The 57,500-nt window shown below is 50.3% G+C and overlaps 1 protein-coding gene across 1 annotated transcript; it reads right to left on the reverse strand.

Annotated features, from left to right (window-relative positions):
* Window positions 1-5,945: 5,945 nt before the first annotated feature.
* Window positions 5,946-36,215, reverse strand: TMPRSS9 (transmembrane serine protease 9). Its single transcript, XM_070373978.1, has 18 exons — window positions 36,074-36,215; window positions 32,020-32,147; window positions 29,427-29,494; window positions 29,143-29,318; window positions 28,258-28,299; window positions 24,174-24,287; window positions 22,272-22,443; window positions 17,720-17,994; window positions 15,990-16,126; window positions 14,957-15,275; window positions 13,833-14,004; window positions 13,095-13,366; window positions 12,407-12,543; window positions 9,901-10,297; window positions 7,736-7,907; window positions 6,816-7,081; window positions 6,558-6,694; window positions 5,946-6,107 (listed from the first exon to the last, which is right to left on the reverse strand). Exons 1-18 carry the CDS (start codon window positions 36,213-36,215, stop codon window positions 5,946-5,948), a joined length of 3,288 nt encoding a protein of 1,095 aa, XP_070230079.1.
* Between the last annotated feature and the right edge of the window lie 21,285 nt (window positions 36,216-57,500).

The following is a 57,500-nucleotide window of genomic DNA, read 5'->3' on the forward strand; positions in this document are numbered from 1 at the left end:
TGGCTTTAGAGTCAGTGTAGCTGCAGACAGCTTGCCCTTTCCCCAACTTTAGTGCCCTGGCTTGTACGCAGAGCAGCCAGAGGGCAGAGCTTTAGCGTCCTCTGCTAGAGTGATAGACCCAGGGCATGCCCTCCCTTGCATTTCCATCTTTTGTGAAGCTCCTTCCATGGGTGAAACACTCGGATTCTGCAGGTCCAGCCTCCGGGGGTGACCCTGTCCCATGACTTCCTCCCGATCACAGGTTAACCTTGGACCTGGCTGAGGGTGCAGGCAGGCGTGGTGAGGACATTGCAGGGCCCCCGTCACCAGCAGGTCATCTAGAAGTGCAACTTGGGTTCTACCCTGTCTGCCCCCTGCTTCTTTCCTTATGAACGGCTGGACATGGTCAGTGGGGTGGGGAGCTTCAGATGGTCAGGAGCTATCCAGAAGTTAATCCTCACCTCTCTCAGGAGCCGAGAATTAACAGCTACAGCCTGTGAGCACAAGGCAGTCCTTCAGAACTTTGGTTCAGTTGTTCAGAATAGGCTGCAGCCTGAGTCAGAGGCCTGGGGAGTTCTTCTGTGTGTGTGTACGTGGCTCTCCTGGTGAGTTCTGTGTGTGTGTGTGTGTCTCTTGGTGAGTTCTTCCGTATGTGTGTGTACATGCATGTGAATGGAGCTGTGAATGGGTCCCATGAAGCTAATGTGGGGAACGTTCCAGGAGCACTTGGTCACAGTCAGGGGTCCACTCTAAAGGGTCAGGCTCCTTCACTTTTAAAAAATTTTTGTTTATTTCTGGCCATGCTGGGTCTTGTTGCTGCGTGGGCCTTTCTCTAGTTGGGGAGAGCGGGGACTTCTCTCCAGCTGCAGTGCACAGGTTTCTCCTTGCACTTGCGCGTTTGTCACAGGGCGTGGACTCCAGAGGGCATGTGCTTCAGTAGCTGCGGCCCCTGGGCTCAGTGGTTGGGCTCAGTGGTTGCTCTGTGGCATGTGGGACCTTCCCCAGACCAGGGATGGAGCACATGTTTCCTGCGTTGACAGGCGGATTCTTTACCAGTGAGCCCCCAAGGAAGCCTGGTCCTTCCCTTTTTTTTTTAAAGGTTTATTCTTGAGACATTAAAATTTCTTTTTCATATTAAAGTCTTTGCAATCTGCTGTGCGTTTTGTGCTCAGTTGTGTCCGACTCTGTGACCCCATGGACTGTAGCCCGCCAGGCTCCTCTGTCCATGGAATTCTCATGCCAAGAATACTAGAGTGGGTTGCCATTTCATTCTCCACGGTCCCTCACTTTTAATTGTTCATACCAGGGCTTAGTAATCTAAGCTAAAGTTAGGGATCCCTATACAACAGAACCCACCCGGCCATCCCCAGGAAACCCCAGAGCTGCTTTCTTGTACTGGGGGTGCCCTCTGACAAGGCCCCTCTCTCCTCTCCCTCAACTGTGCCCTGGGCCCCTCTGCTCTGAGGAGCCCTCAAAGCTCTGCCTGCTGGGGGAGGGTTGAGTTTTCTCCTTTGAAACTTGAGGTCCTCTCTCAGCCAGGGGATTTACAATGTTAACTGTGCTGTGGCAGACAGCTCTTTCATGGACTGGCAGAATGTCATCCACTCATTGGGTGGCACTAGTGGTAAAGAACACATCTGAAAAAAAAAAAAAAATCTGCCAGTGCAGGAGACATGAGACTCAGGGTGGGGTCATGCCTGGGTGGGGCAGATCCCTGGAGGAGGGAGTGGCAACCCATTCCAGTCTTCTTGCCTGGAGAATCCCATGGACAGGAGCCTGGCGAGCTATAGCCATAGGGTCCCAGAGTTGGCCGCTACTGAGGCGATTTAGCACACACACAGCACTCATTGGAGAATAGCTCCTATTCTGACTCAAGGTGCCTGCAATCCTCAGCTTGTTGCTGTGTAGTCACTAAGTCCTATGCAACTCTTTTCGACCCCATGGACTGCAGCACCCCAGACTTCCCTGTCCTTCACTGTCTCTCAGAGTTTGCTTAAACTCCTGTCCATCCACCCATTTCATCCTCTGTCGTCCCCTTCTCCTCCTGCCCTCAGTCTTTCCCAGCATCAGGGTCTTTTCCAAATGAGTCAGTTTTTCGAATCAGGTGGCCAAAATGTTGGAGCTTCAGCATTGGTCCTTCCAATGATTATTCAGGATTAATTTCCTTTAGGATGGACTGCTTTGATCTCGGGACCATACAGAGGAAGTAACCCCCTCAAGATTAATCAGGCCATTGTTCTTGAAACGGCTTTCCCCAGTGGTCCAGTGATTAGTACTCTTCACTTCCAATGCACAGGGTAGGGGTTTGATCCCTGGTGGGGGAACTAAGATCCCACATGCTGCTCAGTGGGCTCCCCACCAAAAAAAATTCTTGGCAAGGGCAATAGCACTAGGGTGACAGAACAGAAGCGACTCCACAGTCAAAGGGGTTTCAGTGTTGAGGTGTTTGTCTTGGAGATAAACCACAGCCTCCAGTTTCTATAGTATGTCTTTCCATGTTAGAGAAAGCAGGTGTTCCAGGACACACAAGAAAGAGTGATATGACCCTCTCCCGAGTCACACTTGGGAGCTCTGTTCCTATAGCTTCCCCTCTACTCCCATCATTCCGCATTTATCTTCACTCATTCTATCCTGTCAAGTGTTCAAGACAGAGTGGCGCCCCATGTCCACTAGAAAGTCCACCGCTTTACCCCCGTGGTCAGACAGCCAAGGCTTCCCAAGGAGCTCCTGGGCACCTTCAGTCCTCTTAAACGTGTGCAGCCGGCAAGGATGACCCAGGTTGCCGTGGGTCACCCCCCCGGCGGCCCTGCTGCAGCCCTTGTGCATGATGACTGGCTTTGAGCTCTGCTCCCCACTGTGGTCTTTGGAAGCCAGGGCGACTCACTGATACCACATAGTCCCTTTGGGGGGCCAAATAGCTGAAGCCAGGTTACTGGCTGTTGGTTCCGCTTGTCTGTCTTCCTTGGCATCTGCCTCCAGGTCCCAGTTGAACACCCTAAATGCTGATTCCACCCCCGGGAAGTGGGCATGGGGGCCCGTCTCCAGCTTCTATAATGTTCTAATGTCTGGACACTCTGGAAAGTGAAATGGGACTTTGCACATTATTGACCAAGGGATTTTTGCAGGAACTAATGTCTGTGGCGATTTGTTATGTAAGTGAATATTGAAATGTCTCCAGTCAATAATGTTCGGGTAACAAAAGACGCATTCATCCACCTGTGGTCAGTAAGTTGTTAAGAATGGCCTGCCCACCCACTGACCCCAGGTTCACGTTCATGTACACGCGAAGGCATTCCATGAGGCATTCCAGGAACCCTACAAATCACATCCCTGAGAGTGAGGTGCTGCTGGCCATCTTCCTCTTGATGGTCCCACGTGGGGTCTGTGTTGGAAACAGCCTGAATTCCAGGCTGGTATGGGCTTCCTTGGTTGCTCAGACAGTAAAGAATCCGCCTGCAGTGCAGGAGACCTGTGTTCAATCCCTGGGTCGGGAAGATTTCCCTGGAGAAGGAAATGGCAACCCACTCCAGTATACTTGCCTGGGAAATCCCATGGACAGAGGAGCCTGGCAGGCTATAGTCCATGGGGTTGCAAAGAGTCAGACACGATTAAGCGACTAACACACCACAGAGCGTGTCTGGCATGACTTTGATGGGTCTTACCAGCTTCCTCCTTTGTATGGGTTATAATCAGTGCCTTTTCTTCCCCAGGAGAATAAAATGTTCACTAAGTGGGGAAACAGGTTTGGAACATTCCCTGGACTAAATTAAGGGGACCCTCTTAGGGGCCCCCCAAACCCTTGGATCTGCCCTTTCAGTCCTGTAGATCTGGGAGAAGAGGGCTACATATACAGCGGTCACACTGCTCCCTCCACTGGGGACCTCCCAAGGGAGGAATTGCCTACTGAGCCCAGAGGGTGGGTGTGCCATGGACTGATCCCCCTAGGAGGTGTGGAGAGATGGGGGTTGGAGAGAGTAGAAGGCATGGGAACCAGGAGAGGTGGGATAGGTGACTCAGGAGTCCTGGGTGAGCCGGTGGAAGAGGAACACGGCCCTGGGTGGGAGAGGAGGCCATGAGGACCCTCAGGCTGGGGCCCCAATACCAGGAGGGAGGTTAGAAGTAACCCCACATTTCATGCATAGCACAGTGAGAAACTGGAATGAGGTCTTGGCCCATGTTCTTCAGATGCTGGTGGTAGAGATGCAGTTGGGAAATGGTGTTAGGATTTAGAGAGCATGGTTGGGCAGCTCTCCCCCTCCGCCGGTTTATACTGGGGCCAGGTGACAGTTCAAAAGATCATGAGTTCTCTCTTAGTGGCAGTGATGTCCAGCTATGGAGGGTGCACCCCAGTGGCACTTCTGCGTGGCTAGCAGCTTGGTCACACACACATACACACACAACCCCCCTCCCCAGCCTCCCGGGAGCCCTTGCTTCTAGTCTGTCTCCAGCTCCCTGGGGCCTTGCTGGCTAGCTGGTGATGCGGCGCCCACCACATCTGGCACCCACCACATCCGGCACCCACCATGTGGTCTAGGTCTCTGGCTAAAATCTGACCCAGTCCTTGTGTGGCTGGGAGCAGAGATGCTGTGGAAGAGGGCTGAGGTGATAAGGTCCCCTCTGATGTCAGTGACTGGAAGTTTCCAGTCCTACTGGACCCGGCCCCAGTCTGCAGCGAGCAGCCGCCTTGCTGTAGATGTGCTGGGGCTGGAGACATTCTTCACCCGGGGAGCGCTCTGCTCGATCCTCGGCTGCTCTTAGATCTCAGGATGAATTCAGTAGCCCTCACTGGCCCAAGGGGTTCAGAGCTGCCCGGTGGTTCAGCTGGTCTTGTCCCCCCTGTGTCAGTGAGTAAGCCCTGAGTTACAGGAGGGAGTAGACCCCACGTTGAGTGCCAGTTTGTAATCAAACTAAGTGGTGTGGACCCTGGTCTCCCAGCCACAGCTCTCTGCTTCAGGGGAGGTTCTTTCTCTTCAGGTTCCAGTAGGTGAATAAGGAGACCAAAGCTGAGATGGACACAGTAGCTTTATTCAGTGACCAGAGAACGGGGGATCAGGAGCTTAGTTAACCGTAAACTTCTTGCCCACCTGGCCAAAGGGATTTAATTTTAAAAGGAGGAGGAGAGGCTGACACTGGGGAGGCATGTGCACTAGTCTCCCCAGACAGGGCTTTTTTGAGGGGGGCCACCCTGGTTGCCCTGTTTTGATCCCTAATATCTGGTCCTGGCTGCTGGTGGGTGTGTCATCTAATATGCTAATATAAAGTGGGCATCCAGGGAGACTCAGTCTGGTGGAGGTGCCATTTATTACCATTTGTGTGTGTGTAGCTCTGTTTCTTATCTCGGGACCCTTTAACTTAGAGATTGTGTTCACTCCTGCTGAAGGTGGGGGAGTCAGGGTTGGGAGCCTTCCTCAGGGTGGGGGCTGGAGGGGTGAGAGCAAAGACCCAGGGCAGCTCTGGCACTGCGCCCAGGTCAGGCAGCCTCATGCCTGAGCATAGAATTGGGGTTTGGACCTGTGGTTGTGGCCAGGCTCCTTCTATACTCTGACCTCCTGGAGACAGATCGCTGAGGGAGGGAGGGTATGTTGGGGGGACCCTGTGTGTCTTCCTTGCTGGGGTCTCTGGGGACTGGCGTCAGCACCCCTCCCTTTCTTTCCCCAGTGACCCTGGACTCCCAGGTGACAGGGAGTGTTATTCATGTAAAGGGGAGCCTGCAGACAAGGCTGCCCAGAGGCTGAGGGTGGGCCTCTCCCTGGAAGTCCCCCCATCCCTCCCGCTGTAGGCCCTGTGTGAGGGGTGGGCAGTTGGTCATTGCTGTGACACGGAGGTGCCGAGCCAGCAGGCTACAGACGAGGGGCTGTGTTTATTGGAACAAAATATGCAATTCAACTGCACCCCCATTACCCACGCCCCCCCCCCACCCCACCACCTCCTCGACTCTGGTCCAGGTCTGGGCAGCCATGTGGTGGTCACTCCTGGATGTTCTGCCCGATCCAGCCTCTGACAGAAGCCACCCGGGTGTACACGCCCGGGAACTGGGGCCGCCCACAGCCATAACCCCAGCTGGTGACCCCAGTTAGCACCCAGCGGCCGGAGGGCTCCCTGCAGGCCAGGGGTCCCCCAGCGTCACCCTGAGGAGGGGAGAGAGGAAAGGTACTCAGAGCGGGCAGTACTTCCCCCGCAGCAGCCAAGGGTGGGCTGGCCTGACCTCCGTGACCCCACGTAAGTTGTAGTCATTGCCCCTGGGAGAGCCTCACTACCATCTGAGAAATGGGTTCAGTGCTCAGGTGAGCTTTCATCCAGCTGGCAGACATTGGTGGACACCTGCCTGGTGGGCCTGGAGAAGACACGGCCTCTGCCCCACTGCTCTTGACCCCTCTACCTGACTGGGGGAGGATGCCGTGGGGTGGAACCCGGCTCTCTAGAGGTGTCCGCCAAGGCGGGGTTCAGGGGAAACTCCAGGAGAGCAGAAAGCTGCTCTGTTTGAGGAAGTGCACTGGAGGTGGGGCGGGCAGCTGAGGGGCTTTGTGTCGTGAGGGTGGGGCCCCGGGGACCCCCGGTTCAGTTGCACAGTCGCTCACCGAGCAGCTGTCCACGCCTCCCTGCGGGAAGCCGGCACACAGCATGCGGCTGCTGATCTGTACCGGGTAGAAGCGGCGGCAGGTCTGCTCGCTGAGGAGGCGCACGGCCGCCTTCTGCAGCTGCCTGGCCATGGAGCCTGCAGGCAAGCGGCAAGACGGGACTTAGTACGGCTGTGTGCCCACTCGGTACCACAGGGATCCCCAGTGGGGGTCTGGGCGGGATCCTTCCTGATGCCCCAGAGGGGCGGCTGCACCTACCTCCCTCGCGCACAGAGCCCCAGCCTGTGATGACGCAGCGCGCACCGTCGGGGGGCCGTGGGGCGGGCTCAGGCAAGCAGATGGGCCGCACCAGGTGGCTGCGGCGTACTGGCCCCACCAGCTCGAGCAGTGCCACGTCGTAGTCGAGCGTGTAGAGGTTGTAGAAGGGGTGCTTGTGGATGCGCGCCACACGCTCCAGCTGCCCATCAGCGCCACTCAGGAACGGCGTGCCCAGGAAGGCTGCCCACTGCTTGGGGTCCCCGTAGCTGTGGGATGTGAAGGATAGGCGTCCGCCCGGGTCCTCACGCCCCTGCCCTATCGGGGGCTCCCCTGCACACGTGGCCGGCACCTGACCTCAGTTGAGTGTTCCTTTTCCCTAGAATTGGGGGGGGCGGGGAGGATGAGGGGCCACCAGGCACTGAGGTGACACTACACGCTGTGTTCATTTCCGCCTAATGTTGGGGCTCTGGTGGCTGGAGGACCCCCTGTCCCACCTCCCAACCGCTCCGACCTCGGCACTGTGAGGCGCATCCTGAGATGGGTGTTTCCATGGAAGGCAGGAACCCTGGCCGGCCCTCCTCCTGGGCACCCTGCCAGGAAGGGGAACTTCCTCTCACCTTGGAGGGCCTTTAGGGTGGTGCCAGTCCAAGACAGTTGGGCTGGGGATGAAAGTGTCTCACTGCCCCCCAGAGATCTGGCCGGAGGCCCCCTGCAACCCCGCATTTGGTGGGGGCTGGACTCACCCCTTGCAGCCAGGTTTGGGGTGGTGGGTAGACAGGGAAGGTTTGCGCGAAGGAGGGACCCGGGGCTGTGAGTGTGGGGAAAGGGCGTTCCGGGCGAAGGTGGAGGCGCCACGCTCTGAATTTTCAGGGGCTGGGATTGGTGAACCACCGACGTGGGCCAGGACCTTCAGGACTCACACGTCGAAGCAGTGTGCCGCCGATAGCAGCCACCTCTCCGCCACCAGCACAGCCCCGCAGCGGTGCTCCCGCCGCCGCAGCCACAGGCTCACCTGCCACGGCCACTCCCCGCGGCCCGCAGCGCTGCCACCCACGATCCGGGTCAGCGCCGCAGCCGGCGCCAGGCCGCAGTCTGCGAAAGAGGCAGGTGCTTGCTGGTCAGAGGGCCCGTGCCTCCTCCATGCCAACTGTCCCGCCCCACCATGGAGCCCTGCCTGGCTGTGCTAGGGCAGAGGAGTGGGGTAGGAGACCCACCTCAGGAAAACGCCCCACCCACGGGACACTGGGCCTGGTCCTACCAGCGCCTCTTCTGGTCCCAGATGTTTGAAATGCATTTGTTTCCTGTACCCTTAGCCTTGGCGCCGCACCTCCCCAGCTGGGGCTCCGTGCCAGGATCCCCTCCCATCCCGACTCCTCTCAGGCAGCCTTCAGTCCCCAGGAGTCCAGTTCCCTGCTGCTCCCAAGCCCTCGCACACCCAGCGGCTTCCCAGGAGGCCCTGCCTGTCTTCCTGGATGCCGGCAATGGGCTCTTTACCCGAGTCCCAGTGACCTGGGGTCCTTCCCAGGGTGTCCCCCATCCTGTGGACCCCCCCACCCCCAGCACAAGGTGCACCCTCAGAACAAGAGAGTAGGAAGAAATGGGTGGTTTCAAGGGGGTGCTGCAGGGCCCCCATCACCAGCTGAAGGGACGCTCAGGTTATACATCTGATTCTGTCCCCACCACCCAGCTGTTTCCCCTGCCCCCCTCAGCAGATACAGAGGCTGCAGGGAGCAGAAGGGCTCAGTGCCCACACCTGGAGGTGGTGACAGAGGGGGGCCACTACCTTGGCCCACCTGACCCTATCTGGAGCTTGCCTGGGACCAGGAGGCCTGGAGAATTCGGCCAAAGCTGCACCCCTCTCCTGGAAACACTACCCCACGTAGAACAACATGGGCCATTTCAGGGTTCCCTCCACCTCCCGGCCCCATGGTAAGAACTGTAGCTATTGGAAAATTTCATAGGCGTCACTGGGCTGGAGACCAGACCCAGCCGCAGGGTTAACAGGACACAGTGTTTTTCTGAGGGCACACTGCGGCTCTGCAGTGTCAACACCCTCCTCTGAGCAGCCTGCGGGAGTCGCAGCTAGCAGAGGTCCCCTTGGATCCAGAGGAATCACACAGACTCTGACCTGATTCGCAGGGGCTCTGGGCTCAACGTCCCACCTGTCTTAAACTTGTGGTCCCTGAGTGGAAGCCAGGAGGCACGGGGTGCAGATAACCCCCACCACATACACACACACACGTGGTCTGCTTGGCTCTGAGCTCACTCCAGCATGCCCAGCACCTGCTCTGTCCCCACACCCCACAGCGCTGGCCTCTCCTCTGGTGAGTTTCCCCATGGTTCTTTGGGGGTGTGGCCTGCCTTGTAGTGAGTCCATAAACCTGACTTTGTGGGTGCAGGTCTATGTCTGGGGACTTAGGCCGCCTGGGCTCTGTGAATGTTGGGGGTGGTGGAAGTGGGGACAGGCCCCATTCTCCCCCAAAGCCTAGGATACTGCCTCTGGCATCTGGTTCAGCCACAGAAAATTGCCTACAGTTGATGGGGCTTTTATTTTTGACCCACAAACACAGCAGTTTCATATGTTTCTGATTAATATTTAATAATGTCCCAAACAAGCCCAGGGCCACGTTCTCTGTCATGACATCTTCGGCTACTTACTGCCGAGTTGTCCCCACTTAGACCCTAACGGGATCCTGTGGGACTGGCCATTAACATGTGCATCTGCAGAGTCGGGGCCACAATGGGTTGACTTCTCTCCCCTCCGAAATTCCTAAGTGGAAGCCCTGACCCCCAGGATGAGACTGTTTGGAGATGATTACAGTAAAATGAGGTTATTAGTAATAGGGTGGGCCCTAATCTGGTACAACTGGGGTCCTATAGGTTAGGACACAGACACCGACAGAGGGGAGACCACCTGAGGACAGGGGAGAAGGCAGCCACCTGCCCACACTGCCATCTCCGACTCCAGCTTCCAGCACCGGGAGACGACAAACATTTTAGGCCCCCAGCTGGGTCGCGGTGACACACCCCCACGACAGACACAATAACCTGCCACCCACAGGCTCCACTCCATCCCCCCAGGTACCTGGTAGCTGGGCGCCCACCGTGGTCTTCGGAGCTGGGGGCAGTGGTGTCTGGCCCCTAGGGGTGGAGGTCACAGTTGTGATGGTCCTGTCGGCAGGTTGACTGGTCACCCTGCTGGTGGCCCAGGGAGTGGGTGTGCTGGCCATGACTCCCGGGACTGTGAGGCCTGCTGTCGTCCTGGTGGCATGACTGCTGGTGGGCATCCTCGTGGTGGGCAGCGGGGCCGTGGGGAGCAAGTGGGAGGACATGGTGGCCAGGATCCAGCCCTTGAGCCGGGTGATGCGGGTGTACACACCCGGCTTCTTGACCTGCGCACAGCCGATGCCCCAGCTCACGATCCCAGCCAGATAAAACACACCGGGTGTCTCCTCACAGGCCAGGGGTCCCCCAGAGTCACCCTGGAAAGGAAGGCAAAGGGCTGGCTGAGCACCCAGCATCCTCACTGTGGAAGTGCTGCCAGGCCCTCCCACATGCCCACGAGTGCAGCAGCTCCTCAGTGGAGCCAGCCTCACACCCAGGCAGGACTGCGGGACCTTGTGTGACCTGGAGCAGGTCACCCCTCTGAGCTGAGATGGCTCTTACTTTTGCCTTGGCAACAAAACATCAGAAAACCCTGAAGAAAAAAACAGCCCTCCTAAGGAATAATATAAAGTGGGAAAAAGAGGCAAGTGGTGCTGGGAAAGCTGGACAACCACATGTAAATCAATGAAGTTAGAATTTCACTCCTCACTCCCTACACGAAAATAAATTGAAAATGGCTTAAAGACTTAAGTGTAAGACATGACACGATAAAACTCCTAGAAGAGTTAACATAGGCAAAATGTAAACCTTACCAATGTTTTCTCAGGTCAATCTCCCAAGGCAAGAGAAATAAAAGCAAAATTAAACAAATGGGATCTAATCACACTTAACAAGCTTTTGCACAGCGAAGCATAAAATGAAAAACAACCTATAGAATGGGAGAGAATATTTGCAAGCGATGCAACTGACAAGGGCTTAATCTCCAAAATACACAAGCTCAGTACTACAAAATAACCCCATCAAAAAATGGGCAGAACACCTAAATAGACATTTGCCCAAAGAAGACAAATGGCCAATAAGAACATGAAAAGATGTTCATCATCACTAATTACTAGAGAAATGGAGATCAAAACTACAATGGAAAAGTGAAAAAAAAATGAAGTATCACCTCGCACTAGTCAGGATGGCCATCATATTTTTAAAAAATCTACAGATAATAACATGCTGGAAAGGATGTGGAGAAAAAGAAACCCTCTTACAGTGTTGCTGAGAGTGTAAATTAACGAAGCCACTCTGAACAGTAGGGAGGGTCCTTAAAAGATGAGAGTCGCCATATGATGTAGCAGTCCCATTCCTGGACAATATATACAGGAAAGGCGAAAAATCTAACTGGAAAAGGATACATGCACCCCAAAGTTCATAGTTCACAATAGCCAGGACATGTAAGCAACCTAAATGTCCACTGGCAGGACCGGGTAAAGAAGATGCGGTATGTACATACAATCGACTGTTACTCAGCCACAAAAAAGAATGAAATCGTGCCATTTGCAGCAACATGCATGGACGTAGAGATGATCATACTAAGTGAGATGAGTCAGACGAATATCATGTATCACTTATATGTGGAATCTAAAATATGACACAAGTTACAAAAACAGACTCTCAGAGAATATACTTGTGGTTGCCAGAGGGGAAGGGTCAGGGAGGGATTAACAGATATACACTACTAAACAGAAAACAGATTACGGATTTACTGTATAGCATGGGGAACTATATTCAGCATTTTAAAATTATGATGGAAAAGAATATGAAAAGTATATGCATATATAACTGAGTCGCTTTGCTGTATATCAGAAACCAACACATTGTAAATCAACTATACTCCAGTAAAATGATTTTAAAGCATCATGTTTGCTGTAGGTTTCTGTTGTGTTTCAAATGCTTTTCTTCTGATTTTGAAGATGATCCTATTTCTCTTCTTCAAAGTACAAATGCGTTGAATAACATTGACAGAGTCTCCTGTGTGGAGCCGAGATTTTTGAGATCGACTCACCTTGGCTGTGATGTTTTTCCTCCTAATACCCTAGTGAATTGAATTTGCTTTTTGTTAGGCTTTTTTGTGTCTATGCTTCTAGGTAACACTGGTCTGTGCATTTTTTTTCTCTTTCTTTATATTTTTTTATATTTATTTTGCCACATCGCGTGGTTTCTGGAATCTCAGTTCCCTAACCAGGGACTGAGCCCCAGGCCAGGGCGTTCCCTGGACTTCTTTTCCCTGTAAGTGTCTCTGGCCCTGATTGCGTGGTCTAGCTAGCTTTTTATGTTCTGGATCCAATTGGTTTCCCCTTAAAAATGGGTCACCCACATGTCAGGTGTGACAGGGTGGTCATTTACATACTCATGTATTCTCAGTTAACATGTGCTAGGCAGCCTTTTAAATCAGGACTTGTCACGGTCCCTCTCAGCCGGGTCCCTCCTGAACTCACCTGGCAGGAATCCACCTTGCCCTCCAGGAAGCCGGCGCAGATCATCCTGTCCGTGAGTGAGAAGTTGTAGAGGGCGCTACATGCCTTGTGGTCTATGATGCCCACAGACGCCTGCTGCAGGAGGTCAGGCTTGGTGGCTGCCAAGACAAGGAGCACCCACCCAGGGCCATTTACAGAGGGCTCACTGTTAAGCGAGGGCTTCGCTCTGACCACAACCGCACCCACCCACAGGGAGGCGCGGAGGCTCGTGTCCTCGCAGGGATGTATGTTAAGTCACATAGCAAGACAGAGGTAGACCCCAGAGCCCAAGAGCCTCACCATGGCCCACAAGCGGGTTCCCTAGCACCGTGGGTGCCCTGCAGGGGGCTACTCAGACTTCAAAGAAGGCACTAACTCTTGGTGGGGGGCTATGCGTGGTATAACAAGGTCCCCCAACTTTTTTCCACAAAGAGCCACATAGTAGATACAGTCCACTTTATGGGCCAGTCTCCATGGAGACCACTCAGCTCTGCTTTTGCTGCCCCAGGGGGCCATCTATGAGTGAGTGGGTGTGGCTATGTGCCAATAAAACTATAAAATAAAAAGCAGCTGCCTTAGGCCGGAGTTTGAAACCCTGAGGTAGTGGAAAGGTGAGTGGTCTGCAAGCAGGGGGATCAGAGCCCCAGGCCAGGGGGCACGGGGAGCTCACCGTTGCCCTCCTGCGTGTTGCCCCACCCGGAGATCACACACTTGCGGCCCACAGGGAACTTCTGGATGGCCAGCGGCAGGCAGACGGGCTGCACATACTTGTTGAAGACCAAAGGCCTGGCCAGCTCCAGCACGGCCACGTCGAAGTCCAGGATGCTGGGGTTGTACTGGGGGTGCAGCACCACCCGCCTGAGCCCCACCTTCACGGGGCTCCCGCCAACGCCCGACAGGGACGCGGTGCCCAGCTGAGCCCGCACCAGCTCCACCTTCGTGCTGCCAGGAAGGGGCCGCTTAGACTCCCCGCCCCCACCTCTGCAGCCCCCAGGGCACCAGGCAGAGCTGGGGGACCCAGGCCCCGGGGAGGGTGAGGCAGGGAGCCCCCTGACCCCGGGCCTCATTTCCTTCTGGGACAAGAAAGTATGAGAGGCCCCACGGCTTTGTGACCATCAGAGGTCAATGCTGCCGCCTTTGAGCAAAGGGGAGAGGACTGTCCCCTCAAATACTTGGCCCCTGTGTCCCCTACAGACAAGGCTCCTCCCGGAAGCTGCTCCCCCAGAGTCCCCTACTTCTTCACGCTGCCCCCCAACCACCTCACCCCATCTGCATCTAGACGTGAGCCTGGTGGGGAGGGGAGGCCGCTCCCCCCGCCAGCCCTCGGTCCTGAGTGGTCTCTGAGCACGTGGGGATTTGATGGTGGGGGACCTGCCCGGTGATATCGGGGGAGTCAAGGGGGCCTTACTGGTTGAAGCAGTGGGCGGCAGACAGCAGCCAGCGGTCCCCCACCACGGTGGCTCCGCAGAAGTGCCGCGAGCCCTCCTTCAGGCTGACCTGCCAAGGCACCTCCCCCAAGGAGGCCCCAAGCCCCCCCACGATCCGAGTGGGCTTCTCCAGCGCTGGTCTGGCCCCACACTCTGCAGGGACAAGACAGGAGGGTCCAGGCACCTCAGCCTGCTGGCGTCAGGACCACCCTGGTTCCAGGGGGACCCCGGGTCTCTGGCTGGGAAGTGGCACATCACACAGATGAGGAAACCGAGACTTAAGGAGCCCTAAGTGCTCGTCCAGCGGGGGATGTGGGTGAGAAGAGAAGGCAAGTTCGTAAAGGCCCCGGTCCTACCAGCCTCAGCGCAGCAGACACACATCTGCAGCCCCTACAGCACAACCCAGGCGGCTCAATGGACAGAGCTGGTTATATGGAGCTGGGGGCAGGGCAGGTGCAGGCGGTATTTAAATGAGGCAGAGTTTGGATTGGTTCTCAGCCTCGCAGGTCTGTGGGACCATAAAGAGGGGTCAGCATCAGATGGGGCAATGGGATCCTGGACGTGGGTCCTCGGAAACCACATGGTCCAGACAGGTGGAGAGTGCATATGCTGCCTGTGGGTGCCATGTCTGTGATAGCCTCAACTCAGCTTCTCTCTGACCCTGCCCACCCCCACATTGGTCACTGGCCCCCTGCTGAACCTTCAGGATATTCTGAGTACACCCTCCTGGATGGCCTGAGTTTTGCTGATGCTCAGTGACATCTGACTCTGCAACCCCATGGACTGTACCCACCAGGCTCCTCTGTCCATGGGATTCTCCAGGCAAGAATACTGGAGTGGGTTGCCATTTCCTTCTCCAGGGGATTTTCCCAACCCAGGGATTGAACCCAGGTCTCTTGCATTGCAGGTGGATTCTTTACTGCTGAGCTACCAGTGAATCGGGCAGTAAATGTGAAGGCTGACCACATGCCTTTGCCCATGCACTTGACAGACATCACTAATCAATCACCCATCTCTTCCCCAGAGTGCTTCAGAAAGCCAGTACCAAATCCATCCGACCCTGTGCAGAGCAGACACACACTGCTGCTGTCTCCCCAGAAAATACCTTGTGGCTTAGAAGCGGTGGCCAAGTCTAGAGGCATAGTGCTAGGGGCCAGTGTGGGTTTGGTGAGGGTGTCAGTCACCAGGCTCTTGGGGCTGGTGGGCCAGGCAGTGCTGAGAGTGGTGGAGGCGAGAGCCACTGTGGGGGCTGGAGGCTTGCTTGCAGAAGCGATGGTCTCTAGGATCCAGTCCCGCAGACTGGTCACTCGGGCGTAGACCCCTGGATGCTGGGCTTCCGCACAGCCGATTCCCCAGCTCACGATGCCAGCCAGGAAGAACCTGCCGGAGGACTCCTCGCAGACCAGGGGGCCCCCCGAGTCACCCTGGGAGACAGAGGCACACCCTCAGGAGGGGTTGGGGCTCCCCAGCCACATCTGGCCCCAGATCCAGAGCTACAGGTCACAGGGGGAGCCCTGGTTGTGGGATGTGTTTCCTCACAAGCTGAAAACTCACATCTCAGAACCTCAGTCTCCGCCTCAAAAAATACAATAGGACACTTAGACTCTGGATCTCTAAGGCCTCTTTCAGTTCCACCACTGGCAGTTAAAAACCCAGCCCATATAAACAATATCCCCTCCTCTCCTTAGCCCCATAGATCTTGGATAGTATCACCAGTGGCTTAGGAACCTCCAGTCATCTCACAGGCAGCCACAGCATCCTCCTGTCTTGCTTTCCTTTGCCTCCTCCTCACACCCAGCTCACCGTGCACTCTTACGTCCTTAAACACAAGCACTCTCCTGCTATTTCCCGATGTTTTCTCCAGTCTCCGCTCTCACGTGGCAACCAGAGCTCATTAGCAGCCTCTCCCCACCCACCAGGCCTTCGAAAGGACAGCAAAGATACAAACTAAAAAGGAAACCCACAGCCATGTGACCAACCCAGCAGAGGGTCTTGGTGGTGGACCAGAGACAGAAGACCCCCCCACTTCTGGGAGAGGGGAGCCTCGGGTGGGAGGATGAGGGGCTGTTCCCAGGACCTCAGGGGCTGGTGGGGCGTCCCCTGGGGCCCCTGGCCCCTTTCCCAGGTGCTGGGCTCACCTGGCAGGAATCCACCTTCCCGTCCAGGTAGCCAGCACACACCATCCTGTCGGTGAGTGAGTGGCCGTATAGGCTGGTGCACAGGGCCTGGTCCAGCAGCTCCACAGTGGCCTTCTGCAGCATTTCCGGCTTGACCACTGCTCGGGACGGGGAGAGATGAGGGGGGAGCACCCCAGGACCCCGGCAGTCCACACCCCCGAGCTGGGAACCTGAGCTTGTTTCCCCACCCCATGCGGTCGACCTGCTGCAGCCCCAGCTCAGAAAGGAGCCAGGCCCACCAGTGCCCACTGACTACCCTCCCAGCCTGGACATCTCAAGATTAGGCTCCTCCCTCCCCTCCCCAAACCTACCCAGCCTGAGCCCCGACTTCCCTGCTTGAAACTTTTCTTAGCCTGGCAGTAGTCCTATCTTGACTAAACATTAAACCAAATTAGGTAGCCTTCCCTCAAACCCTCCAGGGCATTTCCCTACCCCCAGCTGAACTGAATGCCCAAGCCTGGATCACCTATCCTGGCTACCCCAGGCCCTTTGCACATGCCATTCCAGCTGCCTACAAGGCTTGTCCCTGTGGAATCTGTCTGCCTTCTTCCTTTCATCTCCTATTTTAAATTGCAGCCCTCTGCCCCTGCCTCCCTGCCTGATTTTACTCCACTTGGTACGTCACCATCTGTCACTTTTCTTGTTTACTGTCTACTGCCCCTGAAATTGTGCTGTCCAACACAATAGCCACTGGCCTCGTAAGGCTATTTAAATGCAGACTGAAGCTCATCACGATGAAATGAAACGGAGAATTCAGTATCTCAGTCACGCCAACCCCGGTCACAGGCCTGCTGACTCCCTTAGTGGATGGCACAGACATGGCGGGTGTCTGCCACCGACAGAAGTTCCAGCAGGCAGTGCCAGCCTGGACTGGGGGCTCCGTGTGGGCAGGGGTCTCTCTCTGAATGGCCTGCTGCCCAACCCCTGGAATAGGGATGCCTGATCTTATATTAGGCACCACCATCTCAGGCCCTTTCCTAAAGATGTCCCCGACCCCAACTCCTTTTTGTTTCCTTCCTAGCACCTCTCACCATCAATCACAGTTGATCTGACATAGTTACCCCTACACTGATAGTGAACCTGCCCCACCCTCCCAGGGCCAGGCTCCCCTGAGACCCTGGTCACAGCCAATCCACACATAACCTCACGACAGTTCGTGTGTTTCTGTTTAGAGACACCTCACTTATCCTGTGTTGTTGATTCACTAACAGGGAGCTCACAGTCCATAGTGCAGCGCTATAACCCTTGCCTGAACAAAGCTCATTGAATACATGGATTTCTTCCCTATGAGACACATCCCAGCCTTCCTGCGCTTAGGACCCTAGTCAGCACGTCAGCTCTATGCTTGGGGCCTGTTTAGATTTAGTCAAACTTGCCACAGAAAGCACGAAAAAAAAAAAAAAAAAAAAAAAAAAACCATGGTGGTGAATAGACCAGAAAAAGGACACCAGTTTCCAGTCTCAGCAGAGCCAAGAAGGCAGGGGGTCACCAAGCTCCGCCACCTCATTGAGAAGATTCCGCACATTGTGGATGACCACAGTCCCCTACAAGTGTCCACCTGGGGGGACAGATGCATTTTCGCAAGTGGGTGAATTTGCAAATACCGAACTCGCAGCTAACCAGGCCAGACCATGTGATGTTTGCTTGGTTGTGCTGTGCTGGCATCCTAGCTGCAGGAGGTGGGTGCTTACGGAAGTTCTCCTTGAGGTAGCCCCAGCCTGAGATGAGGCACTTCTTCCTTGGTGGGAAGATGTGTGAGGCAGCCGGCAGGCACACGGGCTGCACGTGCCGGCTGAAGGGCAGGGGTCTGCCCAGCTCCAGCACCGCCACGTCGAAGTCAGCTGTGTCCGAGTTGTAGGATGGGTGTGTGATGATCCGGGCCACGCGGGCCCGCACCGTGCTGGCCTCTGAGCCACTGAGGTAGGTGGTGCCCACGTAAGCTACCCACTCCGGGGAGTCCTGGAATCTGCGGGGCAGACAGACCTTGGCTCAGAGGCGCACCAAGGCTGGAGCCGGGGGGTAGGGGTGGGGTGGGAAGGGTGGGGAGGGGAGCGGGGCACTTACCCAAGAGGCAGGTGCCCCCCAACTCAGCCATGGAAACTGATGGGAATGTTTTCCATGAAACATTGGCAAAAATCAGAACGAATGCACAAAAATTAAAACACGGTGCATGAATTATCAACATTTTAAACAAAGACAGGATCCACAGGGCCAGGATTAGGGTGAGGAGAGGAGGCACTGAACGAGGACTGGGCACTAGATGATACCGTGTAGCCATTTAAACTTCCTCGGGTGTGATGGTATATGTGTATTCAAGACTGTTTTTTAGTTGTCCAAATGTGCAAGGGTGCCTCAGAGGTGATGCATTATGATGTTTTCTACTTAATTTCAAACTGCTTGGCAAGGATATGTATGTATGAAGAGGTGTGGGGGGTATAGATTATAGATACAGCCAGATGGAGAGAGTAAGAGAGAAAGAGAATATGGTGAAATAGTAACAACTTTTGAAATCAGGTACAGTAAATCCCCTACATACAAATCTTCAAGCTGGGAACTTTCAAAGGTGCGAATGTGCCCCTGTATGCCAGCTGTTGTACTTTTCAAGGGACTGTACTGTAAGATTAAAAATGTTTTCTTTATGCTTTATGTTTGCTTTTTATGTATTATTTGTATAAAGAATATCATAAACCTATTACAGTACAGTAGCATATAACCGACTGTGTTAGCTGGGTGCCTAGGCTAACTTTGTTAGACTTACAAACTGGACTAATGAATGTGCTCTCAATATGGAACTAATTTGTATGTAGGGGACTTACTGTACAGGCATATGGGTATTTGTTGTACTATTTTTCCATCTTTTCTATTGAAATATTTTCATAATAAAATGATGAGAGGAATGAAATTTAAAATGATAAAAAGAAAACAACTCTTCTTGACCTGAATGTCATTGCTTATGTGACCTGTGTCCCCCAGATAGTCTTCCTGGGACCAGAGCCAGGTTACCCTGGGAATTAGCGACCCCCTGACCCACGGATATTCTCAGGCAGTGGTTTCCCAGGGAAGTCCACGTTGCCTGTTGCCCTGCCCTCTCCCCAAGGACTCCTCAGATGGAAACAACCAACTAGCAATGCCTGGCACACCCAGAGCCTTCCAGAACCTTCCCCTTCCTTTGGCCAGCTCCGTTCTGATTGGCCACTCTGGTTTGTAAAGATTCTGACCATCTTCAATAACAACCAGAAACGACCCAATTCAAAACCGGGCAAAGAACCTCAACAGACATCGCTCCGAAGAAGACACACAAATGGCCGATAAGCACATGAAAAGATGCCCAGCATCACTGATCATTAGGGAAATGCACGTCAAAGCTACAGTGAGAGGTGAGAGGAAGGTTCAAGAAGGAGGGGACATAAGCATGCCTGTGGCTGATTCATGCTGATGTATGGCAGAAACCAACACAATAGCGTAAAGCAATTATCTTCCAATTTAAAACAAATTAATTAAAAAAACACAATAAGATGCCACTTCACAGCCACTAAGATGGTCATTATTAAACAAATAGGGACTTCCCTTGTGGTTCAGTGGTTAGGACTCTGCACTTCCAAAGCAGGGGACATGGGTTTGGTCCCTGGTTGGGGAACTAAGATCCTGCATGCCAAGTGGCCAAAAAACATAAACTAATAAAAAACAAAACAAGCAAACAAAGTAACAAGTACTGGCAAGGTTGTGGAGAAATGGGGAGCTCCACCAAGATGACAGAGCAGAGACCCTGAGCTCATCTCCTCTCAGGAGCACACCCAAATGGCAACTCTCTGCAGAACAGCCATCGACGGAAAAGACTGGAGCCTGCCAGCAAAGATCTCCTGCAACTAAAGACGCCGAGAAGGAGACACAGCGAGACAAGGAGAGGCAGCTTCATGACACAGTCAAATCCCGTGCCCCCAGGCGCGCGGCCCACAAGCTGGAGAATAACTGCTTTGCAGAGGTTCGCCCACCAGAGCGAGAGGGCTGAGCACATCAGGCCCCCTGGCCCAGGGGTCCAACACTTTTTTAAGAGGAGTCCCCAGAGCTTCTGTCTTTGGACGCTGGTGGAGCTTAACTGCAGGAGCCCTCACAGGACGGGGGAGATGGAGGCTTCATCCTCAAAGGGCTCACAGAGAACCCTAGATGCACTGGGACCCAGGGCAGAAGCTGTAATTCGATAGAAGCCTGGGCCAGACCTGCCTGCTGGACTCCGAGGGTCTCCTGGGGAGGTGGGGGTGGCAGCTGTGGGGTCACCCTGGGGGCATAGACACCAGTGAGGGGCATACTGGGGAACATCCAGCCACGTGAACACTGATGTTAGTGAAGCTACCTTGGCTCTTTGCCCCAAGACCTGGCCCTGCCCAATGGCCTGCAGGTGCTAGGTAGTGGGACACCCAAAGCCAGGCAGCTACCCAATCGGGGTGGGGGGGTGGCACACAGCCCACCTATCGGCAGATAGGCTGCCTCAAGACCTCCCCGCCCCCAACCCCGTAGCCACCTGTAGACACAGCCCTGCCAACCAGAGGACCAAGACCACAGAAAACCTGCTAGACCAGCCTCACCCACTAGGGGGATGACACCGTGAGCGCCAAGTTGCTCCAGTCGGGTCCAACCCCATGGACTGTAGCCCACAAGGCTCCTCTGTCCATGCCGTGTCCCAGGCAAGAATACTGGAGTGGGTTGCCATGCCCTCTTCCAAGGGATTTTCCTGACCCAGGGATCAAACCCACGTCTCCTGTGGCTTCTGCACTGCAGGCAGATTCTTTACCACTGAGCCACTGGGAAAGCCCTTAGGTGGCAGACATCAGATGCAAGAAGACCATGACCCACAAGGCATGCCAGACCCTGCCCTGGGACCAGGCCCAAGCCCTGCCCACGAGCAAGCCAGTGCAACCTCTGGGACACTCTGGAACCCATACATGACTGTATGGAACCAGCCCCCTTGCCCCACCCCCAACAATGATCTGACACCAGCTCTGGGATCCCCGGGTCCTGCAGCCAGACTCCAGGAACCAGCTCTGCCTGCCAGTAGTCTGGCACCAACCCCAGGACCTGGCTTCACCTGCCAGTGGGTGGGCAACAACCCCACTTCAGTCTTCAGGATCTGGACTCCACCCGCCAGTCAGCACTAGCCCCGGGCCCCCTAGGATCCCACAACTAGAGAGCTCGTGACCAGGACCCACTAAACAGCAGCCCACAGCACCCACACAGGGCAGTGTGGCCAGCCAAGCCCGCCAGACCACCCACATAGTCACCCGCTTTTACAACAAACGTTAAAGGAACTTCTCAAGGATGTGGAAACCTTGAAACCCTTGCGCACAGCTGGTGGGGATGGAAAACGGTGCAGCCGCCGTGGAGAACAGGATGGCGGCTCCTCAAAGGAGAAAACATAGAACCAGCATATGAGCCTGCAATCCTACCTCTGGGTTTATACCCAAAGGACCTGAAAGTAGCGACTCACATACTCTCACAGCCACATTTGTAGCAGCATTATTCACAACAGCCAAAAGGCAGGAGAACCCCAAGTGTCCATCGATGGATAAATGAACAGACATGTCCAACAACACACTGGAATATTATTTAACCAAAAAAGGAAAGAACTGACACCTGCTGCAGCCTGGATAAACCTTGAGGACGCGATGCTCAGTGAGAGAAGCCAGACACAGAAGAACAAACACTGATCCCACTCACAGGGGGTCCTAGAGGAGTCAGAGCCACAGAAACAGGAGGTAGATGGCGGGGCCAGGGGCTGGGGGGGATGGGGAGTCAGTATGGATATTTTGTGGTTGTTGTTGATTGGTTCTTATTTTTTGGCCACCTGGCCTGCTGGATCCTAGTTCCCAACCAGAGATTGAACCTGAGTGTCCCCAGTGTTGGAAGCGTGGAGTCTTAACCACTGGACCACCAGGGAAGTCCCTGGGTTAGTGTTTAAAGGGACAGCATTTCAATTTGGGAAGATGAGAAAGTTTTGGAAATGGATGGTGGGGATGATTACATGGCAGACAATGTGAATGTACTTAATGCCACTGAGCTATGCACTTGAAATGGTAAATTTGTGTTATGTATATTTTGCCACAATTAAAATACATTCAGATTTAACAAAAAGAAAAGAGAAGGAAAGAAAACAGCGAGTTCCAAGACACTCCCAGGGTAGTGGAGTCCCCAGAGTGGAAGGAAGATGGGATACAGGTGGGCTCTGAGCCTGCAGGGACGTGGACTCACTCGTTGAAGCAGTGGGCAGCGGACACCAGCCACCTGGCGCTGATGATGGCGGCCCCACAGAAGTGCTCGTTGTTTTCACGGAGGCTGACTTGCCAAGGGAACTCCCCTGGGGACGCTTCCACACCACCCACAATCCTGCCAGCTGTCTTCCAGCCAGGCTGCAAGCCACAGTCTGCAAGACAGAGATCACCAACCAGGACCCCCAGAAGGCAGGATTGCAGTTGCACAGGGGCCATCCTGGCACATCTGTCTCCAGTCTCTCATCCCCACGGTCCCCACATCCAAATGTCAAAGATCTGAACCAGCAAAGCACCAGATTCTGGGAGACCACATGGAACAGAGTCTCCCTCACGGCCTCAGAAGGAACTGGCCCTGCCAACTCCTTCCTCTCAGCCTTCTAGCCTCCAGAGCAGGGAGAGAGTAAACTTCTGCTGTCTCTTCCACTGAGCCTGAGGTCCTCTGTTTTGGCAGATCCAAGACAATCATACACTAAACTCAGCTATATGAGTGCTATGTACCTATGTGACCAACCCCCAACACAAAACTCTGGACACCAAAACTTGGGTGAGCTCCTCCGGGTTGGAAACACTGTGTGTGTGATGCCACATATGCTTCTGGGAAAATTGGTTAAGCACTGTCCACCTGACTCCACTGGCAGAGGCTAAACGGAAGCTTGCTTGAGCTTTGTCTCTCCTGGACTCTGCACTTTTCTTTGCTGACTTTCAGCTGTATCCTTTCACTGTAAGAAGGTATAACCACACATACTGCAGCTTTACCAAGTTCTATGCATACCTCCAGTGAATCACTGAGTCTGAGGGGGTTGCAGGGACTCCTGACCACACCTGCCAATTTCAACCAGCCTCTATATTATCTTGCACATCCAGGCACCAGACACTATGAATGTGTTCTTCACCATGTATTTTGAAAGTTTCCAAGTCTTTATATGTCCATCTTTTCATAGGATGCCATATCTGTTTATTTAGTCTCCTTTTATGTCCTTCAGCAACATTTCCTAATTCTATTTAATTGCTATTATAGACACGAAATGTTTATTTTGTGTTCCTATTGATTAGGTGGCACAGTGGGAAAGAATCTTCCTGCCAAAGCAGGAGATATGAGAGACACAGGTTCAATCCCTGGGTCAGGAAGATCCCCTGGAGGAGGAAACAGCAACCTACTCCAGTATTCTTGCCTGGGAAATCCCATGGGCAGAGGAGCCTGGCAGGCTACAGTCTGTGGGGTCACAAAAAATCAAACACAACTGAGCGACTGAGCACACGTTGATCAACAGTGAGATTTTTTCCATTATATCTTCTAACCTGTTCTTACTTGTATAAAGAAAAGCAATAACTTTTTTATGTGCTAGGATTTATCTCCTCCTCATTGTTGAACTGTCTTATTTTTCCAATCTCCTTTTAGTCAATATATTGATTCATTTAGATAATCATACCCAAATTTTGATAGTTTTCCCTCTTCCTTTCCCATACTTATACCACTGTTCCTGCCTTATCGCATGGGCTAGCATTGTTAGAAAAATGTTGACTACTCTTACGACATTTCAACTGTAATTTTCCCTTGCTCAGATCCTTTTGGTGACTCCCCACTATGTACAGGACAGATCTCCAGTTCCTGGTATTCGAGGCTTCCCACAGTTTGACCAGGACCTCTTATCAGCCTGATATCTTCCCTTCTCACCCATACACCTCGAGCTCTCCCTCCTCTGCTTTCTGCTCACGTTTCTTGTCATATCACAGGTGCTCCCTCCCTTTCTCTGCCCAGCTCCAGTGAATGCCAGACCCACATGACAGCATGTGATGGGCACAGTGGGCCAGAGCGCAGAGCCAGCAGCTGACCCTGGAAAGGCAATGTGGCCTGTGGGCCAGTTCAGACAGGCAGACTGACCGCAGTGGGCCTCGTCGGAGCCGTCGGAGCAGTCCGCGGTGTCATCACACTCTGGGTTCACCTTGGTCACACACTGGCTGTTCCCGCAGGAAAAGACATTCCCTGGACAGTGGCCTGAGGGCAGACAAGAACCAGGTACTTGACCTCACGCCATCTCTCCTGTCTGCACAGAGATTTCTCTCTCCAGGCAGAAACTCCAGAGCAGGAAAAACATCACTTCTCTGCTTTCTTTTCACTGAGTTTTTCTGAAACAATCTTCTCAGAGTGAGTACAGACAGGTAACACACCAGAATACCAGTCAGCACCCGGGCCGGCTGTGTAACCCAAGCATACATGCCCCCTGTGTGCACTTGTACATTTCTACCATCCATTTTTTAAAAAAAGAAATAGGTGAAATTGATTTTTTAAATTGTAGTAGAGTACATATAACATAAAATTTGTCACTGAAGTGTAGGTTCACATTTAGGGTCAGTCATTCTCTGCAGGGGAGGGGGCCGTCCTGGGCACTGTGGGGTGGAGAGCTTCGCCAGCCCACCACCTCTGGATGCCAGGAGCTCCCCAGCCGTCATGACTACAAACGCTTCCCAGACATCATCAAGTGTCCCCTGGGGGCAGGACCACCCCTAGTTCGGAACCATTGATGTAAAGCTGAATAAATGTAAAAGAATACACCTGCCAATGCAGGAGATGCAAGAGACATGGGTTCAATCCCTGGGACAGGAAAATCCCCTGGAGAAGGAAATGGCAACCCACTCGGGTATTCTTGCCTGGGAAATCCCATGGAAAAAGGAGGCTGATGGGCTACAGTCCGTGAGGTCACAAAGGGGTGGACACTGTTATAACACATGTTGTGAGCCAGCTGGGAGGGCAGTCATCAGAATATTTAAAGCAGTGAAATTCTAGGTGGTCCATACTCTTCCCGCCCCCCCAAAACTTTTTGCTGTCTTTTCTTTTAACAAAAACATTACATCACTTAAAAAATATAATGCCTTCTTCTAATTATGCTTAGCTCTGAACAATTAAAAGTGCCTCATTTTTTTAAATCCTTTGCTCACACAGGACCATGACTCCATCTTCCCCATAAAAGGCTAGTGCACAGAACTAGCATTTACTGTGTTTGAGGGATTTCCTTTGTGTGCCTTAAAGAAGCTTCAGGAAACCTCTCTTGGTGTTTGCAAACAGAGAAAATTGGGCAGAGGGCAAGGGGCTGAAAAAACATACTTGATTTTTTAAAATTGAAGTACAGTTGATTTATAAGCAGGACAAAGGCTAACAGAGTTTTGCCAAGAGAATGCACTGATCATAGTGAACACCTCTTCCAACAACACAAGAGATGATTCCACACATGGACATCACCAGATGGTCAATACTGAAATCAGATTGATTATATTTTTTGCAGCCAAAGATGGAGAAGCTCTATACAGTCAGCAAAAACAAACAAAAAAAAACAAAACAAAAAAAAACAGAGACCAGGAGCTGACTGTGGCTGAGATCATGAACTCCTTATTGCAAAATTCAGACTTAAATTGAAGAAAGTAGGGAAAACCACTGGGTCATTCAGGTATGACCTAAATCAAATCCCTTATGATTATACAGTGGAAGTGACAAATAGATTCAAGGGATTAGATCTGATAGAGTGCCTGAAGAACTATGGATGGAGGTTCGTAACATTGTACAGGAGGTGATGATCAAAACCATCTCCAAGAAAAAGAAATCCAAAAAGGCAAAATGGTTGTCTGAGGAGGACTTACAAATAGATGAGAAGACAAGCGAAAAGCAAAGGACAAAGGGAAAGATATACCCATTTAAATGCAGAGTTCCAGAGAATAGTAAGGGGCGATAAGAAAGCTTTTGTGAGTGAACAATGCAAAGAAACAGAGGAAAACAATAGAATGGAAAAGACTAGAGATCTCTTCAGAAAAATTAGAGATACCAAAGGAACATTTCATGCAAAGATGGGCACAATAAAGGATAGAAACAGTATGGACCTAACAGAAGCAGAAGATATTAAGAAGAGGTGGCAAGAACACAGAAAAACTATACACAAAAGATCTCAATGACCTGGATAACCACAATTGTGTGGTCACTTACCTAGAGCATCCCAGAGTGTGAAGTCAAGTGGGCCTAAGGAAGCATCACTACGATCGAAGCTAGTGGAGGTGATGGAATTCCAGCTGAGCTATTTCAAATCCTAAAAGATGCTGCTGTTAAAGTGCTGTACTCAATATGCCAGCAAATTTGGAAAACTCAGCAGTGGCTGAAAGACTGGAAAAGGGCAGTTTTTATCCCAATCTCAAAGAATGTTCAAACTACGGCACAATTGCACTCATTTCACATGCTAGCAAAGTAATATTCAAAATCCTCCTAGCTAGGCTTCAACAGTATGTGAACTGTGAACTTCCAGATGTTCAAACTGGATTTAGAAAAGGCAGAGAACCCAGAGATCAAATTGCCAACATCCACTGGGTCATAGAAAAAACTAGAGAATTCCAGAAAAATATCTACTTCTGCTTCATTGACTATGCTAAAGCCTGTGGCTGTGTAGATCACAAAAAAATTGTGGAAATTTCTTAAACAGATGGGAATACCAGAACACTTTACCTGCCTCCTGAGAAACCTGTATGCAGGTCAAGAAGCAACAGGTAGAACTGGACATGGAACAACAGACTGGTTCAAAATTGGGCAAGGAGTATGTCAAGGCTGTATATTGTCACTCTGCTTATTTAATTTACATGTAGAGTACATCTTGTAAAATGTCAGGCTAGATGAATCACAAGCTGGAATCAAGACTGTTGGGAGAAATATCAATAACCTCAGATATGCAGATGACACCACCCTAATGGCAGAAAGTGAAGAGGAATTAAACAGCTTCTTGATAAAGGTGAAAGAGGAGAGTGAAAAAGCTGGCTTATAACTCAACATTCAAAAAACAAAGATCATGGCATCCAGTTCCATCACTTCATGGCAAAGAGATGGGGAAACAATAGAAGCAGTGACAGATTCTATTTTCTTGGGCTCCAAAATCACTGTAGATGGTGACTGCAGCCATGAAATTAAAAGACGGTTGTTCCTTGGAAGAAAAGCGATGACCAACCTAGACAACGTATTAAAAAGCAGAGACATTGCTTTGCCTACAAAGGTCCATATAGTCAAAGCTATGGATTTTCCAGTAGTCATGAATAGATGTGAGAACTGGAAAATAAAAAAGGCTGAGCGCTGAAGAACTGATGCCTTCAAACTGTGGTGCTGGAGGACTTTTGAGAATCACTTGGACATTTAGAAGATCCAACCCATCAATCCTAAAGGAAATCAACCCTGAATACTCATTGAAAGGACTGATGCTGAAGCTGAAGCTCCAATACTTTGGCCAACTGATGCAGAGAGTCGACTCACTGGAAAAGATCATAATGTTGGGAAAGATTGAAGGCTGGAGGAGAAGGGGATGACAGAGGATGAGATGGTTGGATGGCTCAATGGACATGAATTTGAGCAAACTCCTGGAGATAGTGGACAGGGAAGCCTGGCGTGCTGCTGTCCATGGGGGCACAAAGAGTCAGACACAACTGAGCGACTGAACAACAGCAATAGTTGATTTACAACGTGTTCAATTCTGCTGTGTAGCAAAGTGATTCAGTTACACGTGTATATGTTCTTTTCCATATTCTTTTCCATTAGGTTTTGTCTCAGGACATTGAATATATTAATAGTTCCCTGTGCTATACAGGACTTCACTGTTTATCCATCCTATATACAACAGTTTGCATCTGCTAATCCCAAACCCATAATCCTTCCCTCCCTGACCCTCCTCCACCTTGGCAAGCCCAGATCTGTTCTCAATATTGTGAGTCTGTTCTGTAGATAAGTTTGTTGTAACATCTTTTAAATTCCACATATAAGTGATATCATATGGTATTTGTCTTTCTCTGCCTGACTTACTTCTAGTATGAGAATCTCTAGGTCCATCCAGGTTGCTGCAAATGGCATTATTTCATTCTTTTTTATGGCTGAGTAGTATTCCATTGTGTATATGTGTACATGTGTGGTGTAAACACCACATTTTCTTTATCATTTCATCAAAACATACCTGATTTTAAGTCTCTTTCTGTCAGCGGCCCCTTCTGGCTTCCTGCAGCAAAATGAAAAGATAAAAGAGTATTTAGCAAGTGGCGAATTTCTTTGACAACATCATATTGCAAAGCAGGGAACTGCACTGTCCACCTGGGAGCCACTTAAATTCTAACTTAACTCAACTGAGATAAAGTCAGATCAAATATTCCGTTCCTCATAATAAAGAGCACAACAGCCGCATGGGGAAGGTGGCTGCCAGAGTGGATGGTGTGGACCTGAAACAATTTCATCTGTGCAGAAATCTCTCTCAGCTCTGGCGAGGTTACTAAGACACCAAGTGCATCAGGGGTGGTAGAAGGGGACTAAATGTCCTCCCATGCCAGGCCAAGGCAACAATCTTTCAATCTGCACACTCTGAAATCACATCTGGCTCTCAAATCCCAACACACAGTAATCTTAGAATTTAGAGCATAACAGCTACGCTTAGTTCTATACCAGGGGACCAGGGGCCAAATCTGGCCCACCACTTGTTTTTATAAAGTTTTATTGATACACAGATAAGTGTCCATTTGTTTATATATTGTCTTTGCTGCTTTTGTGCTATGATAGCCAGGTTGAGTCATCTTGACAGAGACCCAATGGGCAGCAAAGATGAAAATAATTACAAGTTGCCACCCTGTGGTGTCTACCATTGAAGGTAAAGCAATGTATATATGTTTCCTCATCACGGAAAGGGTCGATTATGGAAAGTGTCAAGTTTAATGAAACTTCCACCTGGCTCCCCTCTCCCAGCACATCCCTCCCAAAGTCTCCTTGTCTCTGGGGTCACTCCCCTGTGAGCTGGGCAGACACGATGGTGCCACAGGGGGCTGGGGGCTGCCACAAGCCTGGGGTCACTCACCTGTGAGCTGGGCAGACACAATGGTGCCATAGGGGGCTAGGGGGATGCCGAGGCCCTGCAGCCTCGCATGAAGTCCCCGCTGCAATAGCTGCTCCTCCAGGCCTGGGCTTGGCGTCCACAGGGCCAGCAGCAGAAAGTGCAGCCGGAAACGCACCAGGACGCTGGCGTTGCCCTCCCTGGTGGGGAGGACATTGGCCTTGAGAGGGAGGGCACTTCTCAGCTGGAATTCTCTGCAAATCCAGGGGTCCCCCAAGATCCTTTACCCCCAGGAGGCCCTCACTCACCAGTAACTCAGCACCGTGCAGCCCACGCAGCTGGACTCCAACTCTGTCTCTTGAAAGCTGCTGACAAACTGCAACAGAAACAGCAGCCACAAATGTGAGACCCCATGGATACCCCTGGCTGGGAAAGCGGGGGAGGAGGAGAAAAGCACCTCCTCTTCAACTTCGTGCGTGCAGTCAGTTCACACTGCTGAGTGAGCAATGGGGTGGGCAGTCCCAGGGCACGCCTGTGAAAACACAGCTCCACCAACACATGATGGAGAAACATGTGGTCCCTCCACACCCGGAAGCATCCCTCAGCTATGAAAAGGAGAGAAGCCCTGACACTCACAACCACGTGGATGGACCCTGAGAACACGGTGCTCAGTGAGAGAAGCACACAGAGGGACACACAGGGTGTGACTCCACTGACGGGAAACGTGCAGAGCAGGCCGATCCGCAGACACAGAGTGGGTTCCTGGTGGTCAGGGGCTGGGGAGGGGATGGGAGTGACTGCTGATGGGGAGACAGGGTTTCCTTTTGGGGTGATGAAAGCTCCTGGAATTAGAGGTAATAGTTGCACAACTCTGTGACTGTACTAAATGTCACTTTAAAAATGGATGAATTTGGGGGTACTCTTTCTGCCCCCTTCTGATGCCTATGTCAGAAGCTTTCTCTCTCTCCTTTATACTTTAATAAAACTTTATTACACACACACACACACACAAAAAATGGATGAATTTGGACTTCCCTGGAGGTCCAGTGTTTAAGACTCTGCGCTTCCACTGCAGTGGGCATGAGTCCCATCCCTGGGAAGGGGAACCTGCCTGCAATGCGGAAGCCCTGGGTTTGATCCCTGGGTGGGGAAGATCCCCTGAAGGAGGAAATGGAAACCCACTCTAGGATTCTTGCCTGGAGAATCCCATGGACAGAGGAGCCTGGTGGGCTACAGTCCATGGGGTCACAAAGAGTCAGACACGGCTGAGTGACTAACACTTTCACTTTCAGGGGAACTAAGATCCCACATGCCACATGGCATGGGCAAAAAAAAAACAAACAAGTGAGGTATAAGTTGGACTTCTCTGGTGGTCTAGTGGTTAAGTCTCTGTGCTTCTACTGCAGGGGGCATGGGTTCAATTCCCAGTCAGGGAAGTTCAATATGCCACACAATGCAGCCAAAACAAAAGAGGTATAAGTCACCTACCATAAAAACTCACCTTTTAAAAGTATACAGTTAGACGGGGTTTTAGTACATTCACAGATTTGTACAGCTCACCACGATTTTAAAACATTCTCATCACTCCAAAAGAAGCCCATCCCCATTACCAGTTACCCCCCCATCCCCTCCCACAGCCCCTGACCACCAGGAACCCACTCTCTGTGTCTGTGGATCGGCCTGCTCTGCATGTTTCCCGTCAATGGAGTCACACCCTTCGTGTCCTTCTGTGTCTGCTTCTCTCACTGAGCGTCGTGTTCTCTCCACGTCATAGTGAGTGTCAGGGCTGGGTGATGCTCCCGGGTGTGAAGGGTTCACAGCTGTTTATCCATTATCTGCTGATGGACAGTCCAGTTGCTTTCCCTTCGGGGTTATCATGACTCATGGTGCTGTGAGCATCATGTGCAGGTTTCTGTGTGGGCACACGTTTTTGTTTCTCTGGGGCAGACACCCAGGAACGGAATGGCTGGGTCAGGTGGTATTGCTGTTCGTCATTCAGTTCAGTTCAGTCGCTCAGTCATGTCCGACTCCTTGCAACCCCATGAATTGCAGCACGCCAGGCCTCCCTGTCCATCACCAACTCCCGGAGTTCACTCAAACTCACGTCCATCGAGTCGGTGATGCCATCCAGCCATCTCATCCTCTGCCATCCCCTTCTCCTCCTGCCCCCAATCCCTCCCAGCATCAGGGTCTTTTCCAATGAGTCAGCTCTTTGCATGAGGTGGCCAAAGTATTGGAGTTTCAGCCTCAGCATCAGTCCTTCCAATGAACATCCAGGACTGGTCTCCTTTAGGATGGACTGGTTGGATCTTCTTGCAGTCCAAGGGGCTCACAAGAGTCTTCTCCAACACCACAGTTCAAAAGCATCAATTCTTTGGCACTCAGCTTTCTTCACAGTCCAGCTCTCACATCCATACATGATGCTTAGTCGTGTCCAATTCTTTGTGACCCCATGGACTACGGCACGCCAGGCTTCCCTGTCCATCACCAACTCCCAGAGTTTCCTCAGACTCAAGTCCATTCAATTGGTGATGCCATCCAACCATCTCATCCTCTGCTGCCCCTCTCTCCTCCCGCCCTTAATCTTTCCCAGCATCAGGGTCAAATTGCCACACTGCTTTCCACAGAGGCTGCCCCTTTTCAGATTCCCACCAGCCACATAGGAAAGTTCTGATTTCTCTACTGAAATGCAGTTTACAACCTTCCAGTAAGACCTATGGGTCTTATAGTCGGAGGTTCCCACCTGATGCTGCCATCTCCTGCTTTCTAGAAAGCACCAGCTGCGCCCTGTTCATCCCATGGACCCTCTCCCTTCCTCAGTCTCCCCTCTGCCCTGCTGCCTCAGTCAGAGCCCTTGGCCACCCACTTGCCGCCCCCACCCCTGGCTCCCAGGACCCTCACCAGCATTTCCAGAGCGGGCGTCAGCGTGCGGTAGTACTCTGAGGTCTCCTGCTGCAAGCTGGGGGCAAACCGGATCCCATGCAGCTCAGCCATGTGCTCTACGTCGACGCCCTGTGTAGAGAGGGAGGCTGCGGACGAGACCAGGGCCCCATGAGAGCGCCCACTGCAGGGGCAGGGCTCAGTCAGCGAAGCAGGCCTCCAAGGCCCCCCACCACCCCAGGGCTGCTCATCCCAACTAATGGGGGTGGGCTGACGCCCTGGGGGTTGAGTGACTATTAACAGTGCTCTTTTTTTTTCTTTTTAAAGAGGACTATTTTTTTAAGTCTTTATTGAATTTGCTCCAACATTGCTTCTGCTTTATGTTTTTGGTTTCTGACCACCAGGCATGTGGGATCATAGCTCCCCTACCAGGGATCAAACCTGTATCCCCTGCAAGTCCTAACCACTGGACCGTCAGGGAAGTCACTGCATGCCCCCTCATCCGCTCTCACCCATCACTCACCTGAAGGCCCCCAGGTCCAGCACAAAAGCCCCAGGCGTCCCCAGGTTCCCTTAAGGGGAAGGCTGGCTCTCCCTGGGAAGGCTGGCTCTCCCTAGAAACGCCTGGCCCGGGGCCCCAGGTCAACTTCAGCCAAAAATGGCTGAAATGGCCTCAAAAGACCTTACCTCAACTTTGGGGCAATTCCCACCTCCTCCCTGGCGGCTCAGATGATAAAGAATCCACCTGCAAAGCAGGAGACCAGGGTTCGATCCCTGGGTTGGGAGGATCCCCTGGCGAAAGGAGTGGCTACCCACTCTAGTATTCTTGTCTGGAGAATCCCACGGACAGAGGAGCCTGGTGGGGTACAGTCCATAGGGTCGTAAAGAATCGTACACAATTGAATGACTAACACTTTCACTTTCCCTGGAAGAGGGCATCTAATATGACAGGGGCATGGCCACAGTCAGGGATACCAGGACCCTCAGACCCCCACCCATGCCGCCACCCTCTGAACAACACAGCTTCCGACTGTTGGAAACACTGTGGGAACCACATACAGCAAAGAACATTAATGTCTTAAAGAATATAACCCTACAGAGCACACGAAGACACCTGTTTCTGTCAAAAAATATGCAAGACTGGCAAAGGGGCCCCCAGTCAAAAATGATCATACTTGCTAAATTTTAAAAACAGGGGGACTTCCCTGGCGGTCCAATAGTTAAAACTGAGAGGGTAACAGGCAGGAAGGCTAGAGGTCCCCAGGCGGAGGAAATAGACTGTAAGTGTCAGAACAAACTACGAGTGTCAGAGGTTTTTCTTCCTTCTCTATGCAAAATTAAAAGGAGGTTTCTTTTAAAATTCTGTGTTGCCATGAAGACAACTGGTTCCACCTGAACTTGACTTTTTCAAACCTTGAGCTACCCAATGCAGTTTTTCTTATGGAAATGTTTTTCTTAAGCTATGTTAATGAACTGTGTATTTATCTTAGAATCTGCTTTTCTTCAAGTTGGTTTGGCCTAAGACTCAGAACATAAGGGCTCAACAAACCAGAATGTTTTACTCATGGAAATATTCTCTTAAGCTAAGTTAATGAAACTATGTACTTACTTGGAAATCTGCCTTTCTTCAAGATTCATGTCAACTGTTTTATGGCCTAGGATAACTCACCTTGTGACAATGCTATCTCAAAATGCATGTTGTGATGGAGGGACCTGGTGCAACTCTCTCAGTTTTGAGGCATTTCCTTTCTCTAATTAGCAGCCTGCTAATAGGTATATAGCTCCTTACTATAAACTAGCAAGGGGACACTCTTTCCACCCCATTCTGATGTCTAGGTCAAAAGGGTTCTCTCTTTTATACTTTAATAAAACTTTATTATACAAAAAACTCTGAGCGATCAAGCCTCATCACTGGCCCCAGATGGAATTCTTCTCCTCCGGAGGCCAAGAATCCCAGCATCATTCATGGCTTGTAGCAGCAACCTTTCAAAACTCTGAGCTGCCAATTCAGGGGGCTTGGGTTCAATCCCTGTTCAGGGAAATAAGATCCCACATGCCATGTGCTTTGGCCCAGTGGTTAGGACTCAGCACTTGCACTACTGTGCCCCTGGGTTCAATTCCTGGTCGGGGAACTAAGACACCCCACAAGCCATCTGGCACGGCCAAAGAAAAAAAAATTTTTTTAATTTAAAAATAGAAGTAGCTGTCATCTACACTATGGAAGTCAGGTCCCAGCTCTATTTACTGGAATGAATATTCATCCAGATAGATATTTAGATATTTACTTATTGAATGGATAGAACAAACAGACTAAAACAATTCTAAAAATGGTTGTTTTCTCCTGCAAGGAGCTAAAAAGAAAGGTAACAAGAACCCTGCTATGTGGACACAAGTGCTTATGCTCTGGGCCCCCAATAAGCCCCACACTTTTCCTCTGAAATACCCATGGCTCCCATGCACTTGGAGAAACAGTCCAGCCAAGGGCCCATGTAAAACTGTATACCGCTGAGTAAAATTCTGAGCTGTCTGGGAAGGGGACAAATTTGAACTGTAATTTTAAAATTGTTTTTAAATTTTAAGTGCTTCTTAAAGCCTTCCTTGGCTTCAGAGGTTCTGCTGGAGATTTGATCTAACTGTTGTCCGAGAATGTATCTGTGCTTCTAGAATGGAGTTGTGAAACTGACACCTGCTGGGGGACAGGGTTGGGGGGGGGGGGTGCGGCGCATGCATCCATGCACACACAAAAACCAGTTTTCCTGCACTTCACCTCACAGCCATCAGAGGGCATCTATCAGCCATGCCAGACTTCCAGCTAGTCCAGATATTCACAAACATACATCTATACATTTAAAATATTAAAATATATACATCCCACATTGGGTTGCCAACTTATTATTTTGCCACATGACACCATTTCCCCCCAAAACTGCCAGTTACCATCACCATTTCATGAACGAAGGGTGACTTTCACACCTCCACACAGAACTAAGAAACTCAGATATCTCAGAAGGAGCTCAGGTCAGAGCAGAACTTCCCGTGATGGTGGAAGGTCCTAGATCTGAGCTTCCCCTGCAGGAACCACGAGCCACCCGTGAAATGTGGCTGGCAGGGATGGAGGAACTGGATTTTACCTGTCATTTAAATTAAGTCTAAATGGCACTGGGGCTCAGGGCTACCATGCGGAGGTGCAGGGCAGCCCTGGAACTCTGTATAGTTGGCAGGCATCTGCTGGAGCCTTCCACTGACATGAAAAGACCTCCGTGTGTTTCTGTAACTGCAGCCCACAGCATTCACAACGGGTCATCATTTTGTATGTGTGGGTGTGCGCTCAGTTGTGTCCGACTCGTTTCAACCCCATGGACTGTAGTCTACCAGGCTCCTCTGTCCATGGGATTGTCCAGGCAAGAATATTGGAGTGGGTTGCCATCTCTTTCAGGGGATCTTTCGGACCCAGGGATCGAATCCGTGTCTTTTATGCCTCCTGGATTGGCAGGTGGGTTCTTTACCACTAGCGCCACCTGGGAAGCCTTATTCTGTATGAAGTGAGAGGGACTTCAAATATGAAATGAGAGGGACTTCCCTGGGGGTCCAATGGTTAAGACTCAGTGCTTCCACAGCAGGAGCATGGATTCAGTTCCTGGTTGGGGAACTCAGATCCAGCATGCTGTGTGCCATGACAAAAAGTAATAATAATAAAGTGGGAGCCACTGTTGACTGTGGGAGGTGGGAAAGTTAATGACTGCTCACTCATTTCTTATATTTTTGGGGACTTTCCAAATTTCTCAAAATAAGTTCCATTTCCCTACTGGTCTCCATTTCACCCTGGCCATGAATCCCCATTAAGAACCCCACATGTGGGAGACCCAAAATTCACAGGTATTACCGCAGCGCCCAGGCTCCCAGCGCCCAGCCTGGCGCTAAGGGCAACATCCAGCGCCGGGCCCCCTGCCTCGCTCTTGGTGGCCTCCGGGGCCTGTACGCTCGACCCTTTGCTCTGGGACACCCCTGAGCGACTCCTGGGCATCTTTCTGCCAGTCTCCTGGTGTGTGGACCCAAGCAAGCCCAGGCCACTCACCCACAAGGACTCCCAGGGTGACGAGGACGATGCTGGTGGCCACAACAGTGGACAGGGCCGCCCGGCAGCACATGGCATCTGCAGCCAGGACGTCCTTGGTGGCTCCAGGCACCAGCTGTAAGTCACTGGCAGTGGGCTCCATGGCTCCCGGACACAGGGACGGAGACCTGGAGGCGAGCAGGAGAGAGGCAGAAAAGTGAGGTCAGAGCTAGGGCGGCACTTCTCTTCCCCTAAGCAAGGGTCTTGCTTGTGCAAACGTAGCTGCCATCAATAGCGCCTGAGGCGAGCCTGGACTCTGGTTAACAGATGTGAGCTGATTTAAGCCATTAAGCATGAGGTGATGTTGTGGTGTGGCATAACAGTGACTACAATGCTCCTTCATCCATTAAATGCTATCTGAAAGTCAACTAATGGCTTTGGTTTTTTTTTTTTTTTGGCTGCACCACACAGCTTGTGAGACCTTCGTTCCCCAGCCAGAGATTGAACCCACAGCCGTGGCAGCGAAAGTGCAGACAGAATCCTAACTACTGAACTGTCAGAGAATTCCCAATGGCTTCATTCTTTCAAGTTTTTTAAAATTTTATTTTTGGTTGTACTGGGTCTTCATTGCTGGGCTTTCTCCAGCTGCAGACAGCGGGGCTCCTCTTCACTGTGGTGCTCGGGCTTCTCGTTGCAGTGGCTTCTCCTGTTGCGGAGCCCAGGTTCTAGAGCACGCAGGCTTCAGTATTTGCGGCTCCCCGGCTCTAGAGCACAGGCTCAGTAGTTGAGGCACACTGGCTTAGCTGCTCTGTGGCATAGGAGATCTTCCCAGATCAGGGGTCAAACCAGTGTCCCCTGCATTGGCAGGTAGAGTCGTATGAACTGTGCCACCAGGGAAGTCCATTAAAAAAATTTTTTTTTTAAGTCTTTACTGAATCTGTTACAACACTGCTTCTGTTTTATGCTTTGGTTTTTTGGGGATCCCAGCTTCCCAACCAGGGATGGAACCTGCACCCCCTGCATTTGGAAGGCAAAGTCCCAACCACTGGACCGCCAGGGAAGTCCCGTTTTGTTTTTTTTTAATTGTATTAATTTTTATTGGAGTATAGTTGCTTTACAACAATGGCATTTTTATGAATATGCAAAATTTTAGCATTAGGCTGACTCCATCATAACAATTAATTATATATATATATTTTTAAATCTCTTATTAGGGAGGATGGTGTCTCTGTGGTAAAGATTCCACCTGCCAATGCAAGAGACAAGGGTTCGATCCCTGGGTTGGAAAGATCCCCTGGAGGACAGCATGGCAACCCACTTCAGTATTCTTGCCTGGGAAATCCCATGGACAGAGGAGCCTGCTGGGCCACAGTCCATGGGGTTGCAAAGAGTCAGATATGACTGAGCGACTAAAACAACAAAGGGTAAGAATAAGCTGTGAGATCTAACAGCTCTGGCCTCCAGCTTCCTTCTCTGTTAAATGGGCAGAAGACAATGCCTGCTGCCATCTGGCTAATTCCTGCCTCTCAGGATCCAGGATCTCAGACTCTCAGTTCACAGAGAGCAGAGCTGAGAGGTAGTGACAGGCTGAACTTCGGCACTTCTGCCTCTGAAGTGTCTCTGTGTCAGGCGCCAATAAATTCACTTCAGGCAGTTGGCTTCTGCTCCTTGCAACTACAAGAGCCTTGAATGTGTTCAGCCCTCCCCACTCACAGCATACCCCTGCCCCCGACATGGCTGGATAACTCCCTTCCATTCATGAGACCTGAGCAGACCTCTACTCTAAAGCCTCAGCCTGCAGAGAAGCCTTTGTCTAGGAGGAGATGAGTCACCTTTATGGCTCTGCAGCGGTGGATCTCATTACCTACCCCCACCCCTGCTCCGCATGGATGCTGCCTCCATTGCGTGGGCAGAGAATGACTCATATCTGGCCTCTGACACACTCTTCCCCATTTGAACACCACCCAGAAGGAAGTGGGGAGACAATCCCATTCTACTTCCCTTGACAGGGCTCCATGAAGGTGAGCACTTGGCCAGGTGCTTCTCTGGGGGGAATGGAGCTGCTTTGTAGGCCTGTATGGATGGACAGCGGGTCTGCGCATCAGATAAAATACAGTGTGTGCGTGCAAAGTTGCTTCACTTGTATCGACTCTTTGCAACCCCGTGCACTGTAGCCCACCAGGTTCCTCTGTCCATCGGATTCTCTAGGCAAGGATACTGGAGTGGATTGCCATGCCCTCTTCTAGTGGATCTTCCCGACGTAGGGATTGAACCCACATCTCTTATGTCTCCTGCATTGGCAGGCAGGTTCTTTACCGCTAGCGCCACCTGGAAAGCCCATAAATACAGTATACCCAGTCAAACTTAAATTTCAGATGAATAAGACCTATAGATTTCCCTGGTGGTCCAGTGGTTAAGACTCAAAGCTTCGAGTACAGGGGCACAGGTTTGATCCTTGGTCAGCGAACTAAGACCCCACATGCCACACAGCTCAGCCAAAACAAACAAGCAAACAAAACACACGACAAAAACGTCTTGCGATAGTTAACTTTGTGTGTCCACAGGGCTAGGCCATGATGCTGGCTTTTGACCAAACATGGTTCCTGACATTGCTGTGAAGACATAATTAACATTTCACTAGTTGATGTTGAGTAAAGCAGATGAACTTCTGTAGTTTGGATGGGCTGTATCCAATCAGTTGAAGGCCTTAAGAGAAAAGATCAAGGTTTCCCCCCAAAGAAGGAATACTGCCTCCAGGTAGCCTTTGTACTTGAGCTGCAACATCAACTTTTCCCAGGGTCTCCAGCCTGCCCTGCAGATTTTGCATTTGCCAGCTCCCATGATTGTGAGCTAACTCTGGTCTGTCTGTCTTCCTCTCCATTCTACTGCTTCTCTCTCTAGAGAACCTGACACATACAGTTCCTAACATGTCTTGTGCAAAATTTGGAACATACTTGTATTAAGAAAAAGCATTTAAAAATTTTTATTCAAGTCATTTATTTGGCTATGTTGGATCTCAGTTGCAGCATGCAGGATCTAGTTCCCTGACCAGGGATCGAACCCAGGCCCCCTGAATTGGGAGCACAGAGTCTTAGCCACTGGACTGCCAGGGAAGTCTCCCCAAAATGTATTTGTTGTTTGCCTGAAATTCAAATTTATCTGGGTGTGCTGTATGTTTACTGTTAAATCTGGAACCCCACACCGGGGCCCAGCCAGAATGTCCTATCCGATCAAGGTAACACGTCCTACTGGGAACAGCCACTCTGCACCTCACCACCACCATCCAGAGTTGGTAAGAAAGGGGAGTAGTGCAGAGGTGGGGAGCAAGGTCGTATAATGCTCACCCCTTTATTCTTACACTTGAGCTGAATTGCTGTCTGAGTAGCCAGAGAAGCTCTAAGAATCACTTGATGAAATGTTTTAAGGACAAAGAGACCAAGATTCACTTTTGTGATTAGGGCTGGAAACACGAGTGTAGTGTATGAGCTCATTGACAGCCCCCCCACAGACACATACACTACATTCATTCAGCCCCAGCTGGCCCTGTCACCCCCTACCCCTTGGGTTTTCTAAGGATTCCTGTGTTCTCCAAATTGTCTTGTCATCACCATCATTAGGGCACAGAGGGGCCCCACTGCTATTTAGCATTGAACATAGAAGCTCCATTCACTGTCTCCGTCAATCTGATATTTACGACCGGCCAGGCCTGGCTGCTCTGTGCTGGGTACCCGGCTCTTAATGAGACAGATGTGATTCTCAGCTCACAGAGCATAAATCTTAGTGACAGAGACCCAAGTAAGTTAAAATTGTGGCTACAATAATTGCTGCGTCCATGGGGCTTTGGGTCTCTGTCAAAAGGAAGCTTTGATCTAGACAGGGGTCAGGGGAAGCTTCCTGATGGAGGGATGAGTTACATGAGTTCTGACGGATAAACAGGAATCCAGGCAGTGCCTGGTGGAAGCAACAGATGTTCATACAGTAAGAACAAAATACGTAAAAGCCCTGTGGCAGGAGGGAGCAAGCCAGGGACCTCTTAGAGGAGGTGTGCTAGTCAGCTGCTGCCACGTAACGAGTTATCACACACATAGCTGCTTAAAACAATGCATGTTCCTTATCTCGTGGTTTCTGCAGGTCAGGAATCTGGCACGTTTTAGGGGTCCTCTGCTCAGGGTCTCACTCAGCTGCAAACAAAACTGGGGGAGTTCCCTGAAGGCCCAGTGATTAGGAACTTTCACTGCTGTGGCACGGGTTCAATTCCTGCTAGAGGAGCTAAGATCCAACAAGCTGTGCAGTGCAGAGAAAGAAGTGTGAGCTGGGTAGCATTCTCATCCAGAGGCTCAACCAGGGAGGATCCACTCCCGAGCTCCCTGCTGTGGCCAGAATCTGGTTCCTTGTGCTTGTAGGGCTGAGGCCCCCTCTTTCTGCTGGCTGTCAGCCAGGGGCTGCTGTCAGCAGCAGAGAGCTGTTGAGCTTCACACAAATTCAGAAAGCACTTCCAGCTCTCTCTTGACTCTCCCTCTAGATATCTTGCCAACACCTACAGTGACCAACTGTCTCAGTTTCCCTGGGATTTCTCTGTTTTAGCCACATAAGCCCCGCATCTGTGTGTGTGTGTGTGTGTGTGTGTGTGTGTGTGTGTTACTTGCTCAGTCCTGTCCAACTCTTTGTGACCTCATGGACTGTAGCCCATCAGGTTCCTCTGTCCATGGGATTCTCCAGGCAAGAATACTAGAGTGGGTTGCTATGCTCACCTCCAGGGGATCTTCCTTACCCAGGTATCAAACCTGCATCTCTTGTGTCTCCTGCATTGGCAAGTGGATTCTTTTCCACTGAGCCACCTGGGAGGCCCCTGTATGCAATCACTAAGTCATTTTATATAAGGGATTTGAGCACCTATGTGTTTCAGTGTCCCTCAGACAGTGAGGGACGAGTGTAATTAGTCTCTTCAGACCGTGTCTATCACCAAGTCCTGCAGATTCAATATCCTGCACTTCTCTAGAATAGGGGGCACTAAACTTCATACGTGGAGAGCCAGAGTGAATATTTTCAGCTTTGTAGTCCCACAGTCTACTATTAATACAACTCTGTCACGTCATAAAACCAGCATCAGGCACATGTAAACACACAGGTATGGCTATGTTCCCATGAAACAGGATTGGCTGGGGTTAATCTGAGGGCCATAATATGGGACCCTCGGTCTAGGGTTCCTCTTTTGTCTTCATCCACACTGCCTAATGCAAGTTGTCACCACCTCAAATCTGAATTATTGCAACAACTTGGACTCTCCACTTCATTATCCACACTAGAGCCAGATTGATCTTTCACCAGGAAAACCCAGTTACTCTTCTGCTTTTCAGCAGTCAAACCCAATGGGTAAAGGGCAGAAAAACAAAGTCAGACAAGAGAGACACACCCTCATCTTAGATTCTGCAGGATTCCAACAGATAAAAGTATGCTAAGGATAAGTCCTCAATCTCAAAATAGCAAAACACACTAAGAAAAAAAAACAATCAGCAAGAGTCAGCGGAAAAAAAGAAGACAGTACTAGATACTGAAGACATTCTGAAAGTGAAACCATCTGAGATTATAAAACAATATATATGACAATATTTTATATGCTTAAAACTCATTCAGACATAAAATAATTGAAAACAGGCTGGAACACAGACTGGATGGACATGAGTTTGAGCAAGCTCCGGGAGTTGGTGATGGACAGGGAAGCCTGGCATGCTGCAGTCCATGGGATCACAAAGAGTTGGACGTGACTGAGCAACTGAAGGTTTAAAAAATTATTTAGAACTGAATGATAGTGAATATGAAAGTAAAAAGTGAAAGTGTTAGTCGCTCAGTCATGTCCAACTTTTTGCGACCCCATGAACTGTAGACCGCCAGGCTCCTCTGTCCATGGGATTCTCCAGGCAAGAATACTGGAGTGGGTTGCTGTGCCCTCTTTCAGGGGATCTTCCCGACCCAGGGATCAAACCTGTCTTTTCCGTTTCCTATATTGGCAGGCAGGTTCTTTATCACTAGAACCATCTGGGAAGCTATTCTCATACTATATGACTGTTATTTTTTTTTCTGGTTGTGCCACGTGGCATGTGGGATCTTAGTTTCCTGACCAGGGATTGAACCCATATCCCCTACTTCGGAAGCATGGAGTCTTAACCACTGGACTGCTAGGGAAGTCCCTATTCTATGACTTAATGACAAAACAGTGTAGGGGGGTGGATAAAATAGAACACTCTAAAAACAAACAAGCAAACAGAAATAAACTTTGGCCTTTGCCCCCAGTTCTGGGAAGTGGTCTCTGGGAGACTGAGGTCAACCATGTGGATGATTGATGAGTCAGTCAGTGAATCAGTTGTGCCCAGTGAAAGCTCTGTACCCTGGCGCTTGGGGGAGCCACCCTGACTGGCAGTGCTTCGTGTGTGTTGTCTCACAACAATGCCGGGAGAATACTGCATCCTGACTGTGCCGGGAGAGGACATGGAACTTCCTGTTTGTGTCTCCCACTCCCAATTCATATGTTAAAACCCTAACCCTCCATGGGATGATATTTGGAGGTGGGGCCTTTGGGAAGTGTTGAGGGTGGGGCTCCCCAGGAATGAGATTAGTGCCCGTATAAAGGGAACCCAGAAGAGAAGAAAATGGAAACCCACTCCAGCATTCTTGCCTGGGAAATTCCATGGACAGAGGAGCCTGGTGGGCTATGGTCCATGGGGTCACAAAAAGTCAAGACACGACTTAGTGATGAAAGAACTAGCCACATATGACTACTGAGCACTTGAAATAAGTTAAGGTATGCTATAAGCAAAAAATGCACACTGGATTTCCAAGACAGTGTGAAAAAAAGAGAAAGAGAGAGAAAGAGTGTAAAACATCTTACAATCTTTATACTGACTATATGTTAAAAGGTATCTAGACTATATTGGGCTAAATAGAATGTTATTAAAAAAATTTTTTTTTAAATGAGATGAACAACTAATGAAAATCTACTGTATGGCACAGGGAACTCAGTGCTTTGTGGTGACCTAAACGGGAGGGAAATCCAAAAAAGAGAGGATGCATGCTAAGTCACTCCAGTTGTGTCCGACTCTTTGCAACCCTATGGACTGCAGCCCACCAGATTCCTCTGACCATGAGATTCTCCAGCAAGAATACTGGAGTGGGTTGCCATTTCCTCCTCCAGGGGATCTTCCTGACCCAGGGATCAAACCTTCAGCTCTAACGTTCCCTGCATTGGCAGGTGGGTTCTTTACCACCAGCTCCATCAAGTATGTATAAACACACAGCTGATTCACTTTGCTGTACAGCAGACACTAATATGGCATTGTACCCCAGAGACCTCCCTGGACCCTCTGCCATGAGAAGACACAGCAAAGAGATCGCCATCGGTGAGCCAAGAAGCAGGGCCTCAGCAGACACTGGACCTGCCAGTGCCTTGATGCTGGATTTCCAGCCCCCAGTACTCTGAGACGTAAATTTGTGTTGTGTATCAGTTGCCCAGTCTTGGTATTTTGGAACAGCAGCCCAAAGGGACTCAGACAGCTAGACTCAGTCCTATATCTCTCTCCCTTTAGTTGATCTTAATCCATCATCTTATTTTTGTTAATATTTTTATTAACTTATTTAGCTGCATCAGGTCTTAATTGTGGCTTGTGGGATCTAGCTCCCCAACCAGGGATGGAGCCGGGACCCCTGTATTAGAAGCATGGAGTTTCAGCCACTGGACCACCAGTTGTTACCCAGTCGTTCAGTCATATTTGACTCTCTGCGACTCCATGGACTTCAGAACATCAGGCTTCACTGTGCTTCATCATCTCCCAGAGTTTGCTCAAACTTATATCCATTGAGCCATTGACACCATCCAACCATTTCATCCTTTTTTGCCCCTTTCTTCTCCTGCCTTCAGTCTTCCCAGCATCAAGGTCTTTAACCATCAGGGAAATCCCTTAATCCATAATCTTTATCCCTCTAACTGTTACAGCTAATCTTAAACCGTAACTGTGACTATGATAGCACTTACTGATTTCTGAGTCTTTCTAGTGAATTGTCAAACCTCATGGTGGTTTTGGGAACCACTCCTGGTTATTAGCTTCCTGGGGAGGCCATAACAAAGCACCACAAGTATGGGGTCTTATATAAGAAATGCTTGTTGACTCCCAGTTCTGGAGGTCAAGAATCAGAGGTCAGCATGTCAGCAGGGTAGCTTCCTCTGCAGACTTGTTCCAGGCTCTCTCCTGGCTTCCAGAGGTGGCTGGTGACCTTTGATGTTACTTGGCTTGCGGCAGCATCACTATGTCTCTGCCTCCATCTCTACACTGCCTTCTGCCAGTGTCCAAACGTCCCCTTGCTATAAGGACAGCAGTTGCATCGAATTAAAGCCCACCCTGATGACCTCGTTTTAACTTGACTGTATCTACAAAGACCCTATATCCAAATGAGGGCACCTCCTGAGGTGTTGGGGGTTAGGACTGCAATGGTGGGGAAACATCCCTCAACTTGCAAATGACCTCAGAATCGAGGACAGTCCTGCACAGAGACTGTGACCTCTGACCGTGCAGTTCTCCCCACCAGCCTCACAAAGGAAAAGTGTTAAAAAGAGAGGGTATATGCCCATTAGGATGCTTATCGCCAAAAACCAAAAGATAGCAAGCGCTGGCGAGGATGTGGGGCAGTTAGCCCCGTCATGCACCATCACTGGGAGTGCAAACCGGTGTAGCCAACAGGGAAGCAGTCTGGAGGGTTCTCAAAACATTAAACACAGAACAACCATACACTGCAGTAAGCTGACTCCTGGGTATACATACACCCAAAAGAACAAAAAGCAGGGTCTCAAACATATTTGCACACCTATATTCACAGCAGCATATTCACAGTGGCCAAAGGTAGAAGCAACCCAAGTGTCCATTGGTGGGTGATGGGTAAACACAACATGGTCCATCCACACAGTGGAATGTTACTCAGTCTTAAAAAGGAAGGAGATTCAGACACCTGCTACCACCTGGATGAGCCTTGAGAACATGATGCTCAGTGACAGAAGCAGACACAGAAGGACAAATACTGATTCCACTCTCAGGAGGTCCTGGAGGAGCCAGACCCACAGACACAGGAAGTAGATGATGGGCCCAGGGGCTGGCGGAAGGGACTGGGAGTCTGTTTAATGAGAGCGGAGGTTTAGCTTGGGAAGATGAGAAAGTTCTAGAGATGATGGTGGGATGGTTGCACAACCATGTGAATGTGCTTAGTGCCACCAAGCTGTGCACCTAAAAACGGTTATGATGGTGAATTCTACATTATGTATAATCTACCCTGGTAGCTCAGATGGTAAAGAATCCATCCACAATGTGGGAGACCTGGATTCGATCCCTGGGTTGGGAAGATCCCCCGGAGGAGGGCATGGCAACCCACTCCAGTATTCTTGCCTGGAGAATTTCATGGACAGAGCAGCCTGGCACGCTACAGTCCGTGGGGTTGCAAAGAGTCAAACACAATCGAGCCACTAAGCACACACACATAATCTACCCCAATAAAAATAGAAAGGAATTGAGAGAGAGGAACTGACATATGCCGGAAGTAGAGAAGCGAGAAGGGAAAACTGTTCACAGACAGAAACACCCAGAATGTGAAGGCCAAGAGGGATTATCTGTGAACAAATGAGGAAACCCAGAAGAGGCCAGGCCGCTGGCAGCCCTGCCCCAGCTGGGAGTCCAACAAATTCTGGCCTGGACGCGCACCAGCGCATTCATGCCCCGGCACGACCCTGAAGCGGCCTCCTCGGAGGGCGCAGAAACCGCATCCAGATGTTGGCAGGTCTGGTGTAGGGCAGATAAAAATCAGGCTCTGAAATCTGCCTTGGAACCAAGCGAAGCTCAGAAAACACAATGACTGTTTGGTCCAAAATACCCGACAGTGTCTCCAGGCACTTCCACAGAAACAGCATTTCGCCTGGACACTGTGGCAGAGAAGATAATATCCACAAAGACGCCCCCGTCCTAGTCCTGGGACCATGGGGACATGTCACAGGGCAGAAGAGACTCTGCAGGTGGGATTAAGGCCCCTGAGACAGGGCCCCTATAAGTGGGAGGAGAGGGTCAAAGGCAGAGAGATGGGAGATGCTGCTCTGCTGGCTGTGAGGATGGAGGGAGGGGCCGCGATCCAGGGATGCGGCGCCTCTAGAAGCTGGAAAAGGCAGGAGCCGGTGCTCCCTGGAGCCTCCGGAGGGACCGGCCTTGCCCACAGAGGCATTTAGCCCCCGGGAGGCTCCCTAAGTTACAGCAGCAACAGGAAGCTAATATAGGCTCTTTGCAGGCCATGCCACACAGTGCTCAACCAAGACAGAGCTGTGTGTTGAGCGGGGGCACTGAGCATCTTTATAGGAAGAAAACTTTGAAAATGGGAACTGCCCTTTCCCCACTGCTCTCTCTGGTCAGATGCAAGGACTGCTAGTCGCCAGAAGACCAATGACTACATTCTGGCTTCAGCCCAAATAGTTCCATGGCCCCAGCAGGGCAGTGAACCTCTCCAGGCCTCAGTTACTGGCTGGTCGTTGATCGGCTTTGTGCCTTTAGTTCTAATTTCGATAGCAAGCGGCTGACCATGTCTTTTTGTCTTCCTAGAATTCTTTTTCCAAGGGGAAAGTCCACCCCAGTCATATGGCTCACCCACTACACTAATCACAGTAGTGACTGGTCCACACTGGACCCAGACCTGCCAATCACAATAACCAATCCTCCTCCCCCATCAGTGATTGGTCTATCCTGGACCTGGGCCTGTCAATCACAGTACCCATATCTCCATCCCTATTGATGATTGGGGCACTGGATGCAAGCCAGCCAATCACAGTAACCACCCATCTACCCCCACTAGTGATTGGTCCACAGGGCCTGCCAATCACAGTAACCACTGCTCCATCCCTGTTGATGACTTGTCCACATTGGAAACAGATCCGCCAATCACAGTAACCACCCTTTCACCCACATCAGTGATTGGTCCAAAGGGTTGCAGGCCAACCAACTTTCCTCTCTAAATTTCAGTTGTATGAAATTGCCACTTTCGTAGGCCAAAAACAATAGGACATGATCAACTTCATGGGGGCTTCTCTGATGGCTCAGACAGTAAAGAATCTGTCTGCAATGCAGGATATCTGGGTTCCACTCCTGAGTGGAGAAGATCCCCTGGAGAAGGGAATGGCTACCCACCTCAGGTCGCAAAAGGTTGGACCTGATTGAGCAATTAACACGTTCACACAACTAACAACAGGAGGGAGGGTGCAGCCTTCTTCCCAGTGGGGCTCCTTAGCTCCCATGACTAGGCTTGAGGCCATCGACTGCCATCTTGACCTCCAAAAGAATGGCAGGAGGATGCGGTCAATTCTGAAGGAAGAGGCTGGATGGATGTAGGGAGCACAGCCAGGAAAGGACTTCAGGGGACAAGACAAAGTGACTCAGCCCTGCCTGGGGCCAGGTCTTCTCTGGACTGGCCAGGCACAGGAGCCAAACTTGGCTCGAATGGTTCAAGCTGGGGTTGTCTCTTTTACATGAATCTTGGACAAACCAAAATAGGGAGCTGTAACTTCTACAGGGACCCTACAGCCCTTCACCACCTCTCCACCATTGTAAAAAGAGAGACCACTTGATCAACACAACATCAGATTTATCCAAATTCTAGATGGTGTCACCTCTGCATACATGGGGATCCTGTTTCCATGAGGCCTGGGCAGAGTCATGCACAGCCCATGGTCAGGAGAGAACCTCCTCGCTAAGTGCACCATCCAAGTCTGAAAAGCGTCCCTGGAGACAAAGGAGCCTTCACGTCAGGTCTTCATGTTCTCATTCACTGGCCTCCTTTTGGGCAAAATCTTGATGGACAGCATTGATAGATAGATAGTGAAGTCGCTCAGTCGTGTCCGACTCTTTGCAACCCCATGGACTGTAGCCCAACAGGCTCCTCTGTCCATGGGATTCTCCAGGCAAGCATATCGGAGTGGGTTGCCATTTCTTTCTCCAGGAGAGCTTCCTGACCCAGGATTCAAACCCAGGTCTCCGGCATTGTAGGCAGACGTGTTACCGTCTTAGCCACCAGGGTAGTCCGATGGACAGCTTAAGCAGTTACAAAATAAAGCCTGTCAAATGATTTGTAAGTGGCACCCACGCCACAGTCTGTGCAAAAGCCCTTCTTCCTCCCCAGGAGAGCCCACGGCAGCAAGGATCACTTATCCACTGACAACCTTCAAGTATTAACAGAAATTTCCAGCTCAAGTTGCTCTGGAGCTTCAGTCAGGACTCACCTGGACCTGGACATCTCCCCCTGCAGCTCAGTGTGTTCCCGAGTGGGGGAATCCTCCCCTGACAAACCTCTCACCCCTCTTCTCCTGAGTTCTAGGGTACCACCTCTCTCATGGACAGAGGTTCGTTAACATTGTATAGGAGGCGGTGATCAAAACTATCCCCAAGAAAAAGAAACCCAAAAAGGCAAAATGGTTGTCTGAGGAGGCTTTACAAATAGCTGAGAAAAGAGAAGCAAAAGGCAAAGGAGAAAAGGAAAGATATACCCATCTGAATGCAGAGTTCCAGAGAATAGCAAGGAGAGATAAGAAACCCATCTTCTTGAGTGAACAATGCAAAGAAATAGAGAAAAACTAGAAAAGACTAGAGATCTCTTCAAGAAAATTGAGATACCAAGGGAACATTTCATGCAAAGATGGACACAACAAAGGACGGAAATGGTATGGACTTAACAGAAGCAGAAGATATTAAGAAGAGGTGGCAAGAATACACAGGAGAACTGTACAAAAAAAAGGTCTTAATGACCTGGACAACCACGATGGTGTGGTCACTCACCCAGAGCCAGATTCCTGGAGTATGAAGTCAAATGGGCCTTACAAAGCATTACTACCAACAAAACTAGTGGAGCTAATGGAATTCCAGCTGAGCTATTTCAAATCCTAAAAGATGCTGCTGTTACAATGCTGCACTCGATAAGCCAGCAAATTTAGAAAACTCCACAGTGGCCACAGGACTGGAAAAGGTCAGTTTTCATTCCAATCCCAAAGAAGGGCAATGCCAAAGAAAGCTCACACTACCACACAATTGCACTCATTTCACATGCTAGCAAAGTAATGCTCAAAATCCTTCAAGCTAAGCTTCAACAGTATGTGAACGGAGAACTTCAGAGGTTAAAGCTGGATTTAGAAAAGGCAGAAGATCCAGTGATCAAATTGCCAACATCTACTGGATCATAGAAAAAGCAAGAGTTCCAGAAAAACATCTGCTTCATTGACTATGCTAAAGGCTTTGACTGTGTGAATCACAACAAACTGTGGAAAATTCTTAAAGAGATGGGAATACTAGACCACCTTACCTGCCCCCTGAGAAACCTGTATGCAAGTTAAGAAGCAACAGGTAGAACCCGTTATGGAACAACAGACTGGTCCAAAATTGGGAAAGGAGTACCTTAAGGTTATATATTGTCACCCTGCTTGTTTATCTTATATGTAGTGTACATCATGTGAAAAGCCAGGCTGGGTGAATCACAAGCTGGAATCAAGATTGTCGGGAGAAATATCAACAACCTCAGATATGCAGATGATACCACCCTAATGGCAGAAAATGAAGAGGAACTAAAGAGCCTCTTGATGAAGGTGAAAGAGGACCATGAAAAAGCTGGCTTAAAACTCAACATTCAAAAAACTAAGATCATGGCATCTAGTCCCATCACTTCCTGGCAAATAAATGGGGAAAAAAATGGAAAGAGTGACAGACATTATTTTCTTGGGCTCCAAAATCACTGCAGATGGTGACTGCAGCCATGAAATTAAAAGATGCTTTGCTCCTTGGAAGGAAAGCTTTGACCAGCCTAGACAGCATATTAAAAAGCAAAGACAGCACTTGGCCGACAAAGGTCCATCTACTCAAAGCTATGATTTTTCTAGTAGTCATGTACAGAGGTGAGAGCTGGACCCTAAAGAAGGCTGAGCAGAGAAAAATTGATGCTTTTGAACTGTGGTGCTGGAGGAGACCCCTGAGAGTCCACTGGACAGTAAGGAGATCAAAGCAGTCAATTCTAAAGGAAATCAACCCTGAATATTCATTGGAAGGACTGATGCTGAAGCACCAATACTTTGGCCACCTGACGTGAAGATGTACCAGGTGGGTACTCCCAGTTCAGAGAAATTTCCAGACTCTCATCAACTCAAGGACAAACCTGGGCCCTCCACACCTGTCCCTTACCTCATCTCCCTGCCAAGTCTTTGCAAATGGTTGACACAGAAAACATGTTTGTTTCTTGACTTTTTAAAAATATTTTAAATTTTTATTTATTTGGTTGTACCAGGTCTTAGTTGCAACATCTGGGATCTAGTCCCCTGACCAGGGATTATGCTTGGACCCCCTGAATTGGGAGTGTGGAGTCTTAGCCACTGGACCAACAGGGAAGTCCTGAAAATGTGTTTATTGCTCAAGTGAAAAGCTGACATTTTACCAAAGGAGACACAGGTGACTGCTGATTAGCTCTGCAAAAAGTGGACCAAAGCCCTCCGAGTTGCAACATCTCTGGGTTGCTTTATCTTCTATATAATTTTTTTTTAATTATTTATTTGGCTGCTCCAGGTCTTAGTTGCAGCATGCGGGATCTAGTTCCCTGACCAGGGATCAAACCCCGGCCCCCTGCACTGGGAGCACAGAGTCTTAGCCACCGGACCACCAGGAAGTCCTCTCCATATAATGCTATGCTATGCTAAGTCGCTTCAGTCATGTCTGACTCTGTGCGACCCCATAGACGGCAGCCCACCAGGCTCCCCCGTCCCTGGGATTCTCCAGGCAAGAATACTGGAGTTGCCATTTCCTTCTCCAATGCATGAAAGTGAAAAGTGAAAGTGAAGTCGCCCTGTCATGCCCGACTCTTAGCGACCCCAAGAACTGCAGCCTACCAGGCTCCTCCATCCATGGGATTTTCCAGGCAAGAGTACTAGAGTGGGGTGCCATTGCCTTCTCCACTCCATATAATGTTGAGGTATAAAAATTGAAGGTGGGATTGATCGCCAGTGAATTTTGTCTTCAGTCATCATGTAAAGTCCATTTGAAATCCAGCTTTCCCTAAATACCCCTATTTCTAAATTGAAATAAAGTTCTGAGCAAGATATAAAGTCCAGGAGCTTCCCTGGTGGTCCTGTGGTTAGACTCGGTGCTTCTACTGCAAGGGAGGCGTGGGTTCTATCCTGGCTGGGGAACTAAGATTCCACATACTGCGCTATTCAGCCAAAAAAAAAAAAGATGTAAAGTCCATTTAGGATTTTTTTTAAAAGTCAGCTTAGACAGCTGTCTCTCCTCCCTTTCACTCAGATGTAATGGAGACAGCCTGGCTGCAACAAGCAGCTGTTTCACTGGGGACAGAGGCAAAGGGGGTGGAAGATCCAAGAAGATCCTTCGAGCCCCTAATCTCAGACAGCCAAATATCTTCTAGAATTGGCTTCATTTTTATTTTTTGCAAAGATCAGGGGTGGAATACAAAAGCGGAGTAAAAGGAGGGAAGATAAGAGAGAACAGGAGACTGCTGGCTCCACTCCGTGACCTCAGGCTGAGGGAGCACCCTCGACAGGAGGAAGCCTAGTTTAGTTTTCTAAAAGCAACTTTGGAGGATAAGTTACCACCTGGGCTTGAGAGATACGTGAAAACACCCCAGGCAGATCTGAAGAACGACTCTGAGGCAGTGAAGCAAGAGAAATGAGTAGGTGGGAGACGCCATCCCCAGTTACAGGAATGATCCTTGAAAACTTCCAAAAGGATCCGCACTGGCTCTGAGACCCGAAACATGAGCCCAGACACAGGGATGGAGAAGGAAATGGCTGGGGAGGAGGGATAGTCAGGGAGTTCAGGACTGACATGTACACACTGCTATATTTGGACTACATAGGGGACTTCCCTGGTGGTGCAGTGGCTGGGACTCCATGCTCCCAATGCAGGGGCCCCAGTGTGATCTCTGGTCAAGGAACTAGATCCCACATGCCACAGCTGAGTGTTCTCATGCTACAACTAAGACCCTGTGCAGCCAAATAAATAAATAATATTTTAAAAAATAGAATGGATAACCAACAAGGACCTATGGTAGAGGACAGGGAACTCTGCTCAATATTATATAACAACCTAAATGGGTAGAGAATTTGTAAAAGAATAGATACATGTGGACTTCCCTGGTGGTACAGTGGATGAAAATCTGCCCACCAATGCAGGGGACACGGGTTCAATCCCTGGGCCAGGAAGATCCCACATGCCTAGCCGCAACTGCGCCCCTGAGCCACAGCTGTGGAAGCCCTCAACCCTACAACCTGTGCTCTGCAACAAAAGAAGCCACTGCAGTGAGAAGCCCGAGCACCACAATGAGAGAGTAGCCCCTGCTCGCTGCAACTAGAGAAGACCCAGCCAAAAAGAAATAAAATTATAAATTCTAGTACAATTTTAAAAATTGACACACGTTAAAAAAATAGAATGGACAACCAACAAAGACCTACTGTGGAGTGCAGGGAACTGTACTCAGTATCATGTAATAACCTAAATGGAAAAAGCGTTTAGGAAAGAATAGGTATATGTATAACTGAATCACTTTGCTGTACACCTGAAACTAACACAATATTTCAATCAACTAGCGACAGTCGTTCAGTCGTGTCTGACTTTTTGCAATCCCCTGGACTGTAGCCCGCCAGGCTCCTCTGTCCATGGGATTTCCCAGGCAAGAATACTGAAGTGGGTTGCCATTTCCTCCTCCAGGAAATCTTCTCAACCCAGAGATTGAACCTGAGTCTCCTAAGTCTCTTGCATTGGCAAGTGGATTCTTTACCACTGAGCCAAATATTGTCAAGCATCTAGACTCCAATATAAAATTAAAAAGTTTAAAAAAGAAATTTAAAAAAAAAGGAAAAAGGGGTAGAATCTATTATCAGAACATAGAGACCGCAGATCCAAACTGTGAAGCTCAGCACCCAGGTCTCCAGCTGAGCCCACAGCTGCATCAGCCCCCTCCCTGGAATATACACCACCGTCATCCCACGGCCCAACTCTTGCCCCGCCAAGGCAGTGATGGGGTGACCAATATGGGGTGACAAAGCACCCCAGGTCCCCTGGGGCTCTTCCATATTGAACCTGGAAATCAGGACATTTGGTCACCCTACTCCCCCTCTGTCTTCACGTGCCAGGGAGGGTCTGGAGCCATCTTGGGGTTCCCAAGGAAGGGCTTGAGCTTTCCAGGTGGTGCTCTTGGTAATGCAGGAGATGCGGGTTTGATCTCTGGGTCAGGAAGATCCCCTGGAGGAGGGCACGGCAACCCACTCCAGTATTTTTGCTTGGAGAACCCCATGGATAAAGGAGCCTGGTGGACTACAGTCCATGGGGTCACAAAGAGTCAGACACAACGGAACACGCGCACACACACGGAAGGACTCAGCCAGTGCACCCCAAGAACTGAGCTGTCCTTGTGAATGAGGCAGGAACAGTGTCTATTTCCAGCTTCCCGATGTGCCGCGAAGTAGCTCAGTGTAAAGCCAGTGTGTTCTCACTGCCTCTCAAATGCCTGCCAGAGCCTGTTTCCAACAAGAGTGGAGAGAGTGAACCTCCTGTACAGAGCCTCTGGGAAGGAGCCAGGCCGAGCGGGGGTGGGGTGATGAGACAACCGCCTCAGGGGCCAGCAATCACCTCCTCCGTCAAATAGGGACTGACATACACACATGACTACACCGGAAATAGATTAACTAAGAAGGACCTACTGTACAGCACAGCCGAGAAGGCAATGGAAACCCACCCCAGTACTCTTGACTGGAGAATCCCAGGGACGGCGGAGCCTGGTGGGCTGCAGTCTATGGGGTCGCACAGAGTCGGATACGACTGAAGCGACTTAGCAGCAGCAGCATTACAGCACAGAGAACTCCATTTAATACTCTGTAACGACCTGTATGGGAACAGAACCTAAAGCATAGTGGACACATGTGTATTTATAACTGAGTCACTTTGCTGTACACCTGCAACTAACACGACATTGTGAATCAACTACGTGTATGCTCAGTCATGTCCAGCTCTTTGTGACTTCATACAGGGACTACACCCACTAGGCTCTTCTGTCCATGGGGATTCTCCAGGCAAGAATATTGGAGTGGGTTGCCTTGCCCTCCTCCAGGGGGTCTTCCCCACCCACAGATTGAACCCACATCTCTTCATCTCCTGCACTGGCAAGCGGGTTCTTTACCACTAGCACCACCTGGGAAGTCCTTAAAGATCAATAGTATTTTCTGAAATCAAAACTCAAAATTAACACCAAGAAATCCATGACCAATCAAACAGCAACATTTTACATAAAGGCAGGCTCCCACACTGCACTCACTCACTCACCTTTCTCTCTCCCTCCCCATCCCAGCCCTCTGTGCATCATCTTTGCTCCTTAAGCTTTCTCTTGCATTCACTGGGTGTGTCCATTATTGCACCGGGATAGCATTTCTCTTGATCTTGAGCTTCTTGGCATTCCCTTAAACTTTGGGCCCATGGTGAGGGTCCTGCTTACCATCCCAAGTCTGGGCCCCCGAGGATGGTCACAATCCAATAGCCCTGTCTGACTTTTTCCTCAGTCATTTTGTTTTTTAGTTCCACGCTCTTATTCGTTTTCTGTCTGTGTGCATCAGCAACAAGTTTTCATTTTCAAAAAGCTTTTAGGTTTAAAAAGTAGATTCACAAATTAAAAAAGAAAATGTTCTAGGGACTTCCTTGGTGGTCCAATGGGTGAGAATCTGCCTGCCAACGCAGGAGACACAAGTTCCATCCCTGGGTTGGGAAGATCCCACATGCCTCGGAGCACCTAAGCCCGTGCACCACAATGAGCCCCCGCACTCTTCGAGACTGCGCTCTAGAGGTCATTCCAATGACCAGTCCTCGCACCACAGCTAAAGTGTAGCCCCTGCTCGCCACAACTAGAGAAAAGCCCACACAGCAATGAAGTCAAAGCCAAAAACAAAAATAAATAAAAAATTTTAAAAAAGAAAATGTTCCAAAATTGACTGTGGGGGTGGTTGCATATATTTGTGAAGATATCCAAAACCACTGAACATTGGTGAACTTTATGAAATGTGAATTATATCTCCATACAGCTGTTATTTTAAAAAATCAAAAGAAAAAGGTAGACCATTTAAAGAGTATTAAATAAATATTTTCACGGACTACTTGCAGATATGCACCTTGCCCCGTGATCCCATCCAGTCTGTGGTTTTAATAACACCCTGACATCTCCAAGCTCCAGGCCAGAATTATCTTCTGAATGCCCCACTTGAGTTAGCTTCTGGAACCTCCTTCCAGGTGACCTGAGGTGACCCCCACACCTGTGTGATCACCTCCCCTTGAGTGTGGTCAGGACCTGTGTTAAGTTTCTTAGCAGTAGGATATGGGGACTCGTGAGAGTCCCTTGAACTGCAAGGAGATTAAACTAGTCAATCCTAAAGGAAATCAACCCCTGAATATTCACTGGAAGGACTTGATGCTGAAGCTCCAATACTTTGGCCACCTGATGCAGACAGCTGACTCAGTGGAAAAGACTCTGATGCTGGGAAAGATTGAATGCAAGAGGAGAAGGGGGCGGCAGAGGATGAGATGGCTAAATAGCATCATCCATTCAATGGGGCGGCAGAGGATGAGATGGCTAAATAGCATCATCCATTCAATGGATATGAACTTTAACAAACTCCAGGAGATAGTGAAAGACAGGGAAGCCTGGCGTGCTGCAGTTCACGGGGTCACAAAAAGTCAGACAGAACTTAGCAACTGAACAGCAACAAAGTGGGGACTTCCCTGGTGGTCCAACGGTTAGAGCTTCACCCTTTCACTGTCTGGTTTCAATCTCTGGTCAGGGAACCAGATCCCACGAGCTGCATGGTCAAAAAAAAAAAAAAAAAAATGGCCGTAGGATATGGCAGACGTGATGTCACTGTCAGGACTAAATTATATCATATAAGACGCCCATCTTAGCAGACTGAAGACCTTTCTGGCTGGCCTGCTGAAAGGGTGAGGTTATTGGAAGAGCCTGTGTCGGGCGGAGCTCTGGGTGCCTCTAGGAGCTGGGGGTGCCCACCAGCCAGACCCTTGGTCACCTGCACCAGTTAGGAAGTGGATCCTTCCCTATCCAGCCTTCAGATGAGAACACAGCCCAGACAGCCTCCTGACCACAGCCTTGTGTGACCCTGAGCAGGGAACCCAGCTAAACCATGCCCAGACTCCTGACCCACAGAGACCAGGAGATGATAGACATGAGCCGTCTCAAGCTGCCAAACTGATGGCTGTTTGTTACCACAGGCCAGTGACTGACAAATGTCTTGAGTCTGACACACGCCCAACTGACAGCCCTTCTCGGCCCCAAGGATATCTGTTCCTCCCATGTTTCCCTGCCTCAGACAAAAACTCCATGCTCAACATCACTCAGACCACCAATGCCTGAGGTCCTCCTGGGGCCTTTCTCGCAACCTCCATCCAGTCTGCCTGATCATGCTGTTAGTGCCTCCTCCAAAAATGCACATGGGGGATTTCCCTGGCAATTCAGTGGTTAGGACTCCCCCTTCCAATGCAGGGGCCTCAGGGTTGATCCCTGGTTGGGGAGCTAAGATGCCACATGCCTGGCAGCCAAAAAGCAAAACATAAAACAGAAGCAACACTGTAACAAATTCCATAAAGACTTTAAAAATGGTCCACATTAGGGCTTTCCTGGTGGCTCAGTGGTAAAGAATCTGCCTGCCAATGCAGGAGACTCGGGTTCCATCCCTGATCCAGGAAGATCCCACATGCCTTGCAGCAGCTAAGCCCAGGCACCACAACAATCAGTCCTGTGCTCAAGAGCCCAGGAGCTGCAGCTACTGAAGCCCGTGTGCCCCAGAGCCTGCGCTCTGCAACAAGAGAAGCTACCTCGATGAGAAGCCCACATACCACAATTAGAGCGTAGCACCCACTCACCACCACTAGAGAAAAGCCCTCGCAGCAACAAAGACCCAGCACAGCCCAAAATTAATAATTTGTTAATGGTCCACATTTTTTAAAAGACCCACTAAAAGTCACATTTTAAAAATGCACCTAGGATTCGGCCACCTGCACCACCTCTGCCTGTGCTAAGCCACTTCATGTGTGTTCAACTCTTTGCGATCCCATGGACTGTAGCCTACCAGACTTCTTGGTTCATAGGATTCTCTAGGCAAAAATACTGGAGAGAGTTGCCATTTCCTCCTCCAGGGGATCTTCCTAACCCAGGGATTGAACCCATGTCTCTTATGTCTCCTGCTTTGGCAGGCAGATTCTTTACCACCTGCACCACCTCTGCCCGGGGCTAAGCAGAGATCTCCCAGACCTAGTCCTAGGGCTGGCCGCTGAAACCTGACCCGGGCCGTGTCCTAGACTTCCACTGGCTCCCACTCAGGGCATAAGCCCCTCATGGCCCC

Source organism: Bos mutus, chromosome 7, assembly GCF_027580195.1.
Source record: "Bos mutus isolate GX-2022 chromosome 7, NWIPB_WYAK_1.1, whole genome shotgun sequence".
Classification (NCBI taxonomy): domain Eukaryota; kingdom Metazoa; phylum Chordata; class Mammalia; order Artiodactyla; family Bovidae; genus Bos; species Bos mutus.

Coding starts and splice junctions, on each gene's coding strand:
- TMPRSS9 (XM_070373978.1), bottom strand. CDS start 36,215: ATGGAGCCCACTGCCAGTGACTTACAGCTGGTGCCTGGAGCCACCAAG. Junction 13,367..13,832: donor GCCGCCCACTGCTTCAACCA/GTAAGGCCCCCT, acceptor CCTTCCTGGCAG/CACGAAGGTGGAGCTGGTGC. Junction 10,298..12,406: donor GCAAGGTGGATTCCTGCCAG/GTGAGTTCAGGA, acceptor CTTCCTTTCCAG/GGTGACTCTGGGGGACCCCT.